Raw genomic sequence first — 72,089 nt, 5'->3', positions numbered from 1 at the left:
GGGTTGTTTATTAGTTGACCCAGGTCGTGTACTATTTATAAAACCTGCAATATTCTCTATTGCTTTTGGCCGACCATCAATGTATACAGCCACTCGTTTACTTTGATCATTATCTTTATATTGTATATAATTTGTTGACAATGCATACCTACCAATAATTTTTTTATATTTAACAATATGCATCCAATGTTTGTAATTGTAACAAAGTCCAACAAACTCCATCAATTCTGCAACTCTATTGTAATAGACCTTTATGTCGTCCATGGAAAATAAGCTTAAACCATGTAATGATGAAGGTGCTATGCGATATATCCTATCGTTAACACAAAAATCGATGTTTATTGGAGGAAGTTCCTTGGGCACCCATTGTTTCTATAGATGTTTGTACCTCAGTGGCACCTCAATGTTGCCTTTGGTCTCATCATCATAAGAACATGACCCCCCTTGAGCAAGGAAAAATTTCATGTGTTTATTGAATTTTCTTCTAATCTTTTGACCTCTTGTTGATCTCCCTATTATAGACCTACTACATGTGTCACTTTCATTTTCTATTACTGCATTTTCCTCACTCGATGAAGATAGATCTGACAAATACCTATTTGGGGGTACCTGCACTCCATGAAATGAGAGAGTTAATTGGTAATGAGAGAGAAATTTTGCAAATGAGGGTAATGGTGATGAAGAAGTCAGCCCTAAAGTTGATTTTGGGATGAAAATTGGAATAAGTCCAACCGAGGCCTCATGTGTTGATAACTGTATTAGATTTGTTGCTAATGTTGAGGTTTGAAAAACTGAGAAAGTTTGTTTTCCAAGTAATTTTAAAAAAACAAACTATTTCTATAGGGTGTATTGACTAGTTATACATGTCCATCCATGAGACTGTGCAAGATCCTCGTCAAAGGGGTTCAGGGTCCTATACAATGTAATTCAATTATCTTATATTAGCTAAAAATTACATAGTACACGACATGAACAACATGAACTTTGTAGACAAAAAGAGTATTAAATAATAAAAAGATGTTGTCATCAAAGTCATTCTAAATTTTTTTATTCCTTAATTTACTTTATGTAGACTATGTAGGATCCTCAACTAAATGGTTGATGATGTCTGTAGTCAATGACCTATTCCCACCAAGGGTGACAACATCACACAGGGACTATACCTAAAATCAACACCATCAATTGAGCATCATAAGCATTACTATATTTGTAAGTTGATAAACAATAAATACATACGTATCATAAGCATCAGAAGCATGACATGATGTGTCATCATATATGTAATTGAGAATCACAATTAGCATCACATATCATGTGTCATCATAAACATGTAATCCATCACATATGTATCATAAATCACCATCCATCACGTAGGTAATAAACAATCCACATTCTATAAATAAACACAAAGTTCAAAAAATGTCACATGCATCATCATAAACATGTGATCCATCACATATGTATTTTAAATCAACATCCATCACATAGCTAATAAACAATCCAATTTCCATAAATAAACACAGTTTAAAATTTTTCATATAAATAGTCACTCTCCCTATCTCCATCTCAATATTAAAAGGTGCATCATGAATTAATTATGTAATGGCGTTAGAATTCAAAACATAATGAATTAATTATGTAAAAAAAATTCTATCAAGAAGTCAATATTAAATAGATAATATACTAATTGCATACCTCATATATTTCATTCTTCATCATCATGAACATCAAGGTCATCATCACCAACATCATCATCATCATCGTCATCGTCATCGTCGTCATCATCGTCGTCATCGTCATCATCGTCGTCATCATTGTCATCATCATCATCAACGTCTTTGCCATCAACACCACCATCATCACCATTACCATCACCATCACCATCACCATCACCATCACCATCACCATCACCATCATCATCTTCTTCTTCTTCTTGTTCTTCTTCATCATCATTGAGAAACTATCGATCGTGATCATCATCCACTTCATCTTCTACTTCTTTGGCATCTTCTTCTTCCATCACATTATACTTTATCGTCCTTCCTCTTGGATCATGTCTAACAACAAATGACCAACCCGGTTTATGTGGAACCTCTGAGTAAAATACTTCCTCACATCGGCTTGGAAGAAAATAGGGCTCATCCCCAACTGGTTCAAATGACCTTGTATTTAGAATTATAAAACCATTATCATGTTCAATAATAGTTCTATCAAGATCATTTTTATTCAATAGTAGTTTGTACCATTTGATGATGAACAAAACTAATTTGAAGGAATTAAAGTCACACTCAAGTATATCATCCAAAATACCATAGTATCAATTTTGAGACTGTTGAGGATGAATGTCATTTCTCGATGAAATATTTGTCACCTCAAAGACTGTAGTGATGCCAGAATCACAATTTTTCTTCGTGTCATCCAACTATTTTATGCAAAATTTATGACCATTGCAGCACATAGCATTGCGGTGTTTGACCTACGATATGTCAAACATGTAAAATTTATTGCATTGTGAGTTGATAAACATATGGGTGATTAATAAATTTATACGTACCTATTATCTCTTAAACCATATGCTAAATCAATTTCCATTTCCATAACATTGGAATCTCCATTACGATGTGCTTCTTTAACCAATGAAGCCACACCTTCCCATGTTAACGTGCGTCCAGAATGTTGACAATGTTCAATCCATACTGTCATCCAATCAAGATTGTTTGCAATATACAAATGTAGTGCATCCCACTCTTGACCAACTGTACAAAAAATAAATAGACGTCTTGCAATTGATTTATTTTGAAGATTAAGAATTAATTAACTACAATAACATCTTATAATTACTCTCACTTTCCTCAATCTACCTTTCCCCATCAAGGACTCCCCTTCGAATTTGTTAATGGTGTTGGGATCCCAAATGCGATCCACATGGATCTTTTCTGAAAACTTAGGAAGATATTCAGAAATGTACACCATAGTCTGGTATACCATATATCCCTCCACCATAGAACCCTCAGGATGTGTTCTTTGTCAAACCAAAGCCTTCAAAAATTTCAAGTGTCTCTCAACCATACACATTGACCTAGTGTGTACAGGTCCACACAATTCAATCTCCTCAACTTGGTGTATGGGGTAGTGTTCTTGTGCATTGAAAAAAGCTAGAGGTAGACACTTTTACATTTCACACATTAAATGAGGAATTTTTCTCTTCCAATATTTTATATCGTCTTTATGGATTTATTTACATGACAACCACCTACAAGGTATTCAAGATGCAAATATAATATCTATACAACAAACTAAATAAATATCACTGTTTACCTCATGTATTTTCCAAGATCATATATGACTTGCTTGACATTATTGTCAAAGTCGTCTAGGAGAGATAGAGGTAGAACGTACTGCAACAATTATAAAATTATCTTTTCATTTTTTTGTAACATAATGAAAAGTACACGTACGCACGGTACTTAAATACATACTAAAAACATAAGAACATGAATTACCTTAATGAAGGTATGCCAATCATGTGTTTTCATCCCTAGCCCAAATTCACTTTTCTTTGATATGAGATTGTTTATGTTTGCAGCAAATCCTATGGGAAATCAAATTTTTCGTATGACTTCTTTTATAGCATTGCTTTGTTAGTCCATTAATAACCAAGAAAGCTCACTTATATTAATTTGGTCTCCATGGCTATTTGATTGAATGACATTTATCATTGCATGATTGGAATCCTGAATGTCACTACATATTTTGACAATTTTTTCTTTGTCACACCTTCCATCCAATATTTTCCATACTGTATTTGTTATATTCTTTCCAATATGCATACTATCAAACAAATGAACAATTTATAACTACTCGTAGTAGGGCAACCTACTAAATGGTCGGGGATAACTTTTCAGTCCCTTAGGAAGGTGGTCATTTATGCCTTCACGACCTTCATGATCATCAATCACATCATCAGTAAAAAAAACAAAATAGAAAAGATGTTTTATGACAAACCAATAGATGGAATGGCATTATCTTGACGATTAATTCTATTATATTCCAACTTCCACATGTGAGGTGTAATTCTTCGTGGCTTTGATGTATTCTTTTCTTTCCCATTGAAAAGATATTTTTCAATATTTCGATACTTAGGATTTTTGTGGAGAAAGTGCCTATACTCATCAAACACCTGCTTTCCTAGAATTTTTGAATGACGAGATTTCATCTTTGGACCACAAATAGGACATGCAAATTTTCCCTTTGTTTGAAGACCTACAAGATAATGTATAATTGGATTAAATATGATAATTTTTTGAATTATAATATTCATGCACAACTTAAACACTATAACATACCACAAAAATGTGTTAGCCCCGGGGCATCGTGTATTGTCCATAGAAGCATCGCATGGAATTGAAATTGTCTTTGTCCTATTGGTCTAGAGATGTCATACATAGTGACACCATTCCATAACTCCAAAAACTCATCGATAAGAGGCACTATATATACATTCATATCTTTAACTTGGTACTTACCTAATCGAATGAACAAAAACATTACATAATTATTATGACCATATTACTGTAATATTTATAATTAAATATAGATGACTATATTTAAATGATAAAATACCTGGAACAATCATTGCCAACATTATGTGCTCCCTCTTTATTGACATCCACGGAGGAATGTTATTGTTGATAACAAAAATAGGCCACACTGAGTAAACAAATCTCATCTCTCCAAATGGATTGACACCGTCTGCTACCAATGAAAGCCTGAGATTACAAGGTTCTTCTTTAAAGTGTGGTCACTTTTCCTCTATGTCCATAGATTCTGAACCATCCGCATTGCATACGTGGAATAATGGGAATATAGCGAAGAACCTTGCGAGGAACCCTTTTTGTTATTTGATCTATTCGATATCTACTGATATGACATTCAGGGCATTCAGTTCAAAATTCATGTTGTTTGTGATATATAATATGATCATTGGGACAAGCATCTATTGCTTGATACTCCATTCCAATATTTTTCATAACGGCAGATAATTCTCGGTATGAGCAAGGTAAAATATTTGGTGGTGGTAACAAAAACTCACCTATCAATCTATAGCAAAAAAATATAATTTGTTATAATAAAGAATATTAATGGTACAACATGATTCACAGTTTATTATGATATATATGACATACCTTAACATACGTGACATTGTTATGTTGGATAAACCATTCATAACCTTCAAGTTCACCAACAATACAGTGGAGAGAAGAGTTGCCTGCGAGCTTTCATAAAGGGCCTCAAATGCCTTCTCAAGTAGAGGGACATCATGAACAACATCAGGGTCATCTTCATCATCATGATCAGTTGCACGAGTACTAAATGAGTCATGGATCAATGTATTTGTACCATCATCTTCAATTGTGTTTTCTGGCTCATGATCATCATCTTCCATAGGATCATTATCTTTAGCTTTGATATTCACACCTCCATGTTCGTCCACTTTGAAAACCATATTCTCAGGGTTGTGTTGATCCATACCATGTGCTTTGGGGTGCTTGACCTATATAAAATTGATAAACATAAATAAACCATAATCATGATCTCATCATCACATGATTTATTATGTATATAAATTGTCAAAACGATATAATGAAAAACTTGCCAATGGATGATAATCATGTCCACCTTCAATGTGACCATGTAGCCTACAATGTTTCTTTGTTGTTTTGATTAGAAGTCTTCTAGTCTTTAACCCCTTAAAAATTTTGCACGGACAATAACATCAATTATCTCCTTATTTTGTTGTTCGTTAATATTGTCTGACATGGTCTTTCTTCACAGGCAAGAAAATAGAAATTATCATCATTGAACAAAGAATCTTATTGAATTTAGATTTCTAGTTTGCTTATGGTACATCACACAACATGGAAAACAAGAAATACTCAATAAATAACAGGATTCATTGATCTAGTATTATCACAATTTGCACTTGGCCTTCAATATTTTCTCCTTCTAACAATGCTTATCCATTACCTGTCAAGTACAAAACTCTAAAACTCGTGGCTATTAAAATACATAAGACAACATTATAGCATCTTATAATCATCTGTTATAAAACCAAAGCACTTGGGAGTGATTCTTTTGTTTGTCACAGTTCAGGAAAACGGTGTCTACTAGAGCCTTGAATAACTGACTAGAAAGATTTTTAATTCCTTTTCTTTTTCCTTCTGATTTTTTCACTGTCACTTCCATCCTCCGAGTCAAATGCCCTCACCCTTTTCTTTCTTCTTGTTTTTTCATACTCATTGTCATGCTTTGAATTATTTTTCTTTCTTGGTGACTCCTCACTGCTCTCACTATCAGTTTCACTCTCAGAATCTGAGTCTAATGTATCAGAATTTGACGAACCTGATGAACTATAAGAATCGTCATTAGAGGTAGATTCATCTAACTTAGGAATAGACTTTTGTTGCTGCATTACAAGCCTTGGCATATTCTTCAAATACTCACGTAAAGTCTCAGTGATACCACCAAGACCAATAGAAGTAAAGAAATTGATAGCAAACCGTGAATTTTTGGGATTGTCCTTTGGAGAAATTGAATCAAAAGACTCTTGCATTGTTGGATCGTCCAACCTTTCATTAAGCAACAATATACCAAGCTTCTCTGCCAGCTCCTGCAAGAGAATCTTTATAAAAATACAGGAAGAAGAAGTAGTATCTTCCTTTGTCAAACGTATATAAGAAAGACAATTCCATGGAAGAGCATCTGTGCCAAGTAAGTGGGCAAAAAACTTTGCAACATTACGCAGTTTATTTGTTTCAATTCTATTTATCATAGAATATTGTTGTACAAAACACTTATCAAAAAATTCCTCATAAATTTTATTGATCATACAGAATCTTTTCCCAAGAAGACCATAATAATGAAGGTATGTTCTCTCTTGACCAATTTCAAGCTCGATCTTTAGTACCTTATGACCAGCTTCCTCAAAATCAACACTTGACATGATTGTCAAATAAATTGTATGTCTTAAATTGACCAAGTTTGTCTCTGTCTCATCCTATATTCTCAGTGCTTCCTCACCTTCCTCTTCATCATCATTATCATCATCATCTGAATCATCACCTTAATCATTCTCCCCTTCTGCTTCATCTGAAGAAGAATCTCCAAGGATATCTTTCTTCAGTTTTTCATAGGTTGCCTCATGCTCTAAGAAATTAGGATCTGGCTTGAAATCATCCAAACCAGCTTCTTGATCAAGTTCATCTTCTAGGAAAACTTCATGTGTTAACTGATCTGGATGCACAGCTGGATGACCCTCAAACTTAGCTTTGCAAATTGCAAAAAGGCCTTCAATTAAAAATTGTACTCGTTTGTCAATTTCCCCCTCATGGAGAATACCTCTAAATCTTTCAAACATCCCATAGAGACCTTTGGGTGAAAGGTCTTGCAACAAAGAACCACATTCTTTCATGAACCCAACAACAACCTCTACACTGTCATCTGTGGGGTTCTCTAGTAAAAGGGTGAGAAGTTGCAAGACAATGATCTCTTGTGCAACTTGTTGATTCACTAAATGAGCTATGAATTTGGTTGTTGATATCAACATGTGCTTTTCATTGCATTTGTATGCCCTCTTAAGCTGCAAAATAATTCTTCATAAAAGCAGATTGCCAACTTCAGGAAATTTTGTATTTACCACAACAACCAACGTAGCAAAAATATCTGTAAATCCAGGGGATGCCATTTGGGATTTCATACAAGACCTACAAAGTAGACCCCTCCCATGGATGAGATTCTCTGCAAACAACTTTGGAATGATGTTCTTGATGTTAGATGCATTTACCTTGTTTAATAACCCATTGATACTCTTTTGAAGGGTATCCCATGTCATGCGCTGGTATTCCACACTGCTCTTGTCTTCCACATCTTTCATCATTTGAGCCAGCTTAAATGGGGGAGTGTAAACACCCCCACTTCTTCCAACACCCTTCTCAGCTCCTCTTACAACACCTTCGCCATTCCCATTCTAAGATGGAGCAGACACAACACCAGAAGTTTTCACTTCCACTGCCTCTCTATCCCTCTTGTTTCCAGAAGCCCCTTTACCACTTAATTCATGCTTATTTCTGTACATAAACCCATCAGGAAGCATGAGTTTTTGCATATAAGCTCACCCAAATATTTTACAGTTATTTTTCATCAAGATTCCCTCAAGAGCTGGTAGATTCTTCTTCCATACTTTAATTATGTTTTCTCAAAGGACAATCCTAAAAATCCATGCATTGCAAACAACTTTTTACACCTTTGTTGTTGTGGTGGCATCATAGAGAGTTTACATCAATAAATGAAGAACATGCCAATGCTTTTAATGCAATAGTAGAAATCTATCTCTTATTCAATACCTCTAGTGAAACCCCCATGATCTTTTGTTGGAGTAGAATTTGTTATATTCTAGAAAGGGTATTGTCCTTTGTTGATGGGATATTCATCTACCTCAAGAAATAATTGTTCTTTTCTCCAACAAGAAGTGGAACTAAATGAAGATCTAGCACCATGAAATGAATCCTCAAAAGGATTACTATAGTTAGTTTTGGTAGATAATGATCTAGATAAAATACTAATGTGGCTTTACGAAACATTATGTACTAGCTTAGCATACTCTAACAACTTTGGTGCGACATGCTACATCCAATTAAGTCTCCATCGGTATCTCTATTGTGTTTATGGATTGGGATTCAATGTACTCTTTTTATACACAGATTTTACTTTCAACTGAGGAGGTTTGTATGTACTTACTTGTCTTTCGATTGTATCCCTATTTCAAGAATTTCTTCTATCAACAAATCATTTTTTATAATTTGTACAAGTGGAAGCTTGGACATGCCTTCCATGCTAGCCTTGTTGATACATTCAACACCATCTTGTGCAACAAATCTTTAGAAATCCACTATTGCATTGAAGAGTGAGTAGTAGGGGCAATCTTGGACACTTACAGAGGTTTTGCAAGAGAGATAAATAGACCTAAATATTATGGCTTAATAATGACCAAAATGGGAAATTGACAGACGACTGACGACACTCACTTGAGCACGACTAGGGTAAAACAAGGGTCTTACGACCACCTAATCCATCTCTAAGGGCCAATGAGGAACACTCAAACCTGCAAATCCAGGTGGAGACAAACCTCGTACCCATGTGGTACTGTACCTGCAATCTCCTGCAACCATGAGTCACACGTGCATACATATATATATTTAAAGAAAGTGATAGCCCGAGATTAATAACGTGAATCAGAAGAACAAATAAACTTACATAAAAATTGATGTGAAAACCACATTAACAGGTACACACAATAATCATAACATCTGACTATAACATTATAACATGGTAAACTAACTAAGGTCAAACTGGGATTAGAATCTGATTAGGGCAGGGGTACTACAGTTAAAGTTCTATTTGGCTTAAGATATGTGTTCATTTTGTTTACGTTTGGGCTTCAATCTGGTTTACAATTCAGCTTCGTTTATGATTAAATCATATTTATAGTTAATGTTTATTTCAGTTTAGTGTTAGGGTCCAATATGGTTTAAAGCTATTGTTCATTGTGGATTAATTCTAGGCTTATTGTTCAATTTTGTTTAGGTTTAGTGTTCAAGTTGGCTTAGATTTTGGGTTATCATTTTATTTAGTTTAGGGTTAGTGTTTAATTTGGTTAGTGTTCTAACATTTGTGACAAATTTTTATCTAGGTTCAGGGTTAGGATTTAATTTGGTTTATTATTCACTTACTACTAGTGTCAGGGTTCAATTTTATTCAATTTTAGGGTTACAAATCGACTTGGTTTATGGTTAGAGTTCTATTTGGTTTAAGATCTATCATCATTGTTTCAGAATTAGGCTTAAATTTGGTTAAGTGTTAGGGTTTAATTTGGTTTAGTGTTAGCATTAGGGTTATAATTTGGTTGAACATTTGGGTTGAATTTGGTATAGGGTTAGTGTTGACTTAGATATAGATTCAAGATTCAATTCAATTTAAGGTTTAATTAGCTTTAGAGTCAATGTTCAACTTTCTTTATTGTTTTGGTTAGAGTTAAATTTGGTTGAGGGTTGAGTTTGGTGTAATGTTCAATTAAATTTTGGGTTAATGTTCTATTTTTTTTTAAGGTTAAGGATTGAATATGATTTAATATTAGGGTGTTTAGGTATGCTATTTGGATTTTTCTTATGATTATAGTTAATTTTAATGTTCAATTTTACTTAGTTTGAGGGTACAATTTTGAATTATGTAAGCAAAAGATTATAGTTATTACCCTATTTGTAACAGTTAAAATTGAATTTGATTTAAGATTAGGGTACAATTTGGTTTAGTACTATATTAAACATTTTAAGCTAAAATCCAACAATTATAGAAATTATTTATCTACACTATGATTGGTTTAAAAAAATTGGTGTTAGCAAATTTTTAGGAATGATATATTTTTTAGGTTTTTTTTGGATTTCTTCGTATTATAAAAAAAATGCCTATTTTAAATAGTTTTTTTCATTTTTTATTATTTATAATATTGCAAATAAAATATTTTTGATATATAATTTTTAATAATGATTTTTTATGTCCAAATGTGGATTATAAAACCAATTATACAGATTTGATTTAGTTTCATTAAACTAAATTAAATGAAGCATTAAATACAAATATTTCTTTAAGAAAAACAAATTATTATATGTATTCTCTATAAGGTTGGGTAGGTAAGATGAGTATTGGTGGTTGTGCTTCCTTCCCTGCTTGTTTCCATCCCTCATTATTCATTTCCTTCATTCCCTGCTTCGCTCCCCTTCAAGCCCCAAATTGTCGGGAATGAATGGTGAGATTTTGCAATGAATATAAAATTCAATGTGCAAGTCACACGTCTTTAAAATATTGCCAATTATTGACCAAAAAGGGTTATCAACAGCTATTGTTCCAGCTCCAGTTGCAATCTCAATTTAATCTCCAGCCCTAGCTCTAGCAGCTACTCTATTGCAGTTGAAGGTTAAAGTCTATATGTTATATAAGATCCATTTCGTGATCGATCTAGGTGTATTGTGAAGATCCAATCATTGTCTACCTAGCTCGAGATATGTTGGAGATATTGTATTTTCTATATTATTTTGAAATCGTTCTATTTTTTAATACTTTTTCAAAATTATAAACATCTTAATCATTTTTTTATCAATAATTATATGTATTTTATTGTTATTCAAAAAAAATTACATAAGTTGTAGTATCATTTATCCCACATCACAAAGAAAAATTGCCAAAATTTGCTCCAAAATAATGTCCATAGTCTAACAAAACATCAACCAAAACCCTACCACCACCTACTGCCCTATACACCCATTTATACAATTTAGCAATTTAAAACATCTAATAGTTGATCAAATAACATAAACAATCTTTAAACAAAAATTAGTGTTTTTCTTTTCATTTCTTCCTCACTACTTTCAAAGGTCCATTAAATAGTTTTATTTTTATTTCTTATTATTTATAATAGTGTAAATAAAATATTTTTTCTAAATAGATATATAGATTTTAATAATTCTTTTATATGTCAAAATATAGATAATAAAACCAATTATAGGGATTTGATTTAGTTTAAATTAAATTAAATACTAAATATTTCTAAAAAAAAAAACTTAACTATTATATGTATTCTTTATAATTGTATTTCATATATCTTTTTGAAATCATTCTATTTTTTAGTACTTTTTGAAAATCATAATTTTTTTAATCATTTTTTAATCAATAATTATATGCATTTTATTGATATTCAAAGCAAAGTACATAAGGCGTAGTATTATTTATCCCACACCAAAAAGAAACAATACCAAAATTTTCTCCAAAACGATGTCCATAGTCTTACAAAATAAGAAACAAAACCCTACCCCCACCTACCAGTATTCTACCCTATACAACAATTTATATAATTTAGTAGTTTAAAACATATAACATTCGATCAAGTAACTACATAAAAGGATGATTGGTCACATGCCAAGGAACATTGGAATAAACGCTCAAGCCTCCACAAGCTACTGAAGGGATTCAATAGATCACCAATGCAAATATTTCTAGGAAACCCGTACCAGAAAACTGTCTCAAAAACCAGTAGCGATAACTTGTCAGAAAATGAGCCAAATGCTTCATGGCTCAGGAATAAGGAAGATGATCAAATCTTCAAGCAAAAACCAACTCCACAGGTTTTGGTGAGACAAATATGGAAAATACATAAAGAAATGTTGAAACTATAAAATAGAAAAGAAAAACACAATGAAATATTTTTGGTTGATACATGATTGCCAAGAACCCGGGATGTTGGACTGCATTAGACATCTGGGGTTGTTGAAAAATTAAGTCTCTCACTTTGCTAGTGTCAAAGGAAAACAAAGGCGATCTACCTCTTCTTGAGAAATCCAGGATGTGTCTTCAACTAGTCTACCCTTCCACTTTACTAGATACTCCTTATACTGACTGCTCTGGGTACTACGCCCAATCCTACTGTCCAAAATGTCTTCAATCTAATCTGGTTCCTTTTGGGACAACTATTTCTCTAAGACTGCAATATTGAATATAGGTGAAATACTCAAATTATTCAATAACTCCACTTCATATGCATTTTCGGAACTTAATTTCCTTAAAATCTTACAAGGTCCAAACTTTATCATCTGCAACTCATTATAAGTTCCAACTGGGATTCTTTCTTTTCTCAAATACACTGTCACTTCATCGCCAACTTCAAATTTCTTATGTCTCCTCTTCTCATTTGCTTTCTCCTTATACTTGTCATTCATGTCCTCCAAAAGCTGCTTAACCTGAATATGCAAGGCTACCATGTGATCTGCAAAGTATTTTGCTTTTGCACTTCTCTTATCTTCAATGTTGATATCTCTTAACTCTAATATACCTCTAGGGTGTGCTCTAGTAACAATCTCAAAATGTGTTCTTTCGGTACTCCTATTCACTGAATCATTGTAGGCAAACTCTGCTTGTGCAAGAATCAAATCCCATCTTTTGGTTTTGTCTCCAACCAAGCATCTCAACAAATTTCCAAAGCTTTGGTTTACTACCTCTGTATGTCCATCAGTCTATGGGTGAAAAGTAGAACTAAACTTCAAATCTGTCTTCATCTTCTTCCAAAGTGTCCTCCAAAAATAACTAACAAACCTAGTATCTTTGTCTGAAATTATAGTTCTAGGGAATTCATGCAATCTCACCACTTCCTTGAAAAAAAGGTCAGTTATATGCACTACATCTGATGTCTTCCTACAAGGTATGAAATGAGTCATCTTCAAGAATATATCCACCACCAAAAATATAGAATCATTTCCTCTCTGTATTTTAGGCAATCCAAGTATGAAATACATGCTTATATCCTCCCAAGGTCTTTCTAGTACTATCAAAGGTTTATACAATCCCACATTCTGACTACTACCTTTTGCAACTTGACAAACTCTATAACTCTGCACAAATTTCCTAACATCCTTATGATTCTGGGGCTAAAAGTAATTGTCACTCACCAACACTGTTGTTTTGTCAATACCAAAGTGTCTAGCTAATCCTCCACTACGCTTCTCCTTTTTCATATTCTCCCTCATAGAACTCTAAGGTATACAACTGGACTCCTCTGAATAACATCCCATCCTAAATGAAATGATCCAACCACTTACTCCTATCTTCCATAATCGGTTCTTTACATGCTTTCCAAGGTTCTGCAAAATATGGGTCATCAGTGTATATGGTGAAAATGGATAACAATAATAACAATTATTGAAAGGCTAAATGAATTCAACCACAAAACCCTAGCCTAACAATCAACAAAGATCCACCATAACATATGAAGATTACCTAAGACAATGCAAATCACATGAAATCACAAAGATTATACCATCACATGTCCAATAGGGTTTGGATCTCCATTCTTCCTATCTCCATTGATCTTGCTTGATATATTTGCTCTCAGATTTTATATGCACAAGAGCTCAACAAAGAACGAAATGTGGTTGCAAGTACGATCATAGTGTAGTCGAGTCCTCCAGATTGTCGATTAGGGTTTGATAATGAAGAAGGCATCTCCTTAAATAGAAGACACAATATGAAATGGAGGGATAAGATTGAGAGGTATAAAAGGAGGTCAGCTATGATTAGAGGGTAGGTAAAAGAAATAATAAAATAATGAAAGGGGTAAGTAGTGTATGAATTAACAGATGAATGACATGTGTCATAAGTGGAAAAGGTTAATGAATTAATTAAATAAATAAAGATTTATTTAATTAATAGAAGAAGTAGGATAATTAAATAAATAAGAATATTTATTTAATTTAGGAAAAGGATAATTTAAATAAATAAATGTATTTATTTAAATGAGAAATAAGGCTAGAAGAGGATAAATGAATTAATTAAATAAATAAGGATTTATTTAATTAATAGAAGAATTAGGCTTAGATAATTAAATAAATAAAATATTTATTTAATTAGACATGACAATTTTGGGTGTCTACATTTTGCCCCTCTTTGAGACAATGCGGCTTGTCGCGTTGTTTCAAAGAAGATAAGATGAACTGATACAGAGTTGCCCCAGAATGGGAATGATATGCCCCCTCGAGAGATTGGATGAAAATGTCTGAAAAGATTGCAGACAATCTCTCGATAAGAAAGAAAGGCTAGAATGGATTGACCGGATAAAGTGACAAAGTCATGGGATAATGAAGACTGACTCGGGAAAATGAATTCGAGGGCTAGGGTAGGCTATAAGATAGACCACGGGGGAAAATACATCCTCATTGTCATCTACACATTCACAAGAGCATATTGCAGAGTGAAAATAGAGCAGGAGCAGTCAGCAGCGATGGCTTTCACTCATAGATTCGACCGCGTTCGCCGATTCCAGAGGCTAGCAGAGGCAAGAGAGCCGGTAAGTACCGCCCAACCTCCTCGTACTTTGACGCATTTAATTTTGTCATTAATACATGCTAGGTAGAGTCATAAATGTGCTTAGACTAGGGTCCAAAAAATGTCAAAAAAAGTTTAGGCACGTCTGCGTTGGTGTCAGGCACGTTTGTGTCTGCTAGGCGCGTCTGTGTTTGTGCCAGGCGCGTCTATGTCTGGACCCGCGTCTATGTCAAATGCGGCTGCATCTGTGCTATTCAGGCACGTTTGTGCCAAGAAGGCACGTCTGTGTCAAATAGGCGCATCTATGCAAAGCATAGGCATGTCTGTGTCCGGCAGGCGCGTCTATGCAGTCTTTAAGAGCGTTTGTGTCATGTAAGCGCGTTTACATTGAAAAAGTATGAATTTGCATCTTCTCGATCAAATCGACAGTTCTGTGATGAACATACGCTATCAATTGGATAAGCTGCTGAGAGGATACACTCAAGCAGGTCCTCTAGGAAGACTAGGATAGATCAAGGCACTTTGTGATGAACAGTGAGTACCAAGATAGAGTACTTTGTGATGAACAGGGAGTACTAAAATATGAGCAGCACTTTGTGATGAACAGGGAGTGCAAAAATATGAGTAGCACTTTGTGATGAACAGGGAGTGCAAATGTGAGTAGCACTTTGTGATGAACAGGGAGTGCAACACACGTAGTACTTTGTGATGAACAAGGAGTACCACTAGGATAAATAGCAACACTTTGTGATGAACAGTGAGTGTCACTAGGATAGATAGCCATATGCATTTAGATAGCATTTTGTGATAAACAGTGAATGCCACTATGACTGACATGATTGATTTGCTTGACTGCAGGAGTATTTGCCTATGCTAGAGTCATAGGAGAGATTCCCATCGACACAAAGGTTGCGACCTGAGTTATCATTTCAGGATAGAGCTGCCATCGAGGAGATGGGTTTGAGACATGTGCTGTATGTGCTTGAGTTTTGGGCAAACATGGGTTTGCTGACTGCGCTAGCTGAGAGATGGCACTCTGAGACGTGCACATTCCATTTGCCTATGGGTGAGATGACAGTCACCCTGGAGGATGTATACAGGATTCTGCGGGTGCCAATCAATGGGGAGTTGATCCCATACGATCGAGATGGTGACAGAGAGGCATTGAGACGGGTATTTCAGGACCCTGGATTGGAGATGAGGGCAGGACACGTGGCCTGGGATACCATGATAGCCACAGGGTTAGCATTGTCGACAGTGATCGGAGGAGCTATCAGTGGGTTCCTATGTCCAGATAGGGCAACACGGGGTTTGCCTGTGGGCTGGGGGGGAGCATTGGAGACACTGATGACACAGCATACCAGATATGCCTGGGGACCGTGTGTGCTGGCACACTTGTATTATGAGCTACATCAGTTTGTTTATCATGGATCAGTGGGATTGGGTTGCGGAGTTACATTGCTGCAGGTGTGGGCTTATAAGCATCTGCCAGTGATGAGGTTGATACACTTTAGAGGTAGGGGTCATGGACGCAGCTTCATACATTTATATGATATGATCACCTCGCAGCCACGGATTGGCAGCCTAGAGTACTGGCGGCGAGTGATTGATGACATTGATGAGGTCATATGGCGACCTTATCTAGGCTGCGAGCAGTGGGAGGATGATGCGGTTGAGCTACCATACACCTTTCGGAGTAGGTATCTGATTGGGTAGACACCCTATGTGCTGGAGAGGCAGTTGGTAGACAGGATTGGCCGACAGTTTGGCCGGATTCAGAGGATGCCCCGGGGATCAGGCATGTATGCCGGCACCGTCAGAGATCAGGCACAGTTTGGGCCGCTACTGTCGTATGATCAGGTAGTGACTCAACTGGTGGAGATGATACCTCTTCCTTGGGACATGTGGCCTAAGATTGAGGACGTCGGGATGGATGTAGAGTATACAGCGTATTGGGCAGAGCATCCATTCCCACGGTTGACAGATCCTGGAGAGGCACTGGAGGGAGATGGTGGGGGAGATGATGATGATGGTGGAGGTGATGGGGGCAGAGGCCGATGGAGGAGGAGAGGAGTAGTTGGAGAGAGGCGATTTGCACCTCAGAGGGAGGGTCGAGAGGAGAGGTAGGCTCGGGTGGTGAGGGGTCGCGGCGGATTGCCTTTACAGGTGGCAGCAACACAGGGTCCCAGGCAGGTGTAGATACAGGGACAGGGACAGAGACAGGTACCAGTACAGGTACCTGTATAGGCACAGGGGTAGGCACCCGCAGAGGATGAGCCACAGGCAGGGGCAGAGGCAGAGGGGGTTGACCCAGTGGAGGTTGAGCTACTGGATCTGAGCGAGATCTGCTAGGGCCAGGCAAATGAGATTCAGGATCTAGAGAGGGAGAGGGATCGACTCAGGACCAGGCTCAGGGATACTGAGCGAGAGCGAGATCAGGTGATCTAGCGCTAAACAGAGGCTGAGACAGCACTGAGGGCTGGGAGGCAGGCAGCAGAGGACACAGGGGTCGGATATGCCTATGTCCTGCAGGCAGGAGAGGAGATAGCCTACTGGAGGGACCTCTACTATGGGGCAGTGCCAGCAGATCAGCGGGTGAGGAGCTTCCATAGACCGTCGCGTACAGCGACAGCTACGGGGGGGAGCGGGAGGAGACAGGCATCGAGTGGTGGGGTCATGGGTCCTCCACCACCACCAGATAGAGGGGACAGGAAGGATGATCCTGGGGCAGGTCCTTTAGGGGCTCAGATTCCATCGAGGCCAGGCGGCTCCGAGGGAGGGAGTTCATCATAGCCTTAGAGGGCTCCCTTTGTATCAGTATTGTACCATTTTTGTATTGTAGACACCTATGGGTGCTTTTGTAGCCATATGATTTTTACATCATTGTATTATGACACTTTTGATTATATATATGAGATGATTCATCTTTGCGGCAGCTATATGCATGTGTACCTATGTGATGAGATGTTCTTATGTGATGCTTATGATATGGATGCAAATATGTATATGATGCAATGCAATATTTTTTTTTATTTTTTTCTGTTCATTTATGTTTTATATGTGTATGCATGATGCAAATGTGAATGTAAGTAATGCAGATGAATATGATAATGCAAATGTAAATTGTGCTAACAGGTGTTGTGTGCAGGATGTGATGCAGTTGTGATATCTATATGTATGTATGAAATGCTTATATGTGGTAATGCAGGTGCAACTACATGAAATGCAAATGTTTTTGGTGTGTCATTATACTCAGTCATGTGATAGCAAGCTACGCAGACTCGAGAAGGACGATGGAAGTCAATCAAGAAAGGGGGATGAAAGACAGAAGATATGAAAGTGAAAGAGCTTCTTGTGCGTTATCATCATTGAGCTTTATTATGGAAAAATAGGTTATGACAATCGAGGCATATGTTTGACCTAGAAATTCATTGTACCTATTTGCATGGAGATAAGACAGTTACAAAAAAGGAATGCCCCAGTTCACACTAGACTCATAGTGTCCTCATATCCTTGGACAAGTCATAGCATTACTAAAAGACAATCCACAAACAGCAAATTCAAATAGGTGATGATACCCCATCCTCGCCTTTCTAGTCAAAGACATCCTGGAGATAGAATCTCTAGTCAGAGACATCCTGGAAAAGCTAAAAGACATGTCACCAAAAAAAAAGATGAAATCAAAAGAAAACCAAGACTCGACACCAACATCCACTGCAGTCCTCAGTTTTAGTGTCTCTTGTCACTTGCATAAGTCTTATTTGATTGTGGTCACAATGTTTACTTTCACAAAATGGATAGATAGCACTGAACCATATGTTGTCTGAGTCTGTTGAAAGATTTGATTTGTTGAAGCCCATTGTTGCTGCTGTGTCTCATCTAAAACTGACTGAATCCATGAAACCGATACTTTATTGTGGAGAAGACGAAACTTTATTGCGGATCTGTGATGTAAATGTTGCTTTATTGCGGATTGTGTGCGGATAGACTGAAGGAAGCTGGAAGAAACTATACTCCTCAAAACATGTGATGTTCTCAGTTCCACACCCATCACTAGACGTAGGATTTGCCTTAGCCACAGATAGGATCTGATTTATTATGGATGGAAAGGGAGGTGAAAAGGGAGGTTTATTATGAATGGCTAACCAATCTTGGGTAGATCAATAACAAGCCATGATGGGAATGGGTAAGTTTATTATGAACGAATAGGTTGTGAGTGTGTGCAATGTGAAAGGATGAAAGAGAATTCTGGAGGGAGGAGCAATGTCTCTACACATGGCGTTGGTGACCCAGTTTTCACCATGGTACTTGCCCAGGGCACCACCGAAGTGGTTTTCACTGTTGGACAAAATTATTTCTCTTTACTTTTTTGATTTTTCAATCAATTTTTATTTTTTTTGTGTCACAAGGCGCCTGTTTGCCAGGTTTTCACCAAGTAACGATTTTTTTGTTTTATAATTTTTTTTGTATTTTTGAAATTTTTTGATTTTTTTGTATTTTTGAAATTAGGATACTCTAAAAAGCTATGTGTAGAACCTGCGAAGGTGCATGCTATTGATAGGATCCTCCAAAGGTTCACCCTCTGTAGTTGAGAGCTGATATGCACCAGATCCATATGTTGTTGTAATGATGTAAGGACCAAGTCAGTTTGGTTCGAACTTGCCCTTCTTTTCTCTGTCTTGTTGATTTTTAGGATTTTCTCTGAGAACCAAGTCACCTACCTTGAATGTGCGAGGCTTGACCTTGTGATTGTAGCTGCGACTCATTCGTTGTTGATAAGCTTTGAGATGACTTAAAACAATTTGTCTTCGTTCATCCAGTAGTTCCAACTCGTGTAAGCGAGAGACCCTATAGTCTTCATCACTGTTGATGTTTTGCAAAGAGACCCGTAAAGAGGGTAGCTCAACCTCAATAGGCAATATGGCTTCAGAACCATAGACTAGTGAATAGGGTGTAGCTCCTGTGGGTGTACGGACACTTGTGCGGTAGCCCCAAAGTGTAGGATTAAGTTGAATATGCCAATTACGACCAGCATTGTCGACTGTCTTCTTTAGGATTTTAAGGATTGTTTTGTTAGACGCCTCAGCTTGGCCATTACCTTGGGGGTAGTATGGTGTGGAGAAACGGTGGGCGATATGGAAGCAGTCATAGAGTTCACAAACATCCTGATTTTTGAAGGGACGCCCGTTATCAGTGATAATGGAAATAGGAATACCGTATCGGCAAATGATATAGTTGAGAATAAATGTAGCAATCTATTTTCCAGTAACTTGTGTGAGAGGCATGGCTTCAATCCATTTTGTAAAATACTTTGTGGCAGTGATAATGAATTTATGACCATTGGAAGGAGGGTGAATCTTGCCTATGAGATCGAGTCTCCATTGACAAAAGGGCCAAGGAGATGCAAGCGGTTGAAGTTCTTGTGCTGGCGCATGTATGAGATCTCCATGAATTTGACACTGCTTACATTTCTTAACAAACTGGTATGAGTCTTTCTCCATATTGGGCCAGTAATATCTAGTCCTGATGAGTTTCTTGGCCAAGGTAGGACTACTAGCATGTGGACCACATATCCCTTCATGCACTTCCCGTAACGCAATCTGAGCTTCATCGCTTTCTAAACATCTAAGAAGAGTGCCATCTAGACCTCGTCGGTATAAGATATCAGCTAAAATGACATATCAAGAGGATTGGCGAATGAAAGTACGACGTTGGTTATTTGATAGATCAGGAGGTAGAGTATTGTCTCGTAGATATGTGAAAATGGAACCATATAACTGGGATTCGGGACCGACAACGCATAACGTCTCAGTAGGCATGATCTCATATGAAGGGACCAAAAGGTTATCCACCAAGAACTCATAGCGGTTCTCGTTTAGAGGTAGATCGATCAGTGAAGCAATTGTAGCCATGGCATCTGCGGCCCGATTCTGCTCTCTTGGTATCTGTTCAAAGTCTATCTTTGTGAGGTTTTGTTTCAGGTCATCCACCATTTGTTTATAAGGCATTAGCTTCTCATCTTTTGTTTGGTAATCACCAGTTGCTTGACGGATGACAAGTTGGGAGTCCCCAAAAACACGAAGTTCGTGGATCTTCCATTGAACTGCAATTCGTAATCCTGTTGTTAATGCCTCATATTCCACTATATTGTTAGTGCAAAGAAGTGATAAGCGGTATGATTTTGGTATAGAATCTCCTTGAGGAGTTATAAAGAGAATGCCAGCTCCTGCCCCATGCTGTGTATATGAGCCATCAAAGTACAGTTGCCATGGCTTTGCATGTGACATTGTCAAAATGGATTCATCTGGAAATTTTGAACTTAGAGGAACATCATCTATCATGGGAGCATCTGCTAATTGATCTGCAATGGCTTGTCCTTTTATTGCTTTTCTGTCCACATACTCGATGTCGAATTCACTCAGTATCATTACCCATTTGGCCAGTCACCCAGTAAGTGTTGCCTTATTGAGAAGGTATTTCAATGGGTCTATCCTTGCAACTAACTTTGTCTTATGAGTAAGCATGTAATGTCGTAATTTCTGTGAAGCAAAGACCACAGCGAGGCATGCGTGCTCAATTGGTGTGTAGTTTAGCTCATATCCCATCAATGTGCGACTGATATAATATACTATTTTTTCCTTGCCTTCAGCAATTTGTTGCGCTAAGAGTGCCCCCAATGCTGTTGGAGTAGCTGAAATGTATAATAACAGTGGTTGATCTGGAACTGGTGGCATCAGAACTGGCAGATTTCGAAGATAATCTTTGAGCATCTGGAAAGCCTGTTGACAGTTGTCATCCCATTTAAATCTGATGTTTCTATGTAGCAGGTGTTGAAAAGGATTACACTTATCTACCAGTTGTGCTATGAATCTGTGAATGGACTGGAGTCTGCCTTGTAAGGATCGAAGTTGATTGATATTTCTTGGTGGTTGCATTTCCAAAATAGCTTTGGCTTTTGCTGGATCTGCTTCAATTCCTCTTTTGGATACAATGAATCCTAGGAGCTTCCCAGAGGTTACTCCAAAGACACATTTCTTAGGGTTTAATCTTACTTTGTATTTTTCCAACCGATCAAAGGCAACTGAAAGTATGTCCAAATGTGTATTTCTGTCTATTGATTTGACCAAGAGGTCGTCAACATAATCTTCCATTGTTACATGCATGAGATCATGAAAGATAGTAGTCATGGCTCTTTGATATGTAGCACCTGCATTCTTTAGCCCGAAAGGCATGACATTCCAGCAGAAAGTTCCCCATGGACAAGTAAATGATGTTTTGTGTTGATCCTCGGGTGTGATCCTTATCTGATTATAGCCAGAGAATCCATCCATTAATGATAGCATTTCATGACCTACTGTGAGATCAACAATCAAGTCAATGTTTGGTAATGGGAAGTCATCCTTTGGACAAGCTTTGTTGATGTCTCTAAAATCTGTACATATTCTGATGCTGCGATCTAGTTTACTGACAGGTACCAAGTTGGAGATCCATTCAGGGTAATCAATTGGGCGTATGAATCTGACATCGAGTAATTTCTCAAGTTCTACTTTGACTAGTAATGCCACTTGTGGATGCATTTTTCTTAATTTCTGTTTTACTGGTTTTGCCCCCGGTTTGACTGTCAGATGATGCATTACCAAATCTGGATCCAATCCAGGCATATCAGCGTATGACTAGGCGAAGTTGATTTGTCGTTCTTTGAAGAAACTTATGAATTTTGACCTTTCGGACTCTGTTAGTGATTGAGCTAGAAATATGTTGTGTGGAACCTCTTCTGTACCAATGTTTGTTTTGATAGTCTCCTCTACCAACATGGATGACTTTTCTTCATATGATGCTGGGAGAATGTCGAGCCTTCCATCTTTAGGCGCCTCAGAGAGGTTTTCACTCTCAGATACGTCCTTTCTTTTTGCTTTTTTGGAGTTAGATAGCGCCACGATGTGGTTTTCACCATAAGACCCTTGATTTGTTCGTATTTTCACATTTTTGCGACTGGAAGGTCTGACACCCTCACCAAAATATGCCACACTATTGAGTTCTATGGTGTATCCTTCTTTATGGTCTCCAGGGGGAAGATCATCTCGTATGCCTAAATAGTCAATAAAAGCTTCATCATTTTGGAATGTATCCAACTGTGCAGGTCCTTCATGATCCTAGTCAATGAGTTGGTGGTGAACAAGGGGAAGGCCGTTAATGCCCTCGAAGTTAGTAGGGCTAAGAGTGAAGATGTGGTTATATTCGGGTATGTCAAGGTAATTATTGAGGTCATCGATGGCACTCTCCTCATCAGTCTCGATCACGAGCGAATCCAAATTATCGTCACTAGTAGCGCGTTCCAGAATAGGTGTTCTCATCCTATGTGATTTCAACCTAGAACCTTGAGACAAGGACTGTGTAGACTCCTCATAGGTTGTTTCTTGACCAACTCTGAATTTGTTATAAAACTCCTCCTCTTCTGTGGGTTCACCTGGCTCTCTGAATGTCTCGGTGAGCTCGTAGTCACTGGAAGACTTGTTGGAACCCCATTCCCATTCGTTGGAATCTATGGAATAGCAATTCTCTTGTTGAATTTTGGCAGCTTTGATTTGTAAGGCTTCTCCTATCCTTTGAGTGTGGACCTTGGAAGTTAAGAAACCAATTCCTTTTGAGCGTTCCTTCTTGAAATTCAATTCAGGTTGTAAAGGTTCCATGATGCCTTCCTTTCGTAACCCCAGAGGGCTTTTTCCATCATACCTGAATTTTTGTAGAATTTTGAAGCCTTTGCCGTATTTCTCACATGGAAGATTGATGTGGTCTTGTGTTTCCTCTTCATTGTCCCTGAAAAGCATTTTGTATAAATCTTCCTCTTCTAGTTCGCCCCATCTTTGAAAGGTAGTGGGATCCCATTTGAGTTTCATGATGGAGATTTGCTTGTTAGGATGTGGTCTTCCATATTCTTTTGGGGAACTCATGACTTGTCGTAAGTACATGGTCTGATTGAAAGTATATTCCCCCATGCCTTTGTCCTGAAACTTGCCTTTAAGCTCACCTTGTTTGGATGTCGAAGGTTTTAATGACTCAGGATCAATGTATGCTGACGAAGGAACAACTTCCCAATTACTAGGAATGATGGTCTCAGTCTTTGATTTCAGGCTATTGCAATATATGAATGGATTAGGATCGTCGTTAACTGTTACTTCCACTCCATTATGAGGAAACTTAATGCATTGGTGATATGTGGATGGAACTGCCCTCATTTCATGGATCCAAGGATGTCATAACAATATGTTATAAGTGAGATTTAAATCCAAGACCTAACAGACCACATCCTTTGTAACTGGCCCAACTCTGAGAGGTAAGATGACTGTACCCTTGGATGAATTCTCTTCATCATCATATGCCTTAATGGTGATCTTGTTTGTAGAATTTACAGCTTTATCAGAATATCCCAATTGTGTGATAGTGCTTAATGTGCAAATGTTTAGACCTACTCCTCCATCTATCAGGACTTGTTTTATTCGATGTTTGTGTATGAAGGCTTCAATGTGTAATGGCGCATTATGTGGCTGACTTACGGAGGCGTCATCGGCTTCCGTGAAAGTAAGTGAATGTGGAATGGAAAGGTATCCCACCATGGCTTGAAACTGGTCCACATTTAGATCAGTAGGAACAACAGTATCTCTCAAGATTTTATCAAGAATGGCTTTATGTGCGGGAGATATGCGTAATAGCTCAAGGATTGAAATGAGCATGGGTGTCTTCCCTAACTATTCTACAAGGTCATACTCAGGCTTGGTTGAGGAAGAAGCGGTGTTTTTGGCTAGAGCACCTTGCAAAGTGAATTTACCTCGGCGGGTTGTAACATGACATTCAGAGGTAGGTTCAGAAGAAGATCCAACACCTTTTAGGACAATCTTGGGTCTCTGGGTAGAATTCTCAGACGCTTTGTCCTTGATGATAATAGTAGAGACGTAATTGTCCATCGAGATGTGATTGATGGTTGAATCATAGTTGTAGGATGCTCTGGTATAGTTGGTCTAGTCATCTGTGGCTTTAGCTTTTCCCTTGTCATGTTTTGGGAATGGTTCTTTAAACATCTCATGTTCTTGATTAGACGAATGTCCCTCAATCTCAATGTCACCTCTATCAATGAGATCTTGTATGATGTTCTTCAGTCGATGACAATTTCCTGTCTTATGACCCTTGCTCTTATGAAATTCACAATATTCATCATCATTCCACCAATTTGGTTTAACCTTTGGCTCATATGGAGGAAAATCTGGAATAGTGATTACCTTGTTTGCCACTAGCTTTTTGAAAACTGACTCAAGTGGTTCTCCCAATGGAGTGTACTTCCTTCGTGATCTAGAAGTTGTTTGAGTATTCACTTGATTGTTTGTAGAACTTGATCCCGAAAAGATGACTTTGGGTCGCACTGTGTTGGCATCAACAACACCATCATTGACTGTGTTCTTGTTTTTATTCCAAAATCTTGGCTTGTCTTTTCCTTTAAAGTCATCTTTGTTTTCCTTGAATATCTTAATAATTCCTTGTTCAATAGGACCTTCTCTGCTGCTAAGCCTTTTTCAATGACGTCCTTGAAGGTGGACAAACAAGCTTTCCTTAGATCATAGCCAATGTCTTTTAATGTTTTGGGAGAACATTTCTACCATTTGTTTTTGTGGAATTTCACAAGAGCATCTGCTGGCTAGGTTTCTCCATCTTTGTAAAAATGATGCAAAAGATTCTCCCTCTTTTTGCTCGGTGTTGCACAAAGTAGTGACTGATATGTCTGTCTCTATGTTGTAGGAGAAATGTTGAATAAATGCCTCTGCTAAGTCACCCCATGACTTAATTCTAGGTGGGAGTTGGGAGAACCATTCCATAGCTTGATCACCTAAGCTTTGTGGGAATAATCTCATCAAATATGTCTCTTCTGTTGCTACCTCAATGCAAGCTGTGAAAAATTGTCTTATGTGTGCCTTAGGATCCCCTTTTCCTCTATACTTATCAAATTTAGGCGTCACAAAGTGTGTAGGAAAAGGAGGCATTGGAATGCTCTTGTCAAATGGATAAGGACATATTTCTCTCATTGTGTATGTTGGCTTTGGTGTATTTATGTCCTCCATTTTCTTTTGTAAGTCCCTGATTTGTTGCTCCAAATTGTTCTTCGGTGGAGATCAACTTCTTGGACCATACCCCATGCTTGAGGCACCAATTGGAGGAGGAGCATGTTGCATATATGGATGATATTGATCATACACATGTTCATATGGAGGAGGTCTGTAATGACGCTACATATATGGACCACTTGGTATAGATTCATGTTGAGGAACCTCATATCTATTTTTCGCATGTATACCATATTCTACAGGCATGTCATGTTCCATTGTGTTGCCCCCAAATTTGACATGAGGTTTCCTTGTGTCCAAATTTTGAGCATGCCTTTGAACATCCAATTGTTTTGGTGGTTGATCCTTAGCATTAGTATGTGATTGAGCATATTTGTCTGCATAAGACTTCCATAATGGTCTATGAAGGTAAGTATCATATGTTTGACCCTGTGTATGTGGGACCTCTGGTTTTTGAAGCAAAGCTGATGGTGATTCAGGTACCATATGTGGTCCTCTATTTCCTCCACTATTAGGTCTCCTTTGATCCATATTGGAGTGAGGTTGTTGCAAAGGTCTATGTTCCATTATTTGAGACATGTCAAAATCATGACGTATCTTGGCTCCACTTTGTGCCATCATTTGTAAGAAGTATTGTCTATCCCTCCTCATTATTTCCTCAACCAATCGATTGAAATGGGGGTTCATAATGGATTCTTCCACATCTGCTGAATGTACTGAAAAGTTGTCCACATTGTCATTTTGTGTAGCATTGTTGTTTATAGTGTCCATGTTCTCAACATTTGTCATGTTTCTATAGACATCCATGTCAGGTAATGTAGCATGATTAGAATTGAAAAAGATATCATTGTCATACTCATAAGAACTCATGTTTACGGACTCTTGAGCCTCTTTAGTTTCTCTCCTAGATTTTTGAAGATGGGTTTCAACCATGAACTAGGTATTGACCAAGATGTGAGAGACTAGATGAAAAATGGAAAGAGTATGGAAGACCAAGAGTTGGATGGAATGTAAATGAATCAAAAGTGTACTTGCAATGTCCAAAGTGTAAGACCAAGTATGTATGTAGTAGAGTAGGTGTGACTTCCAAAGAGAGGATAGTTTCTCTTGATGAGGTAAGTTGACCTTGACTCTAAGTAAGACCAAATGAGACCCAAAGGTAAGAAACCTTGATGAGGGACCACTTAGCAAAGTGTTGTTGTATGTAGTGTGTTGACAAAGTATGATGAGGACAAGCAAGTGACCTTTTGACTCAAGTTTAGACAAATGTGAATGTAATGTAAGGTGTAAAGCAATGATGGACTTTGTGAGACCCAAGAACAGGTTGAATGCTAAATGAAACCCTAGAGAGATGACCTAGGAAGCTCAAGACTTCTGAAACTGACTGTGTTTGCTTGCTGGACTGTAACAGTTTTTCAATTTTGGACACAGACACGCCAGTATACTTCATAGACGTTGCTCCCCGACACAGACGCGCCTCTACGATTTTCTGTCAAATGTAATGTTTGTTGTTGGAGCACAGACGCGATTCTGCCCTGCACAGATGCGGCTAGAGAACACAGACACTATTATACCCAACACAGATGCGTTTTTGCAAATTTTGTGCAATTTTTCCAATCTGTGAAGTTGTTTTGTTGTTGACCAAATCTGACTATTTGAGTATTTTTCATGACAAGAGGACACAGTGTTGATGAGGACTCAATGTTTGCAAGTGTGTGGACTCCAAAATGACTCCAAGAAAGGTGTGTTGTTTGATGTAAAACTTTTTTGCATACACTTGAAGACACAAAAGACACAATGTTTTGCTGTTTGGTCTTGAATGTTTTGAATGTTTAAAATAAGTCAAGCACAATTCTTATGGTTGGCCAAGACAATAGTTGTTGATCCCACATGGGGTTTTACCCCCGAGGCTACGCTATTCAGAGCGGATACTTAGATGCTTGACCTCACTGGCTCCACCCTCGGCACTCACTTCTCGGGTCAGCCAAGCATCAGTCCCCATGAAAACTCCCCATGGCGAACTTTGTATCTCTACTAAGAACTGTATGTGTGTGGGCCGCTACCAGAGGTCTGACCTCCTGCCCCAACAACTAGAAGGATTTAGGCCTCTAAAACAAAAAGGTGCTAGTAAGGGCATCCGCTCGTGTGGCCATACATGCGGCACTTTCAGCTTTGTAAATACAGAAGGCTCCCAGCCGGTAGGGGTTATGCCCTACAACTGATCAAATAAATTTGATCAAACGGGTTTATGGGGAGACATAGTGTCGGTATGAACTAATCAGCACACGTTATCCATAGTTTTCACCATGAAAACATTTGATTATAGTGGTTCGGATGAGGTGGGTTTTCCTCGCTACCACTTGGGTCGTTCTCTTCTCACTAGTAGTCCTGATGACCACACGGGAAGACAGGCCCTCTAAAGATTAAACAAAAAGAGCCCATTGCTCAAGACACAAAAGACAATGATTCAATTTTAGTGCACTAATGGAAGTGTTTGCTAGTCTATGAAAACAAAGCACACAATAAAAATCCAAAACCCTCGCCAAGGATCTGCAACAAAGAGTTGTTAGTAGTTTGGATTTGTTTGAAATAATCACCCCTTCCTGCATGCACACAAGTTAGGTAAATTTTAAAACCGAAAAGACTTTGTGAAAATAGGGGCCTTCAACCAAACGATTTTGCTTCCAAGACAAGCTGCACCAATTTTGTTAGCTAGATCTGCAAATGTTAGTCCAAAAATAAACCAGATTTGAAACCCTAAATCCAAAATCCGAAAACCGAATCAATGAAAAATGCAAAATTTCCAAACAAGTGATACACAGACGCGGTTACCCTCTACAAAGACGTGACTATGCGACACAGACGCAGTTCTGTGAAACACAGACGTGGATAAAAACCACAGACGCGCTTTCCAGACACAGACGCGGATAAAAATGATGCAGACGCGTTTTCGTAACACAAACGCGCCTTTCGGAAACTTGCAAAATAAATTTTGTCGAAAACACGGACGCGGTTCAAGATGTCGCAGATGCTCCAGAAGATCAAAAATGCGATCCGAAAGTATGCAGACGTGAAAATGTCGAAAATGTTGTCGGAAATGCCAAATCTGCAACTTCAAACACAAAATCTGCAACAAAAGGTTAAATGCAAAAAGGGACAAGAGTCCCACCGGGCATGCCAAAATGTATATGGTGAAAATGGATAACAATAATAACAATTATTGAAAGACTAAATGAATTCAACCACAAAACCCTAGCCTAACAATCAACAAAGGTCCACCATAACATATGAAGATTACCTAAGACAATGCAAATCACATGAAATCACAAAGATTATACCATCACATGTCCAATAGGGTTTGGATCTCCATTCTTCCTATCTCCATTGATCTTGCTTGATATATTTGCTCTCAGATTTTATATGCACAAGAGCTCAACAAAGAACAGAATGTGGTTGCAAGTAGGATCGTAGTGTAGTCGAGTCCTCCTGATTGTCGATTAGGGTTTGATAATGAAGAAGGCATCTCCTTAAATAGAAGACACAATATGAAATGGAGGGATAAGATTGAGAGGTGTAAAAGGAGGTCGACTATGATTAGAGGGTAGGTAAAAGAAATAATAAAATAATGAAAGGGGTAGGTAGTGTATGAATTAAGAGATGAATGACATGTGTCATAAGTGGAAAAGGTTAATGAATTAATTAAATAAATAAAGATTTATTTAATTAATAGAAGAAGTAGGATAATTAAATAAATAATAATATTTATTTAATTTAGGAAAAGGATAATTTAAATAAATAAATGTATTTATTTAAATGAGAAATAAGGCTAGAAGAGGATAAATGAATTAATTAAATAAATAAGGATTTATTTAATTAATAGAAGAATTAGGCTTAGATAATTAAATAAATAAAATATTTATTTAATTAGACATGACAATTCTGGGTGTCTATAATCAGCATACAGGTTCTTCAACTCCTGAAATCCTAATACTGTCACTCTCATCTCTGGCAGCATATTTCTTCTTCTAGTCAATGCATCATCAACTTTGTTAGATTTCCCACTCCTATGCTTTAACAAAAAGTTGTAACTCTACAAAAATTCTACCCATCTCACATGTCTCTAATTCAACTTACTTTGACTGTTCAAATACTGCAAGGCTTGATGATCTTTATACAACACAAACTCCTTAGGCAACAAGTAATGTCTCCACTTCTTCAAGGCTTGAACTATGGCATAGAATTCCTAATCATACATTGAATATCTCCTCTAGGAATCATTCAACTTCTCACTGAAATAAGCTACTGCTCTTCCTTCCTGATTCAATACTACTCTAATTGTTGTTCCACTTGCATCACTATCAACTTGAAATACTTTGTTGAAATCTGGTAAAGATAACACAGGATGCTCAGTCACTTTTTGCTTCAACAATTTAAAACCTGTGTTTGCTCTGGTGGTCCACTTGAATTCCTTCTTATCTCCCCTCATTGTCTCAATTATATGGCTACAAACAGAACTGAAATTTCTAATAAACTTCTGGTAGAAACTAGCCAATCCATGAAATGATCTTTACCTCTCCAATTCTTTTCGATGTAGGCCATTCAACAATTACTTTCACCTTCTCGGGGTCCACCTTCATTCCATTACCAGATATCACAAATCCCAAATAGACTAACTCTTCCATCATGAAAGTATACTTCTTAAGATCTATCAGCAACTTCTCTTCTCTCAACCTCTCCAAAACTTGTCTCAAATGCAACAAATGCTCCTCTTTTGTCTTACTAAAAATCAGAATGTCATCCAAATAAACAATAACAAACTTACCCAAGAATTTCTTCAATACCTCGATCATTAGCCTCATGAAAGTACTCGGTGCATTAGTCAACCCGAAAGGTATCACCAACCATTCATGCAGTCCTTCATTTGTCTTGAATGTTGTCTTCAACTCATCTCCTTCTCTAATCCTGATCTGATGATATCCACTCTTCAAATCTATCTTTGTAAAAATATTTGGCTCCACTCAAAAAGTTCATTATGTCATCCATCCAAGGAAAAGGAAACTTGTATTTTACTATGATCTTGTTTATTGCTCAATACACATCATCCATTCTCCATTCTTCTTAGGTGCTAATAATGTTGGTATTGCATCAAGACTCAAACTTTCTCTGATCAAACCTTTCTTCAACAACTCTTGTACTTGACTATTCAACTCTTCAATCTCTATCGATGTCATCTGGTGTGTAGCTTTGTTAGGAAAACTAGTTGCGAGAATGAAGTCCATGCAATGATTGATACTTCTTACCAATGGTAATCCATCAGGCACATTATTTGAAATGATGTCTTTGTATTCTGTTAGCAACTCCTTTATCTCTTTCGTTTGTTCTTCTTCATGCTCTGGATTCTCAATCTTCTTAGGAACTAAGGCAAAACACACATTCTGATGTCTCATCCCATCAAATAATTTCCTTCTGTCCACCAAATAGATTATAGCATTTGTACAAACTTTACTCTTCAAAGGCTCCTCCAAGGGCAACAAGGTTTTCTTTATCCCATTCACCACAATAGTGTATGTGTTCTTCCTCCCATCATGTACTGCTTGTCTATCAAACTACCAAAGTCTACCCAACAAAAGGTGACAAATATCCATAGGCATAATATCGCACAAGATTTCATCATGATAATTCCCAATTTTCAATTTTACCAATCATTGCTCACTTACTAACAACTTATGTTCATCCTGAATCCATGTTGTCTGATAAGGCTTAGGGTGTTTCAATCTTTCCAAGTTTAACTTAGTCATCATCTCCTCTGAAAAAAGATTATCCGAGCTACCACTATCAATAACAACTTTACAGCACTTATCGGATACCTTACATCTGGTCTTGAACAAATTTCTCCTTTGCAAGGGCTCTTCATCTTCTCCAGTATGACACAAAAATCTCCTCATCATCAACAATTCTCCATCTTTTGGTTTGTTTGTTGATCCGATGGGGTTTTCTTCCAGTACTGCTACTATCCTATTATTCTTTGTCTTCTTAAATTTGAAATTACAATTCCCTTCTCCTCCACACTTAAAGCAAGTACCTCTAAACACTCTCTTATCTTGCCTTCTATCATCTTTTCCAAAATTCTAATTCCGATAGCCATCCAGTTATCTCCTCGGGTATAAATTTATGTCATCCTTCTGGTATGAATTACTATATTTTCTTACTTCCTTGTCCTTGTTCTAATCTGTACAAGTTCCTCTTCCTCCTTGAAATCTTACTCTAGTAAATCTTCCACCTCTACCTCTCTATCTCTGCTCATGAATTTTTTTCAGCTTCACTTCTGCTTTCAGGGCATACTGATAAGCTTCTTCAACACTCTGTAATTTGACCCAATTGAGTACATCTTGTATAGACATTTGCAATCCATTCAAATATCTAGAAACTTGTTTGAATTCATCATCAACATGTCTAGATTCAATATTCAACTTGTAAAATGCTTTGGTGTACTCCTTTACACTAGATTCCTTCTGCTTCAAGTTCTGCAACATCGGGAACAAATTCACTTGATAATCAGTTGCCATAAACTTTGATTTTAACTTAGCAACCATCTGATCCCATGTCTTGATCCTCTCTTTACCTCTTCTTTATCCATCAACCTGCAAATGTTCCCAACAAATAGATGCATGGCCTTTCAACCGGGTACAAGCATACTTCACCTTCCTATCCTTGTGGTGTTCTCAAAATCAAAATACTTTTCCATCTTCGTGATCCAATCCATCAACTTATTTGAATCTAACTTCCCATCATATTCTGGTGGGGTAAAATATGGTTTAGTATTTTCCCTACTCAAAACCCTCAAGAACCTCTTTTCATCTAGATCAACCGTCGGTTGGTTTTCTTGTTCTCTTGGGGCTTCTTTTGCTCCATCTTCACTCACATATTCAATATGTCGGCCTCTTTTCTGAGCTATCTCAGTGGCTTCCAACTAGGCTGAAATTCCTCTCAATAGTTCCATCATAGCCGGGTCTGCATTCTCACATGCTCCACCATTCCTATTTACTCCTTGTGTCATCTTCATGCCAATCCTCCATAGCTGCAGGTCAGATCCTCAGCCTGCCACCCCACAACAAAATTCTCAGGACAATGAAATATCGCTTTGATACCACTTGGTGTAGTCACTGATCAGGAGGGACCTCAAAGAGATTAGTCTAGACCGGTCAACAAGAGTAAACACAAAGATATCATGGAGACAATGTAGAAAAAAATGAATTAGTTCATTCTCCTGAAAGTATCCATTCAAGAAGGAAATTTTCCAACATTAAGGATGTGTTTCACATGTGTCAAAAAAATGAAAAATAGAGAAAAAAATGTTTCCAACATTAAGGAATGTGTTTAACATCTGTGGAAAAATTGAAAAATAGAGAAAAAAAAGTAAAAACTATCTTTTCCCTAGGTATTAATATCCTCATTTAAAGACAAAAAAAAATTAATTCAAATGCATACAAAAAGTTATGCTTTATGAAATACACCTTTGTCCAAATTACAATTACTTTGACTTAAAAAATTAACTAAAAAATAAAAATGTAAAAAGTTTTATGAAAAAAATATCCATTAACTAGATATTGGTGTGACAAATCTATATTTTAAAAATTAGAATTTTAATCTTGATATTAAAAGTGTTATGCAATACACAATAAATGTCACTTCTAAAAAATGTTTGCTAAATATTAAGTTATTAAATGTTACATAAAAATATGGCGAATTCATTTCAAATTTTTAAAAATATATATTTAGAATTTACATGAAAAATCTCATAAATTAGTAATTTACTTCATCTTCAAATTCTTAATGGTTTAGCTACTATAAGTGTTAGAAAGTAAAGATCTAATGCAAAACATTGATTTTGGTTTCAAGTTTGGCCAAAAAGTGTAAGCTAGTATAATTAGATCACTGCATATTAGTATTGACTATAATATCACTATATCTACCATCTATTATCACCTTTCACACTTTGTTAGGTTGTAGCTATATTTTATTAAAAAAAATTCTTCTTCAAATCAACCTCATATGTTTCTTTGTTCCTAGATGTCAAGGTTGTTTAAAACGTTATTAGGGGTTTTTTATCTTCAAGTATGTTATCATCACCCTTTTAGTTTTTTAATGGAAATATATGGTCTTTACTATATATGAAATATTTTAAGGTATCCAATCTCTAGAAGATTTTCATTCTTATCTGTAAAGTTTGTTCAATTTTCAATTGAAGAATAAGTTATATTTTCAATGATGCAATGTTATTATTACTTGCAGATTTACTGTCTAACAATGTCTGATTTTATTTGCAGGCTGTGGGGGAGAGATCATTTGATATTTTATATGTCTTCTCCAATTAAAATTATCAGTCTATTTATGAGAATGAACCGATCAATGAATGACTTGATTGGTCATGTCTTTTGCACATGACCGACCAAGGCATTCATTGGTTGGTGCCTCTTCAATATAATCACGTCCAAAATTGGTTTTAGTTTGGCATTTAACAAACACTATTCATAAGCAACCCAATAGTGAATTGGTGTTATTAACAAAGTCGAGTTTAATTTATGTTACCCAATAAATGTATTGCGGGTTTATAACATAACAATAACATTATATGTTATCGGGTTAATAACTTGATAACATATTAATGTCAATTCATAAATGAATCGACATTAATATGTTGTCGGGTTTATTAGCCCGATAGCATATAGATTAATGCTTAACATATATGCACAGTGTTAACAATTGCTAATGACATAATAATCAGTGATAACATTATAATTTTGTCAATCATCTAATAAAACCCGATAATCATATTCAAATCAGAAAGCATAAAATAGATGAATAAACTATAGCAGATTTAAGGAGATCAATTGTAACAAATAGAGTGATGGTTAGAGATGTCTTATCTTGCAGAAGCTATTATGCATTAAAAATGCCTCTTAGCTTTGGAAGATAGATAAAGCAACCTGCATCACATTTCTCTTTCATAACCAGAATTTCTAATGTAGTTTATAATGTCAGTCTCCAAGAGTTCATATCACCTAAACATATGACATGAGGTATCATCAAAGCATATGATACAAGAAACCATATCAACTAAGCACATGACATGGAGTATCACCTAAACATGTGATACAAAAGATTCATCATCTTATGATGACAAGATATCACCTGAACATGTGATATCAGTATTGCCTAAACACGCAATACTTAAGGATAAACATATGAGGATGATTAAATTCTCATCTTATCTAAGTTGTGGTATATGCACTAACATTTTATACAAATGTTTTACCACAACACAGTCATGGCACATCCATGACATACCAGAGATCCAACATGATAACTGGTTTGAACATCATAAGATCGTCACCTTATACTGTCTACATACAAGTGTTCATTATCTTGAGAGATCGTCACCTCTTAGATATGAACCCAAGGGATAAAATCCAAAATATCCTAACGTGACACATAAGTTTACATATTAAACATCTTATTGATATGTAAGTATAGATTACAAAGAAAATTACCTTTCTATCATACCTAAACCTTTTCTGAAGTGATCAACCTTCACTCTGGAAAGAGGTTTGGTCAGAATATTTGCAATCTGATCTCTTGTACAAACATATTCTAATTAGATCACATTCCTGTCTACCATATCTCACACATAGTGGTATGGAATCTCAATATGCTTGGATCTATCATGGAACACTGGATTTACTGAAACTTTTATGCAGCTCTGATTGTCAGAATGTATAATAGTAGGCTTCATAGGCTCTCCAAACAATCCCACAAGCAACTTCCTAAGCCATACTGCCTCTCGGGCAGCCATGGAAGCTGCAATGTATTGAGCTTTGGTGGAACTCTGAGCTATAGAAGACTGCTTTCTGCTAATCCAGGATATCATGGCTGAACCTAAACTGAAGCAACACCCTGAAGTGCTTTTCCTATCAATCACACTTCTAGCCCAATCCGAGTCTGTAAATCTATGTAGCTCTAGATCAAATTTTTCATATTTGAGACCAAGGTTTAGAGTACCTTGTAAGTATCTCATAATGTGTTTCACTGCAATCAGGTGGATCTCCTTAGGCTCACACATAAACTGACTTAAGGTATTGACTACATAACATATATCTGGCCTTGTATTTACCAGGTACATCAGGGACCCAATCACCTACCTGTATTGAGTAGGATCAATGGATTGTGACTCTGTTGCTGCTTCCTTAAGTTTATGTAAATTTGTCTCCATGGGAGAGGTCATAGGTCTGCAGTTTAGCATTTTGAATCTCTTCAAAATGTCTAAGGTATACTTACCTTGGTTTAGTATAATGTTATCAGAATTCTGCCATATTTCCAAACCTAGGAAGTAATTAAGGAGTCCCAAGTCCTTCATATCAAATTATTTAGATAGATCTTTCTTACATTGATCTATAAGGTGATCTTCTCTTGCGATTAATAAGTCATCAACATATAGAATCAATATTAGCATATCACCTTTATTTTGTTTGTAGTAGAGATTAGGATCTGCGTCATTTTTAGAGAATCCTAGTTCTGAGAGATAGGTGTCAATTCTTTCATACCAGGCTCTGGGAGCCTATTTAAGCCCATAGAGAGCTTTCTTGATTCTACACACAAGAGACTCTGCATCATGAATTTCAAACCCTTCAAGTTGCTCTAGGTATACTTTTTCTGAGATCTCACCATTAAGAAATGTTGTCTTAATATCCATCTGGTGCACCTTCCACCCTTTTGCTGCTGCAATGGCTAGTACTACTCTTACTAAGGTATTTCTAGCTATAGGTGCAAAGGTTTCTTCATAATCTATCTCTTCCTTTTGAGAGAACCTTCTAGCTACAAATCTAGCCTTGTGCTTTTCAATACTACCATCTGCAGTGTGTTTGATCTTGAAAAGCCATTTAGATGAAACAAAAGATTTCTTAGTAGGCCTAGGAACAATCTCCCAAACATCATTCTTCATAATGGACTGATACTCTTCAGACATGGCATCCTTCTATACTTGATGTTTAAGTGCATCTGATACATTGTTTGGTTCAGCTTTAGAGAGATCATTCATAAGGGTATCATAGCTAGTGAATTTATTAGGTCTTTTGCTTTTCCTGAAGGTTCCTGAAGGAGTAGCAAACTTCTGAGCTTCTGCTACAGTCTTGGTGGCCCATAGTGGTCTTTTCTTGAGGTTTTCTCTAGGTGGGTTTTGAGTTTCACCTCTAGTTTCCTCAAGATTCTCCCTCTGAAGCTTAGGAGTAGGATCTTCTTCTATGTTAGGAGTAGGGATATAGATTTCAGGCTCTATTGTACTTTAGGCTCTTTTGAAGGCTAAGTCTTCTTCAAAGATTACATCCCTACTAAGTTCAATATTTCTCTGACCTTGTATATAGATTCTATAGGCCTTGGATGTTTCACTATATCCTACAAGTATTCACCTTTTGCCAGAAGGTTCTAGTTTCAGTCTATTCTCTTTAGGTACATGTATATAGACCGGACACCCAAATATCCTAAGGTGGCTGATATCTCACTTTATTTTGGTAAAGACTTCCTCAGGAGTTTTATCTTCAAGATGGGAGTGAGGACATCTTTTTTGTATATACACAGTAGTGCTAGTTGCTTCTGCCCAAAGATTGATATTTAGATTCTGATCAAGAATCATGGCTTTGGCAGCTTCTACAATTGACCTATTTTTCCTCTCAGCTACCCCATTTTGTTGAGGATTACAAGGTATTGTTAACTCCCTCTTAATCCCTAAATTTTTACAAAAATCTTTAAATAATTCTGATGTGTATTCCCTCCCATTATCAGTTCTTAGGGTTTTAATATTATTTCCTAAGTAGTTCTATGTTAGTGATTTAAACTCTTTAAACCTATTGAAGATCTCTTCTTATTCTTTACACTTCATAAAGTAGATCCAAGTTTTCCTAGAGTAGTCATCAACAAATATTACATAATACAAAAATCCCCCTAGAGAGGGTATGGACGTAGGTCCACATACATCAGAACAAACTAACTCTAAAAATTTGCTTGTCTTCCTAGTACTAATTTTGAAGGCACCCTTGGTATTTTTACCTAGGGCACATCCTTTGCATGCCTCTAAATGATATAGCTTCAACTTAGACAGACCTGTGATAAGGTTTCCCATAGATGATAAAGCTCTATAATTTAGGTGGCCTAGTCTTCTATGCCAAACTTCATTTGCATTTGTGGCTTCATGAATTAGGGCTAGGTTGGGCCCTATGCATAGCTCATACAAATAGCTTCATCTTTGACCAATGACATTATCTTTCTTGATGGAATAATTCGTTGGCCAAGCCAACACCTTGTTTTCCATTAATGTTACTCTATATCCGTTATCTTCTAGTGTTGATATGGAGACTAGATTTCTCTTGATGTCGAGGACATATAGTACTCCTTCAAGTTGCAATGATATGCCTATCTTTAGTTTGATGTTGCATGATCCAATTCCTCTGACTGGATGTGAGTAATCATCTCCGATAGTCACTTCCTCATCATTCTCCTCTATCATGGAGTCTAGCACTTCTGTAAACCCTGTAATGTGTCTGGATGAGTCACTGTCGATCACCCAGGAGTTAGACTTGTTGCATGCATGGCTTGTAAGTGTTGAATAGAGGACATAGTTCTCAGATTCATCTTCTCTTTTGGATTTTCCTGCTTTGGCAAATGTGGCTTGATGTTTGGCTCTCTTTGGACATTTTGCAACATAGTGCCCAAATTTGTCACACCTATAGATTGAATATGTGATAGGTCTTTCTTTGAAGTGTTCTTGCCTTGATGACCTTTCCTCTTCCTAAATTTCTTCTTCTTGGTTTTCTTATTTGTGTTAGTATTTAGGCCTTGAAGGTCTTCGTCTATGTTCTTTTGTTTTATTCCCATCTTGTTCAATCTTGATTCTTCTTGGAGATAATCATCTCTTAATCTTTCAAACTTAGGATATTTGGACCTTGCACTGATGCCTTGGACGAATGTACTCCATCTACTAGGCAACCCATCTAGAGCAATGAGTGTTAACTCTTTTCTTTGGATCTCATAATCAAGAGTTGCTAGTTCATCTCTTAGGGTTGATATCCGCATAAAGTAGGCGTTGATTGTCTCCCCTTTGTTCATGGTGATACTATTTATCTCTTGTTTTAATGCCAGAGTTTGACTTGCATTTGATATCTCAAATGTGCTTTCAAGTGCTTTAAACATTTTATAGGTCGTCTGATGTTTCCTTATGATGAGCATTATGTTTTTTCTCACCCCATCAACTATTATTTTAATGGCCTTTTCATTTCCCTCAATCCATGCTTCTTTGTCAGGTTCATTTTTAGGTTGTGCATTTTCAGTGTGAACAAATCAATCCACTTTGTTCTCCCTTAAGATCATCTTGATTCTGAACTTCCAAGCTGAAAAATCATTGCCACCTCTGAGTCTATCTTTGAATCTGATAGCGCTAGCCATTTGAGAAATGTGATGTAGTATATAACCTTGTTCTTAAATTATTCACAAAATCGAATAGCCTCAGGTTTGATCAACTATAGCTCTGATACCATGTAAAGTTTATTCAATTTTAAATTGAAGAACAAGTTATATTTTCAATGATGCAATGTTATTATTACTTGCAGATTTACTATCTAACAATTTCTTATTTTATTTGTAGGCTGTGGGAGAGAGATCATTTGATATTTTCTATGTCTTCTCCAATTAAACTTATCGGTCTATATATGAGAATGAACCAATCAATGAATGACTTGATCGGTCATGTCTTTTGGACATGACCGACCAAGGCATTCATCGGTTGGTGCCTCTTCAATATAATCACATCCGAAATCGGTTTTAGTTTGGCATTTAACAAACACTATTCATAAGCAACCGATAGTGAATCGGTGTTATTAACAAAGCCGAGTTTAATTTATGTTACCCGATAAATGCATTGTGGGTTTATAACATAACAATAACATTATATGTTATTCGGTTAATACCCTGATAACATATTAATGTCAATTCATAAATGAATCGATATTAATATGTTGTCGGGTTTATTAGCCCGATAGCATATAGATTAATGCTTAACATATATGCACATTGTTAACAATTGCTAATGACATAATAATCAGTGACAACATTATAATTTTGTCAATCATCTAATAGAACCCAATAATCATATTCAAATCGGAAAGCAAAAAAATAAATGAATAAACTATAATAGATTTAAGGAGATCGATTGTAACAAATAGAGGGGTGGTTAGAGATGTCTTATCCTATAGAAGCTATTATGTATTAACATTATCCCCTACTTGTGATGCTTCCCCTTCTTCTTTCTCTTCAATGATGGTAGCTTCTCAAATAATTTAATCTCAAGTGTTATAAATACTATCAACTCTCTTTTTATCAACATCTTCCTCTTATAGTTTAATTTTTCTACCATTAAGTTGTATTCATACATCTCATTCAAAATAGTTAATTCCACATATGTAGTTTCATCTCAAAGTTGAAACTTCATTATGTTGAAAATAAGGAGGATGATGTAGAAATCCTTTAGCTTCATTCTACTATCTATCTTAAATCATTTGATAACTTAGTACAAAGTAAAAATTAAACATAACAACAAATCCATAATATAAAATAACTCCATCTCTATGTCATATCAAATATATTTTGCAACTAGCTTGGGACATTTTAAATAGCTTTACACATCTGAGAAGAAAATTTTACTATGGATGCACTTGCCAATTTGTGTGTGAGATGAAGGAAGAAATCAATTTTTTTGATCGACATACCAATGACCTTCCTTATAGTTTAGTTGAAGCCATACGGAAAGACCATCAATCAAGAAAGGGTTTTTTACTAATGATTTATGTTATATTTAGGTTTCATCTATAGGTTCATTTATTTTATTGTTATTTTTTATAGTAATAGGAGTTAAAATCTAGTTGGCACACTCCAAATTTGAAATTTTCTTGATAGTGAGACCTATCTAATTGTTCGATGAGCACCCATGTATACATCTATAGGGAATGTCTTCATGTCTAAGTTTTGATAGTTATCTTGGTGGTGAGTTCGCCTTGGAGTCTCCACATGGAAATGCTTAAGAAACTTGGGTTTTATCCTAAGTAGGAATGTCATGCTCTTTTTGATTTCACAATACTTGTTACACTCATAATCAACACACCAACTAACATTATCAATGATACCAAAACCACCAGAACACTTTTCAAATTCCCAACCAACAACATACCTACCAACCTCAATATAAAAAATTTATTCCTCCCCCACCTCCGCATAATCCACCAAACACAAAGATGAATCAAGGCAATGCATTGCAACTTATTAAAGCTTTGACACAACAAGTCTAGGACTTTCAACATCCAATTTCCAATATGCAATTAGGAGCCCCAACCATGAGGTACACAAGTGAGGACACTTGTCCTTGTCTTTTCCATCTATTTGAATTTAACATCAATTGTTCAAGTAGATAAAGAAAAATATTATTTTTTCTTTATTATGATTGAAATAATTATAATATATTTATATCCATTCTATTGATATCTTTCAAATTTCAAAATTTTATTTTTTCAATAATTAAAAAAATATATATTTGACATATTTAGATTTATTATTATCTATTATCTACTAGCTCACTTGAATTTAAAGCGACGTGCATGACCATAATTGTATTAATTTTTATCCGATTATAACTATGGATGTCATTGCATCAAAAGATTGACCTATTACTGTCCAATACAACCACTAGACTTATAGAATCCATAGGAGGCAGTTAAGCCATGCCACAAACCCGAGCATTGTGCTACACAACACAAGGAGACTAAGGGGACACACTTTGCAACAATCCCCTCCCTAGCGCAAGAGAGGGTATTTGAACTTGTGACCCAGGATTTGATACCACTTGTTAGAAGTATGGTTGTCCTTGCATCAAAAAATTGACCTTTTAATGCTCGATACAACCACTAGACTTATATAATCCACAAAAGGCGGTTAAAAACCATGTCACAAACCCAAGCACTACGTTGCACAACACAAACCAAGGGCACAGACCTTGCAACATATCATACCACACCAAACCAAGCATGAATTAAGATGAAAATAATAATTTTTTATGTCTTATTTTAGTTTACTTTTACATATTAACTACTTCATGAATAAAAAATTATGTCCTCTCACATAAAAAGAACCATTAATTAAGATATAAGAACCATGTTTTATACAAATTACTTTAACCTACTCATATAATATTCTCCATTTAATCATTTTTAACATCATTTCTTTTTAGATAAAGAAAAACATTATTTTTTCTTAATTATGATTGAAATAATTGGACCGATATATTTTAAACTTGTATCGTACCATATCAAACCAAGCATGAATTAAGATGGAAATAAGATTTATTTTATTTGAATTTCTCCATCTATTTGAATTTAATGTCATTTCTTTTTAGATTAAGAAGGAAAAATATTTTCTTCTTTTATAGCTATAATATGATTATTTTTATTTTATTGATATTTTTCAAAATTTAAAACTCAAAATTCTATTATTTTAATTATTAAAAAACTTATTTATCATACTTTAATTTTTTCTTATATTATCCATCTTACATAAAAGATACCATTAATTAAGATGTAAACCACCTCTTTTTATTCCCATCATACTTTTAAATCAATCCTATATATTCTCATATGTACTTAAATTTAAAGTTACTTGTTCATAAATTCTTTTTCCTACTTATCAGCATATGAATGATTTATTACTTTTCCAGTAACATTTTATCTACTACCTCGCTTTAATTTAAACTTAAATCTTCTGACACAAAACGGACTATTTACTAAAGATGAAAACCACCTTTTTTTTCAATTAAATCATTTTCTTCCTTATCATTATATGACTGATTTGAAATCTTTATTCGTATTCCATTAACATCTGTCCCTTCTTTAAAAACAGTTGTTCCCGCTCATGAGACGATCTTTCAATCTTTCCAATTCCTCTCACAAGCAACGAATATAAAAACCCGATCCGTCAGTGTTTTTCCAACTTCTTTTGACAAGGAAGGAATTTGAAAAACTGATCTGATCTGGCAGTGTTTCCAAGTAAGGAAGCAAGGAATATAAAAAGTAAAGGAAATTCTTAGTTCCGTTCGCTGTAAAGGAATATAAGAAGTAATTGTTCTACACAATTCGAGCACCTCTTTCGGAGCTTTCAATCAAATCTCATTCCTTTCAACTGTAAGGAACCCCTCGAAGGTGCAGATTCAATCCAAAGAGCTTGGAAGGCGTTCCATAGATCTCGGAATGCATGTATGAATCGCCTATACAATGGTAGGGCACTCTAGCTTGATGGCATTCACCCTCGGTAGCAGAGCTGTCAGAACTTTACGTACACTATTTCTGATAAGGAAATCCACGCAATTCTTGCAGTAGCTGAAGGAGTAAAAAAAGGGCGTAGTGGGATTCGAAACCGTGAGCTTGATAGAGGATTCCCTCCGCGAATATGTCTCGTAATGATTGCGAAAGGCAAAAGAAAAAGAAAAAAGTATCTCCGTTTGACCGAGTCCAAATAATAAACTGGGGGCATTAGCCTGCCTTAGAATAGTAGGGGGGCATCAGTTCATTAATGACGCCCCAGCCGGGGCCCCCCCTCCACTCCCATCTTTCGAACGAAAGAACTGCCCTACAATTATATGGTCTCTTTTCTCGCTTTAAAATTTACCCTTTTGTAAACGAATTTCATAGCGTAATCTTATCATTTTGAGACCGATTTTCACAATATATGTTTTTGCTTTTAATAGTTATTTTTCCACATCATTAATAATTAACTCGAGGGAATTCATAGTTTTAATTGTATTTTAATATTTGGTAGATTTATTTATTTAATTAATTATTTGGTTTCAATTATATTTTTGAATTTAGCAATTTTAATATTAAATATAATAATGTAAGCTCTATAATATTTTAATATTAAATATAATAATGTAAGCTCTATAATATTATATAAACTACAATCTTGTTTAGGTAGGTTTTTCTTTACATTTAGGGTTATGATATATAAACTATCATATATTTCTTGAGAAGCCTTAGGTTCACTATCTTAATTCATGATTGTTTTAAATATATAATTTGTATTATTTTTCTTAATATTATAATTATGGTATTATTGAGTTTGTTCTATGATCACTATTTATAATAGTTGTAGACACCTAAAATTGTCCAGTCTAATTAAATAAATATTTTATTTATTTAATTATCTAAGCTTAATTCTTCTATTAATTAAATAAATCTTTATTTATTTAATTAATTCATTTATCCTCTTCTAGCCTTATTTCTCATTTAAATAAATACATTTATTTATTTAAATTATCCTTTTCCTAAATTAAATAAATATCTTATTTATTTAATTATCCCACTTCTTCTATTAATTAAATAAATCTTTATTTATTTAATTAATTCATTAACCTTTTCCACCCATGACACATGTCATTCATCTCTTAATTCATACACTACCTACCCATTTCATTATTTTATTATTTCTTTTACCTACCCTCTAATCATAGCCGACTTCCTTTTTACACCTCTCAATCTTATCCCTCCATTTCATATTGTGTCTTCTATATAAGGAGATGCTTTCTTCATTATCAAACCCTAATGAACTACTTGATCAATTGCCTACACTACGATCCTACTTGCAACCACATTCCGTTCTTTGTTGAGCTCTTGTGCACATAAAATCTGAGAGCAAATATATTCAAGCAAGATCAATGGAGATAGGAAGAATGGAGATCAAAACCCTATTGGACATGTGATGGTATAATCTTTGTGATTTCATTTGATTTGCATTGTCTTAGGTAATCTTCATATGTTATGGTGGATCTTTGTTGTTTTTAGGCTAGGGTTTTGTGGTTGAATCCATTTAGCCTTTCAATATTGTTATTATTGTTATCCATTTTCACCATAAACAATAGTATTAATTGATTTTATCTTGTTAGTAATTTGATAATTGTTAGAGTTCAATTAGTTTGAGGTTTAAGGTTAGAGATAATTTTGATTAAGTGTTAACATTTAATGAGGCTTAGACTTTGTGTTAGGGTTTGGTTTAATTTTGTTTAATTTTTTATATACATTAATATAGATGATAATGAAAGTTACTCTAAAAAGTCACTAAACATGGTAGTAGATTTCTTGAATTTTATTAAAGGTTAGGGTTGCAAATCAATTGTGTTTATGGTTCTAGACTTCAAATTGATTAAATATTTGTGTTGATTTTGTTTAGGGTTAAGCTTCAATTGGATTTACAGTTAGGATTATAATTCAGCTTGGTTAATTATTCAATTGGATTTATAGTTAATGTTTATTTTGGTATAGTTTTAGGGTTCAATATGGATTAAAGTTAGGATTTATTTAGGGTTTGGGATAGGTTTAAGTTTGTTTTTTGTATAGGGTATAATTTGGCTTGGGGTTTGCATTTGGTTTAGTGTTAGGGATAGGGTTCAATTTGGTATAGGGTTAAGGATCAAATTCATTTTGTGTTAAGATTCAATTTGATTTGATGGGGGTTAGGTTAGGCTTAAATTTAGTTTAATGTTAGTTAGGGTTTAATTTTGGTTTAGTATTATGCTTAGAGTCAATTTGGTTTAGTGTTACTGTTCAACATGGTTTAGAGTTCAGGTTATCATTCGATTAAGTTTAAGGTTAGAGTTAGGGTTAATTTGGTTTATTATTCACTTACTATTAGTGTTAGGGTTGAATTTTATTCAAGGTTAGGGTTACAAATCAATTTGGTTTATAGTTAGAGTTCTCCTTGGTTTAACATATGTGTTCATTTTGTTTAGGGTTGGGATTCAATTTTGTTTACTGTTAGGGTTACAATTGAGTTTGGTTTATGATTCAGTCATATTTATAGTTAATGTTTATTTTGGTTTAGTGTTAGGGTCCAATATGGTATAAAGTTATGGTTTATTATGGTTTAATGCTAAGCTTAGTGTTCAAGTTGGTTTAGAGTGTGAGTTATCATTTGATTTAGTTTAGGGTTAGGTTTTAATTTAGTTATTGTTCTAACATTTGTGACAAAGTTTTGTTTGTGTTTGGGGTTAGGATTTAATTTGGTTTATTATTCACTTACTATTAGTGTCAGGGTTCAATTATATTCAAGGTTAGGGTTACAAATCAACTTGGTTTATGGTTAGAGTTCTGTTTGGATTAAGATACGTCATCATTTTCTTTAGGGTTACGCTTCAATTTGGTTAAGTGTTAGGGTTTAATTTGGTTTAGTGTTTGTATTAGGGTTACAATTTGGGTAAACCTTTGGGTTGAATTTGGTATATGGTTAGTGTTGACTTAGATATAGATTTACGATTCAATTCAATTTAAGGTTTAATTAGCTTTATAGTCAACATTCAACTTTCTTTAATGGTTTTTTTAGAGTCAAATTTGGTTTAGGGTTGAGTTTGGTGTAATGTTCAATCAGTTTTTGTGTTAAGGTTCTCATTTTTTTAGGATTAAAGATTTGATATGATTTAATATTAGGATATTTGTGTATACTATTTGGATTTTTCTTACAAGTATAGTTAATTTTAATGTTAAATTTGATTTAGTTTGAGGGTACAATTTTGTTTAATAATATATACAACAAAATTCAAATTTATAACTGAAAAATTGATTATGTATGCAAAAGAGTATAGTTATAACCCTATTTGTAATAGTTAGGATTGAAGTTGATTTAAGTTTAGGGTATGATTTGATTTAGTATTATATTAAACATTTTAAGCTAAAAGCCAAAAATTATGCAAACTTGGAGAGTCTCAAAATATAAGTTAAATCATAGTCGGCTATTCTCACGCCCAAGAAATAACTTATTGTACATTATGAATTCAACATAATGTTCATCTCTAGTTGTACACTATTATATTACATCCATTGCAATAATATTGTTTCTTTAGAAAAGAAGAACCAAGTATGATTTAAATTATAATTTTTCTTTATGTTTTGTTTACAAACTATGGGTTTCAAGTAAGATAACTAATCATAATTAACTTTTAACTTTTACTATTACATAGATGAAAAATATATAGAGTTATTTTCTATTGAGTTGAGAGCTATTTTAATTTTATTTAATGGTCAATTAGGTTTAATGTTAGAAATCAATCAAATTCAATTACAATTAGGGTTTAATTAAAGCTAGGATTGAATAAAGGTTAGAATTAGAATTTTATAGGGTTACTAATGAATCATGGTTGAGATTGCTATTTAATTATGGTTAGAATTAAATTTATTGCATGTTAGATTTTGAAAAGTCCTTAATATTGTGTAAGATCAATGCCTCACTATAACTTTGCGTTTAAGAAAATTATTTTTTCTAAATAAAGGGACAAGCCATTGTATAAATTATGTAAACACAACCATGTGCTAAATATTTTCTTGCATAAAAAAGGTAATTATATAATGTAGATTAAAAAAAAATCTTAATTTTGAAATTTGTATATAACTAAATTTTGAACTTTATTAATATATTATAAAATATTTTTAAATTAACTAAGGGATAAATAAGATATCAATAGAAAAATCACTTTTATAAGATAAATTAGAAATGATTTGTAATAAAATAATATTTCTACATATTAAAAATTATATATTATTTTTAAAATATTAGTGTATGTATGCAACTTTGAATTTAGAAACATTAAATTTTTATTTTTAAAATTTAAATACATAAAAATTATTTTTGATCTATCTAAATTAGCAATTAAAAGTTCTATAATCAATAAAGAGAAAAAATGTCATATAAAATAGTATATTGTTTTTGAAATATTTGTGTATGTACATAACTTGACTTTTTTGAATTTAGAAACATTACATTTTTATTTTTAAAATTTAGAAACATAGAAATGGTTTTGGGTTTCTCTAAAATAGAAATTGAAAATAATTTATTATTTTTGAAATATTTGTGTATGCATGTAAATTTTAATTTAGAAACATTATATTTTTATATTTAAAATTTAGAAACATAGAAATTGTTTGTGATCCCTCTAAATTAAAAATGACAAAAGTTATATATTATTTTAGAAATATTTGTGCATACATGTAACTTTGAATTTAGAAAAATTATATTTTTATTTTATTTAAAATTTAGAAACATAGAAATTATTTTTGATTTATCTAAATTGAAAATTAAAAATTAAATAATCTATAAAGCAAAAAAATGTAATATGTGTGTAAGTGGAGGGGGGATATGAAAAATGATTAAAATGAATTAAAAAAAACTAGAGAAGAAGGTTTTTTACTGTTTTAAAAATCATTATTAAAATATAGATATAATAATTACACAATAACAAAATAAAATTTACATTTTAACAAATCATTTTAACTTAATATTTTAGGCTATGCCTATATTGAAAATAACTAGGAAATAGACACAAAATCATACACTTTATAACTATTAATAAAATAGGGATCAATAAATAGCTACAATAATATTTTTTTATTTATATTAATCTCTTAGAAAAGAGGCACCTTTAGAGCTACATACCTTTCACTATCTTAGGAATGTTGATGCTCTCATATCAAGTTGATCACTCTTGTCTTATCAATCACAGATTGCAATCTTTGCTCTCCTAGTTTTTCTTATATGAAGTAAATCACCTAATTTTTTAAATCAATGATCAAGAAAGATGCAAGATTGTATACTTATATATATATATATATATATATATATATATGAATAAAAAAGAAAAACTATCTTTAATTATTATCTTAATATCTCTTCATAAGATATTCTATCTCTTTTTATATTTCTATAAAGAAAAAGAAAGAAAGGATTAAATTTTAATTAAGTTTAAAATTTATTTTAATTAATGTCTTTTTATAAAATTACAAATAATAATTAATAATGATTGAAAATCATTTAATTTATAGTTATTTTTTAATTTAAATTCAATTATATTTTGAAATAATATCTTTCTTGCATTTAGTGAAGCCCAATTAATCATTGCACCAATCAAATAAGATTATTTTTTGTGCTTTCAAAATAAACATGATTATAGAAATAATATCTTTCTTACATTTAGTGAAGACCAATTAATCATTGCACCAATCAAATGAGATTACTTTTTCTGTTTTCAAAATAAACATGATTATAGAAATTATACTTTTACTTGATATATTAATTTTATTAAGTTAATATAGAAATTTATATTTATTAACTCAATATATTAAACTTAATATATTATAGAAATTATTTATCTACACTATGACTGGTTCAAACTAACATACCTAAATTTAAAGAAATTTATAAAGAATATCCTATATATGATTCTCGAGGTCTTTATTTTATTTCATTTGACATGCTTAGTTTACCCTAAGTCAAACCCTATAAGTAATTGTATTTATTATACCTCTAACCCTAATTAATCACTAACATAATATTTATTGATTTATAATTTTAATTAAACTATAACACCAATTCTATCCATAATTGATGTATATATGAACCCTAACCTTAATTGAAATGTAATAATAAGTGAATGCCTTTCTTTACCTAACCCAAAATATAACCTTGATTGGAATATTTTTTAAACCCAAGTAAAGTTAAATAATGTACGCAACCTTAACTATAATAATAACCTTAATTGAGTTCCAAGCATAAACTAATTTCTAATTATATTATTAAAAAACTATACAAGGTTTGTTTAATGATTCTATTGTCCCAAACTCTATATGCGTGGATCAAAATTGAAATCGAATTGCACAACCGTTATTATAAAAGTGGTCCAATTGAGTTTGAATGAATAAAAAAACTTTGAAACCCAATTTAAATATTCATTCTACTTATAAATAAATAAAAATCCATAAAAAGTAAAATCCTATTGATTGTATAAACTCTAGAATGTAAAAAGTGTTGGAAGTGGATGCAGCGAAAAATTACACAAAAATACACGTGAAGATGAAGAAGCATAAATACAAAATGAGTTCTACAGCACAATTTTATTAATCAATTTGAATCATTACAAATTTCTTGAACACTATAACATTCCAAACTTACTTTATCAGCTACACACCCTTTCTAATACCATGCAAAAAGCTATAGCTCCACTATTTTTTTGCTGATTACAAAGAATATAGTTTCCTCTTTTATATAGAGGTCTTTGGACGATTCCAGAAGCTCCTAAAATAAGTTTTGGTACTAGAAATAGTTCATTCATTAGAAATAGAAGTCATAACTATGCAAATGAAAACTAGATTCAAAACAAGCCAAAAGTACTAATCTAACCCTACAATACTTGTACCATTTTTGTGGCCACCAACAATACTATGCCCTTAGACACTCTGCCACCACCACCATAATGCAATCTACCATCATCATTGTGATATCTGCCACCACCACTGTAATCAGAACTAGAACTGCCACCACCACACCTTTTGATGACATCAATTGTATCCATTATCATTTGCTCATCATTGAAGGTCACAAAGCCAAAGCCATGGGACCTTTTAGCTTCACAATCACTTAAATCTACAAAAAAAAAAAATGTTAAATCATAAGATCCCATTATGATTCTCTTTACGAATGGATTCCAAGAATCAAATCCCTCCACCCCCAAAAACATTATATCGTACAATACTGTCATAAACACAATCCTATGTTGAGTAGAAGCACAATTATCAATAGAGAAAGTATATGTTCAGGATGTCTAGTAGATATTACAGTGCTAAATCACAAATACATAGATTGCTCTTGCTAATGATATAATACCAACAATCCTAAGTATTCATTAGGCTTTAAGGAGGTTGCACTTAGCTATTATGTGCTTGTATGTTTCTTTGAATAAACCCCATGCTTCAAACAAGGTAGCACTTAGAAATGAAAGATGCACAAGGTTGTGGTCTCACATGCTTCTAATGAGCCCAAACATCCAAGTAAAACCCTTCCTTATTCACCCAGAAGAAATGAAATTATCTCCCTTAGAGGAGGTAAAAATGGATCAACTTAAATGACAGAGCTCTATTTGTAGGTGTATCTCCCTGAGACAGGTGCAAATGGATGAAACGTTACATAACGTGAGAAGATTCCATTTGTAACTGTCAATTGCTATCCACCCCTTTGGATTTGTAGCTATCGTTTGGCATTCTCCACTTGTAGTATAATATCCTATTAATAATTATTATTTTGAGTGTTATCATGTTGTGGTTGTATAGGAATGCCTGTTGTGTAAAAATTTGGTTTTATAGGAGCAAATTTTGGATTTTTTACTCTATCATGTTGTGGTTGTATAGGCATTTTTTGGATTTCTTTATATATATTTTTTCAATTGTTTATTTTAAATAACCCTTTTTTTAATTTTTTATTTAAAATATTATAAATAAAGTGGTTTTTCTATTTTATAGGGATTTCATTCACACTATTTAAAGTATGTTAAATAAAAAATTAAACTATTTCATTACAAGCATTATAAAACAGTCAATTATTGTTGTTTATTATTTATATGTGGATGAACAAGTGTTGTCTATTAGTGATACATTTCAAGTAAAAGACTATTTGCTAAATATACAAAATTTTAAAATCTTTTACCAATCAGAGATAAAAATCAAGTCAAAAAGTGAGGAATAAAGAAATCTCTTCTGCTACACATTCTCCTCAAATGCTATTGGACAATGAAAAAGTCAAAATTAACAATCAAAAGCCTATGAAGCACAAAGTATATTGAAAGAATATTAAATCAATATCCAATGATGATTCACTTTCCAAATTAATAAGGAGCATCTATACAAATCCTAGAGGCAATATGTCAAATTCAAACTTGTTGGTACTAAGTCTCTATCATCCATATTACTCCATATAGACCACCTCACACAACTTACTCCATTTACAAAACCTCCACTTATCCATCATTTCGATTCATTCACATGGTAGTATAACATCTAGATAGACCTTTGAGGGAATCCTTTGAAAGCACTTTGATACAAGGGTTGCCCAAACTCATTTACATGAAACACATGATGGTATCGATAATGCACATAGGGGTTCTACTTTAGCTAAATCAATTTACTTGGTCTAGGATCATCAAAAATGTCCACAACATGTTTAATCAATCTTAACATTATCATTTTCAATTGTTGAAAAATAAAAATAAAGAATGAATAAAAAATAATTTAAAATAGCAAAAGAAACTACAAAACAATAGCAAAGGGAAATAATCAATCTAATTCTAGAAACCACTTTGGTGGTGAATTGGGCAAGTACCATAGTGAAAACCTAGTTTCTATTTTAAAAAGCAAGGTAGGCCCATACCATTACATATCCGCAAAGTGACACCAAGAGCATGTGAAGGATGCACAACCAACAAAAATATCCCTCACCAAAGCACAACAAAAACCCAACAGGTTGAATAGAGAGCCAACAACTAAACTAAAATAACAAAGAATAAAGAAGAATTGGAACAACCAACACACAAAATAACCACCCAACACAAACACAAAGTGGTGGTCTACTACATGGGGGTACCCTTTTTCCTACTTATCTTGCCACAAACTAAGCACTTTATCAAAAAAGAAACTTTTTTACTCAAACAAATCCCAAAGCTAGAGGAGACAACACGGAGTTAGGCATGGCTTTAACCAAGGAAGTCACTGGGCTAGAACTCATGGCCAGAGACTTCACGCGTTTTCTTTTTTTTCGCTTTTCCACCATCACTTAGGACATTATTTTCACATCATCGTCACTCCTATATTCCCATTTCATACTAACTTAACACCCATCCACCCTATCATAATAAACCTATCAAATGTTGCTTGTATTGCTCATCAATTAGTGTTGTATCTAATCCCATCTACCATAACACCCACCCATAATTTGCTTTTCTACTTTATTGGATATGGAACCTACACCTAAATTGTGTCAAAGATAAGACCTTATACATCTTTAGTATTCAACACATTGATCTTCACCCTTAAATTATTCTCGATTCAATTTACACCTCACTTCATCCCAACACTAATCCCATAATAAACAAGCCCATCATATCATTCCATTGCATCTCATCTCAACCACCACCCATAATAAACTTTGGAGCTCCTCATACATATACTTTGTACAAAAGAAGGCATTGCGCATATGCATCACACAATATCATGAAAACTCACATGAACTTAAGTGGTGAATAGTCATCATATCGTTGCCCGTCATCTCTATACATCTAATCATTCATGTCCATAGGGATGCCTCAGTCTCAAAGCTGATATCATCTTTGTCACTCGCATTATCCTATCTTTGGCAAGAGATATGTTGATTGCATGAAATTTTTATACTTTTATTCATCTAATTAAACAACTAAACCTTTCTACTTCAAATAGCTCCAAAGTATACACTACAAAGGACAATATTGCTATTTACAAAGATGAAGTATTTTGGGTTACTGCTCAAAATTGCAGGCCCACAGTGTGACGTTGATAGATTTTGTAACCGCCGTGTTATATTTCTTGTAACCCCCGTGTCATATTCTCTCTTCTTTTCATGGTGAATGACGTCTCAATGCTGACTAATTGATGTCTTTCAAGCCTTAGCTTTATTTTACTCTTATATCACAAGTCTCATTTTACTAATTATAAATAATTCGTTGCCCAAATTTGAAATCTGCCCAGCTCTCCCAGCATACCGATTAGTGGTCTTTCTAGTCTGTTGAGGCTCATTTGAAATCTCTTGAGTCTCATTAGAGGACTGCAAGTATTTGACTATGCTCTGCTCATGCGCTTCGAGCGATCTTGAGTAACCGAAAAAATAATTGCTATCAGTAATCTTTTGACCATCAACTTCTGCAGCTGTTTCGTCTAGCGGTCCTTCTAGTCTCTTTGAGTATTAGAGGTGTGCAAGTATTTAAATATGCTCTACTCATGCGCTTCGTGCGATCTTGAGTAACAGAAAAAATATTTGCTATCAGTATTGTAATATTGTGTTTTTTAATCATTCAGCTATCACCCTTTAGCGATGTTTCGTCCATCCCGAGCCATTCCAAGTCTCTCTGTTAAAGTACTGTCCATTCATGCTTAAATTTTCTTCTAGCAATTGTACTGTGTTGTGTCTCTGCGTAATCTCATTATAGTCTGCCCATTCTCTATGTCGGATCTCAATCCAACTGAAAGAGAAGCCATGACAGAGAAGTCATCTGTCCCGGCAGAGCAAGAGACGTCCCCAGTGCTTGCGTCTGTCAACACTCTGTCAGAGCATGTTCAAACTGAAGGTGTAGGTACGAATGAAAGCGCCGTTGTGCAACAGCTTCCTCCTAATCTGTTTTGCGTGATGCGGATTGTCTCTGACAAGCAAGATTACAGCTTTATTGAAAAGATTCAGCTTGGACAAGATGAGGTTCTGAGCCTCTGTAATAAGCTTGTGCCCTCTGCTCCCTCGGCTTCCTCAGAGGATTCCCCGCGGGTTCAAAGTATCAATTTCAATTCGCTCAATCAACTATGCTTATCGGCTGTCGGGTACTATGGAGATAAGGACATCATCATACGCACTTTCCGCAAGGAAAGTCTTGTAGATGATTCGGTTCTTGCTAGGATGGAAGGACGACTATTAGAACCGGGATTCTACGTCAGTCTTCCTGATAAGGGAAATAGAGCTGTTGTTTTTTACTGGCATAAAGGTGAGGAATTGAAGCAAGCTTCCGGAAAGGATTTTTCTTGCAATTTTATCAGATACTTGGTTGAACTATGTGATACCGTATATGTTTGTGTGAAAGAGAGCTATCGCTTTGAAGCTCTGGCTACCTCTGCAACCAGCACCAGCGCAAAAGCTAAGCGCACCAAAAGGATTGAAGTCTCCAGTGTGAAGAACTCGGAGAATGATGTGGAGCTCATGCGTCATGGTTATAATGTAAGAATTGACGGAGGAGCGTATAGTGAGAATGATGTTGAGCTCTTGCCTGGTAATAATGTTCAAATTGCCAATAATTGTAATGGAAAAGCAATGTTCTGCGAAGGGTATCACCACTGTTGTTTCCTGACAACAGAGAAGAGCGTTCCGAGGAAATCTACAAAAACAGAAGAGGTGACTGTGAAAGCTTCTGAGTTTTGCAATAGGCTTAAAAGCTGGTTGTCGGAGTCTAATGTTGTTTACTCCAGACTGAGTAATGAGCAGTTCGTCGAACTCCTGAAAAATTGTCAGCCCCAAGATTTTCAGATCTACACTAAGTTTAAGGAATCTATTGATACGAGAGAGTCCGCCATAAACACTACACAATTTGAGAAGTTTGAGAGATGCTTTCTCAAGGTTATTTCAGAATTCTGCCCGCACGTTCACCTTTTTGTGGGTGGCGCAAGTAGTGAAACAAATCTGGAGTCGAATTCACGCTCTGACGCCGGCAGACTTGAGCAGTTGTATCGAGAACTTTCAGCTATTTTAACAGGGAAGGATGGGACGTTGTTGCCGCTGGGATCTGACATCGAGTTCATATCTAGTAACGGTGCGGGTGAACATGTGGTTACTGTTGAAGGTTTGGGCCAAGGAAAGGAGACAACGCCTTTTATCTCTTATGGACAAGAAGTACATACCAGATGCTCCAGCAAGTGTGGCTGCTCCTCAAAGATCGATGCAAAGGTGACGTTTCAACAATCTGCAAACGGCACGAAGGACTTCCCACTGTCAGGTGAGGTTGTTAATATTGTATTCACTCCCGTTACTGCTAAATCAGGTTCTAAGAATGAAATTAAAGGGCAGGTTAATCTTGCGAGTGGCTTTTTTTCTACAATCCGTAGTTGGGTAGCGAGCATGGTTCCTACTGAATTGAGAACCCTCGAAATAAATCTAATTTTCGCTGCCTTCTTGTTGGCTTCTGACGACCCTCTAGCTCAAAGCTTTATGCAAAACCATTTGAGAAACCAAAACATACAAATTCTGCTACCCAATTTCCAAGTTGCGTTTGAGAAATTCTTAAGTGTCCACTGCGCTAGGTCCACATATCCAGAGGCCCTCTTATCTAGTGAGACTGTCAAAGCCGTGTGTGGTCAAGTCTATAAAGAAAACATAAAGGAGTTGTGGACTCGTTTGTTTAGGAAGGGGGGAAGTTTTGTCAGCAGTCGACTCAGAGAAGTGGAGGAGGAGTTTGTACAGCAATTGAAGGAGAAGATGTCAGTGTTAAAGAAGGACTACTTAGTGACCAGGTTTATTGAGGAAGTTACTGTTGAAAATCAGAAACGTTCATCTTGGTTCCCGTGGAGTTCGCAAGCGGAACTGAAGGTGAAAGTTACAGTAGAGGAAAACCTGTTCAACATTGCTTATAAAGTATGTGAATTGACTCCAATGGAGAAAGATATATCTGAGGTTAATAGCAACTCTGGGAACCCAATTGTCCTGACATATGGAGAACCATTAGAGTTGACAACCATTAATCCTCAGAATGAAAAATTATATAAAGTTGTCGTCCTCAAGTCCCGAGAGCTGATTGTTTTTGTTCACAGTTTAAGAGATTCCTCTTTGTATCTGTATCATTGTCCCAAGATTGGTGTCAGCATAAATAAGATTCATGCATTTAAGAGAGGATTCGATTTGGTGGCTGTCGATGAAGCTACCAGATCTATTGCTCTATATGAAAAAGAGAAGTCAAAGATTTTAATATATAAGTTTGATCAGTCTTTTAGCAAGGTCTATTGGAGTGGAATTGAGCTCAATCTGGAAACATTTTGTGGGAGCAACATCATTGTATGGATGCATTTAGTTCCAGGGAAAATGGAGCTGCTCTTGGTTGATGATACCAACAAAGCAAGGGTGGCTGCAATCCATGAGAAGCCGATTATGAAGGCAAAGCATGTTTCTCTTTCTTTGCAGAAGCATTTTTTCAGAGCATGTGTCTCCGATGATGGCCGTTTCTTTATCGTTTTCAGGCAGTTGCAACGTCAGAGTGAAGATATTGATGTAGCGGGTGCAAGACAGGTAAATACTGAAAACATACTCGAAGTTGATATTTATGTTTTGGGTGATACCATGAGCTACTTGAAAACAATCCCTTTGAATGCAAGAGGATGCAGAATTTCTGATTTCCAACAATTTGGGGTGAAATTTGTGTGCTTCGGATTACAAACTCTGGTTTTGCTATATAGCCCTGTAGATGCTCCTGGTATTATCTTTTCCCATGTTCTGAAATGTTCTTTAGGCCAGATTAAAGGTTCTGAAGATGAAACAGAAATTGATGTGTCGTGCCCGTATCTGGGTTACATATTTCACATTTTTGACAAGTTTGCAACAGCACCTAAGTTGTTTCCAGATGCTATGAAGCGTATAACATTCAAAGTGGTACTGGGAAGTAGCAGTTCCGATCGCTACAACAGTGAGGCATGTCTCAAGTATTCAAAAGCACTTATCAAAGAGCTCCAGGTTAGTAAAGAAAAAGATTTTTCGAGCACGGAGATTCAATTTGAAGTGAATAATGTAGAAAATTGCCGAATTCAAGCTGCAGCAGAGGAGAAGACAAAGGTGAAAATGGGAACGTGGATTCGAAAGCTTGTTTGCCTTGTTCCCATCCAATTAGCTCGTGTAGAAAACAATGCAATGGTAGTTCTCAAGGATGGTCTTAAACTCCCTGATTTTAGCTACGTGGAAAGTGTATCACTCTCTAACTCTATACGCTTCGGGTTCTATGATACTGTTCTTAGCAGTTGGAAGGACAAGGTCAAGGTCATATCTTCCATTGGAAAGCAGAGTAGCGGAAAGTCATATTTGTTGAATCATCTGTCAGGGTCTCTTCTTGATGTTGGAGGTGGCAGGTGCACAGATGGAGTGTGGATGACCATTGTAACGGGCGAATATGGAGATCGCAGTTGCTTGTATGTGCTTTTAGACTTCGAGGGGCTTGGCAGTTTTGAGAGAAGCGAACAAGAGGACACGCTTCTCGCTGTTCTTAATGCTGCTGTGACCAACATCACAATATTCAACAAGAAGGTATGCCATTTCTTTCTATAAACACGAACTTTTCTACTATGTTTGCTTAAAACTTGGTCATTAGATACGATAAAATGAATAATGTGGGGACATAGATTAAGTGTATAGAAATATTATATAAATTTACAGATATTCTAAGCATTTCTTCTACAATTATTTTTAATAAAAAATTTATCTATTAATTTTTATAACAATTATTTTATATAAATTTATATAAACAAGTTAATTGAATAATGTAATATATTAAATACTTTTTCTGATTATATCATACATTTAATGAAATAGGGATATCAAAAAATGGATTAGGCAAATTCAAATAATTCAAATAGCTATTAGACTTCATTGCTTTAGTTGTCAAAATTACTTTCTCTATCTCTCGTGATCACCAAAATTGTTCCTCCTCCACCTATCATGGTTGCCCCAAGTTCACCATCTTGATTACAAGCATTCTTTCACCTTTTTTTGTAATCATGACTATCAAAACTTCTCCTGTCTTGCTTACCACATCACTTTCATTATTTTTTATCAACTCAACTTCTTGTTGCCCAAGTTATTAAGATTTTGTATCACATTCAATATCTTGGACACAAACAATTCTCATCACTTACGTATAAAAACTATTCCTTATTCACATGTCATGGATATTGAAAATTATCATGTCTTGGTTGCCATATTACCTTCATTTTAAGGTTTATCAATGTCTTCATATCTTGATAACTAAATCACCTCTGCTATCATAGGTGTTAGAGTTTTAATGTTTTGGTTACCAAATTTTTTTATCATATTCACTATCCTAGCTCAAAATCTTCTCATTATCTTGATTACCAAAATTTTGATAACCATGAACAAACCATCCATTAATGTAAAAAATAAATAATTTAAGGTTTTTATGAATTTACCATTTGTAATTCCTCTAAACTCATTTGTCCTCCACCCTCCTTAAACTAATAAATTTAAATTTTAAATAGAATGTAAACACCTTAAAAAATATTATATAGCACAATTTTGAATTAATATATAAAAAATTATCTTCAAATTGTTAGATTCAATTGAAAATAAAACTTTAGCATGTAAAGCTTTATTTTCAATAATATACTTTAAAAATTATACATGCAAAATCATTAAGATTAAAAACCCACGACTTCTAAAATTCTAAAGATTTTTGATAGATCAATTAAACTATTTACTAATTGAAATACTCAACGCTTTTCAGTTTCTACAACTACATTAGAAAATAAAACAATTGTCTGTTAATTAGACAATGCATTACTACTAAAACATAAATACATAACTACAAACTGTACAATCTGATATGACAGGGATTTCGTTTAGATAAGGACACAGAATCTGCTTTCAGCCAGTTCCAGAGTGGGTTCAATTTACTGAAGCAGGACAAAAAGTCATTTAAAGGTCTATTCTACATTGCCATCAAGGATGTGGACAACTGTGATGTAGAAGATCATATCCAAGAATTTTGTGAGAAGATATCTCAAATATGCATCAAATCGACAGAAAAATTCAGTTCAAAAATGTATGATGTCAAGGTCGAGATTGCTGCTATGCCTCCTTATAATAGATCTGAGTATTATAGAGACAGCTTGAGTGAGCTAGCAGAAACGGTGGCAGAAAGAGTCGATTTTTGCTATGATAGTGGATTCACCTTCTTGAGGGATCTGAAGCTTATTATAGCTCAAATTGCATCCAAAGACAGGATTTCTATTGACAGCAAGCGGGCTTCTGAAAAAGTTGATATTTTGAGGAGAAATCTTCTATCTGCGGTCCAAATGGGATCTCTTCCTGGGACAAATCTGAATGAAGAAATTCGGGTCTTGCATAATTTCGACACAAAGAAAGAAATTCCTGATTTTCCTGTTGTTGTAGGCGATATATCGTGGAGCATAAAAGATTCGGGACTCTGTCTCTCAGAGGGTTTAGAATCAGCAACTCATGTTACTATAAGGGACGTTTTATCCCAAATCAGGTCAAGACTGGAGATTGTCTTACCCAGGAATGGTAGAAGCGGCGACGAGTGGTTTTCTTTATTCCAGAAGTTCCTGGTGACCCTGGCTGACAGAAGACGTTACAGAGTTCAAGAGTGGATAAGTTCAAACACCACGGATATTTGTGATACTGATGAAGTGAAAAGTTTGAAGCTAGAGGCCAATGTAGCTCTTGACAAAGTAAAGAAAGGCTTATCAGTTTGTGGATGCAAATGTTCTGATTGCTTCTGGAGGTGTGTGATGGATAAAGGCCATGGTGATCAACATTCTTGCATGGGGAGTCATTCGTGTACAGAAAATTGCAGCTATTGCTCTCGAGAGGGGAATGTCTTAAGGTCATGCAGGGGTTTGGCAGGGCATGAAGGAGCTCACGACTGCAAAGAGAAAAATCATACCTGCAGTGAGATGCATACTGGGGACCACGGCCAGCTCAAGGGCAAGAATAAATATGCTCTGGACATTGAATCCACCCATAAAAAGCATCAGTGCCAAAGGAGTTCTTTCGAGTATGAAGCTGGGTCGGAGCATTGCTTTGACAGCACATGCCAATCTTCTGATTACTTCTTGCGGCGCCATATAGATCAGTCAGGCTTGCACGATACAGTGCATAACAATGTGAGAAATGCAGGATTCATTCCAGCGGGCAAAGATATTAATATTCAAGATAGCAAGCATAAATGGGGAAAGATAGTGGTGCCAAATATGTACTGCAAGAAACAGGGTGGAGGGTATAACCATCTGGTTCCTTGTCCGGGGTTCAGCAAATTCACCAGCAAACTCTACGATGGTTCGAGGCACAAAACTGTTCCACAAGAGGTGATGACTCATGAGTCTTTCTGGCAATATGTTAGCAGTGAAGAGTTTGACTATTGTAAATCGGAGGAGCTTGATACAAAGTCAGGTCTTCCTGCTATAACATATTGCACTGAAACAGGACAGAATCTGAACTCTGCAGGGTATATTACTGATGATAGCCATCATTTTGGTTGTGATCAGTCTAAGAATGTCCCTCACCATGTCATATTTGTCATTGACAAATCAGGTTCGATGGGTTTCTCAGACAGTACGCCCAGCATGATAAAGTTCGATACACATAAATGTAGGCTTGGATGCGTCTACGAGGATATTCTATGGTCTATACGGCTCCGCCTTAAAACAGTTTCTGATGATTCTGTGTCTGTCGTTCTGTTTGATGAGAGCGCAACTATAGCAATAGAGATGGAGGATATGAAAGAAAGTATTGTCGATCACCTTCTTCAGCGGAAGCCTGGTGGAGGAGCTATCTACTCATCAGGGTTGGATGCTGCAGAGAAAATATTAATAAAAGGATCCCAGCAACCCTCTGTCAACGTGAAAATGCCAGTTGTTATCTTCCTTAGCGATGGGGAAAACAATGGTGGGGAGAATCCCCTGTATTGTGTGGACAAAATGAAAAGAGCAGAGCCTAGAATGATGCTTCATACAATTAAGTTTGGAATGGATCCGACAACTGATACGCTGATTGAAATGGCAAAGAAAGGAGGCGGAACATTTGGTAAAAAATTAAATGAGAATCTGTTAGCCCGTGACTCTTAGAATTTGGGAAATAGTCTCAACCCCAAGATGCAGAGGTTATGTAAGGCATCCCCTGCCTGCTATGCTTTTTAATATTTGTTTTAGGTATCATATGTAATCATCAGATCATTTTGTGCTCGTTATATTTTTTGAATTCTGATGTTTCGATAGGCTCAGTATGCAGCCTAGCTGCTTCAGAATCTAAGTTGTGCATGTCTTTGGGCCCTGTAGGTTGCTTATATGTCCATTAATCATCTTTTGTGTAGAGCACTGAAATGCGATATTTTGTGGAATGTATATATATGCACACTCATACTAGAAGTTTTTTCTTGTTAGAGTTATTTTTTTTGGGACTGAGATACAATAGTTGGATTAGTTTTATGATTATTTCCATGTCAGTTTATATAAAAATGGGGCACTGGCAATCACAGGTTGCATTAAATGGGCGCATCCTGTGCCATTGCTGCCCTTAACTGAAGCCACGATCTCACAATTTTTATCTCATATTGAATTCATATACATTCTGGCTGCCCTTCTTATTCTTATTAGTTCCTGCCTGCTGGAACTATACCAGGGGCTTCTAACATTAAGTAGTGATTAATCAATGCCTTGACAAGCCAATCGCTGTTCATTTTTTTGTTTGTTGTTGTTTTCCTGCTATGTTTTAGTATAGAAAAGTGCAAGTTTACTAAGCTTGAAATACATTTAAAATATTTATCTATAATGTGATTGGGTTGAAGTCGGTGGGTCAGAGAAAAATTGCAAATACGAGACGAGAGAATGCACGTCTGCGGTGCGTTGCAGAGCATTAGAGCATCTCTGGTGGCCTACACTATTTTTGATAGCATTTTAGGCTTCTTGAAAACTGATGCGAATAGAAGGTGCTCAGGTGGAGGGTTATGTCCTTACACCCACCCTGCAATGAAATGAAACAACGTCAATCGAAGGGCTTGGAGGGGCATTCTACCATATAGTTTTATCTTACAAAACAAGTGTATCAAGGGATCATATCCATTCCGTGGATTGTGAAATTGGTTCGGGTTTTGCTCACGGATGTTCTCCCAGATGTAGGATATCAGCGGCCCCCTTATTTCATTCTTGCAAGTTCTGTTTTTTCCTTGTTGAAACTTCTCCAGTGATCAACCTGTTTTTAACAGGGCCGGCCCTTGTATGGTTTTGTTTTTCCTTTGAATGTATTGGTTTGGATTTTGAGATAGTGGTCGAAAATAGATATAACTCATTGACGAGCATTAACTTCTCAAATTGAGCTGTCTGACCAAGAAAGCTGATTAAAAATCTGTGCCTATAAGTTTTGTATAAGCAAGCATTGCTGCATCTTTTCCTGTGATTTGAAGCTCTTTTGAAACACAGACAATATTGTTTTTCGAGATGGTGATCTAGGGATTAAACTTAATTCAAGAAGGAATCCCGAATCCCTACATCATCATCTTCTATGCAGAAAGAGGGTTTGACCTTGACCTATTGAATTAGTTGGAAACTTGAAAGCATTATTCGGCTGAAGCACATGTGACTGGAAACTGGCTACAACTATTGAACAGATTGTCTTTGAAGCGCTTAGGGACCCCATGGTTGATCAAAATAAAATATTTCCAGAAGGATATACAGTAGCTGGATTAATGTTTGACAAAGGATCTAGCACAAAATAGAAATACTTGAGGTCTGTTAATCACAAAAACTTACTTCTAGAGTGGCCACAGTCTGCCTGTTAGGTTCTGATGGCTTTGTTGCTATTTTGGAAAAGTTCAAAAGATACATTTCAAAAAGTACAAGATATATGTTTATGTTCTTCAAAGTGTAGTAGTTTCAAATATATAGCAAAAGTTTCATGCCTTTTGTTGGATGTTTTTGCCCTGTCTCTGACATTGAGATGAATATAAAATGCCAAACTATTTGATCTCAAATTGTCCTTTGTATGTTAAGCAGGTTTTAATGGGGCTGATATCAATACTGATCATCTCTACCTACACAGTATGATGCCCATTTTCATTACAGTGAAGCTGCTTATGTTTGCATGGCAGTGTTGTCGTTGCAGATGTTATTATGGATGCCTGTATATCCAAAAACAATATTCACTATCCACTGTTGGCATCAGATATACAGAGTTTTAGTGGCACAAGGTCATCAATTGGAGCACTTGTAGGTTTCTGCACAAATTGTAGATTTTGCCATCACACCAAAATCACGTACTGTTGGTTGAGAGGGATCTCATCGTGTATATAGTCACTATGCCAACACCCCCCCACACGATAGAGCCGGATACAACCACGTACCATGTAGGATTCATACCCACTACGTACCACGTCGATAAGCCAAGCTTACACGGATGAACGGTCTAGGGCTCGAGGGACTCGAACCGATGACCTGCGCTCTGATACCATGTAGAATTTGCCATCACACCAAAAGCACGTGCTGTTGGTTGAGAGGTATCTCATCGTGTATATAGTCGCTATGCCAACACAAATGGTGTGGCAGTACATTTCGTTGGTGCTCAGGTTCTGATCTATAAATTTCTCTCCCAAACCTGATGCTGGAAATTAGTCAAAGTTATGATTATCTTTGTTTTGTTCGTCTATTTGGGTTCAGCCTCTGTGGGTTCAGGCAAGTTTGTAGGTTATTCTAATCAAGTATGACACAGCACCAACAATGTGATATCATATACTGCACAAATTTGTCACCACACTATTGAAAACTAGTTTAAGATGCAAATTAAATCTGGAAAAATACATACTGTTGGTGAACATAAATCTATTTACATTTATTTGAGCATTGGATCAATCATGTCCGGTTAAGTATTCTTTCGGTATCACAGAAAACTCAGCTATTTGATGTTAAGCATTGATCAAACTTCGAAGCAGAAATGCAAATTTAGAAATGGGTTACTTAAGGAATGATTTCCCCTGTAACTTTTACATGTCCCACAATAGTTATCGGAAAGGGAGAATGGCGTGTAACAATTTTCCATTTAATTTACTCTTTTTATTAGGCCGACAACCAAAGATATGACCTAGTAGGCACTGGCAACACAAGACATTTTATGCATTCTATTTACTTACAAATTCAAACATGCATTAGGGTGAAAGTCCAGACCAAGTGGTGTATTAGAATGTTCTTTTCTCTTTGATATGTGAACTACCAAAATAAAATCATGGAAGATTTATAATTTATTTTGTCATATGAATCTTAGGTTCTCACAGTCCACATTAGTAATTGTATGAAAAATTTAGCAGAAAACTCTTTGAAATCTTTGACAACAGAGAGACGGAGTCTGCATCATCTTGAATACTGTTAAGTATGGCTTCTAACAGGGGATACATATGACATAAAAATGTATTAATACAATAAATTATTTTCATTTTGAACACACCTTTAATTTATAATTTTTATTCTCACATCCTCCATCCCAAAGATCTGTTTCCTGATCGTTGGCTCTTCTATTATCGACTTGCAAGAAGTTGCAGTATTCAGCATCACAATATACTGACCAAACACACATCACATTGGACTTTACTACTCCACCACTGCCATATCACTCTTGGCTCCTCGAATCCGGGTTGATATCGAATTAAGAAGCCTCTCATTTTCTACAATGGATTCTAGTTCCTTCACCACTACATCCATGCTGGGTCGATTTTCTGGCAGTTCCTCTACACAACACAAGGCAAAATTAAGAAGATTTTCAAAGCCTGTAATGTACATAGACTGCTTTAAAACTGGATCCATTAATTCATGTCGAAAGCCTCTGATTCCCTGTAATTCCAAGACCGTTTTGACCTCTTGAACCAAATTTTTACCCCTTTCAATAGGGGGACGTGCAGTAATAAGCTTCAGCAATACAACACCAAAACTATAGACGTCACTCTTCTCTGTAAGCTGTAGTGTCATGTAGTACTCTGGATCCAAGTAGCCCTGAAAGAAAGATCACTATTCTTCATTAGTTAAAAACTTAAATATTATTTTTGGGTATCGATTGTGTCTAACATTCAGTTCTACTACTTTCTCCAGTGGTCCATCCTCCTTAGCATTCAACGCATCAGCATTGCTATTACCTAACCCATAGAAAGACGACTTTAAGAGCAAACAAATGAATCGTTGCATTATTGAGTTACAGTTCATATAGATCAGCACAGATTTGAATTTAGCACTTTCTTTTTGAAGTTTAAGTGTTCTATCAATTGGTCTTCTTTTCGTCAGTCCATCGTCAATCTAAATGGTGCTTATTTCAGACACTCCTATTAAGTATATATATGTGCTTGGACTCTTAACTTGGCTCTGGTATGACATTGAATTACTGTTCAAATGAACCACGTAAGACGCAATCTAAGAACTTAGATTTGCTCTTAGAATGTTCCACCACCAACTGAACTACTGACAACTACTCTTTGGCCAGCCCATCGTCAATCTAAATGTGACTTATTTCCAAGTTACATATATGGAATCACCCCACCTTCCTGTGAGGTTACTTGTCCTAACTACTATTATTCAACAACATTTGATTTTCAAAGATACAGTACAGAAATAGTTAAGGAAAAACCTTACCATTGTTCCTTTTACTTGAGTTGTTACATGGCTTTGACCTCCAGCACGTACACCGCCGTCTGAAACAACTTTAGAAATACCAAAGTCCGCAACCATGGCAACCAACCTTTCATCCAGTAATATATTGGTAGACTTGACATCTCTATGTATTATGGGTGGATTTGCAAATTCGTGGAGATAGTTTAAACCCTTGGCGGCACCCAATGCTATAAGAATTCTTCTTCTCCAATCCAGACGAATACCAGTTTGTCCTGTTAACATCCCAACAAAATCTGATTACCATAACAGGTTTCTAATTCCAAAATCATTTTTATCACCAATTCTGGCATAAGCCAAGAAAGCAAAATATCAACATACCATGGATACTTTCTCTGAGAGTTCCATTTGATATATATTCATACACCAGCATCTGTTCCTCTTTGTCAAAGCAAAACCCAAGCAATCCCACAATGTTCCTATGATGCACTCGCGATAACAATTCTATCTCGTTCTTGAATTGTTTTCTATCTTTCAGAGATGCTTGATTGGCCCTTTTTATAGCCACCATTTCGCCTCCGCTCAGAATTCCTTTATAAACCTGATTAAACGTGAGAAACAGAGATTTTAAGGCCTAATTTATTCATGAGCTTGAGATTGATCACGATTTTAAAATCTAAATTTTACAACATTTCAACATATAAATACAATATAAGGTTGCTACTCTGCATATAGCTGATCTAATTTTTTACCTTTGCCTAGTAATCTTCTCTACATTCTATGCAAAACAAGTGCAGGTGAAATTCAGTTTGGAACTGAAAACTGAAAAAGCTTCTCTTAGGATCATTGGTTTGGAGAGCAGTTTTGTACAAGTTTCCTTATCAAGGTCGAAGCCCCTGAAAAAGAATTCCGACTCCAGAGAACGTTCTTGTTGGAAAACTCGAGAAAAATACACAGGCCTTATCCTATTATGTTTGCAGATGCATGCAACTACAACTAGGATCAGGAAAACTATTATGCTAATTTGTAATATATTTTGTACAAATAGTTATATTTTGCGTTGGGCTGTTTGTACAAAAGCAACAAAAAAGACACTGGCAGCATAATAGTTACAGAACATATCAATGGCAATAAGCCGAAGAAAGTCAATTAACAGTAAACTCAACTACCAGTGTGGTGAGAAATATAGCCCAGCAAAAAAGAGCAGGTATTAAACAAGAACCCTATTAACATAAAAGAGTAATGATCAGAGCATACAAAACCGGGGAGCCAAAAGTCCACTTTCATTTTTGCAACGAATTTTCATCTTGAACCTCTACTTGAGGGGGGGAGAGAGCCTTGTGAGAAATGGTTTTTATTTATATTTTTTTAATATATGTCAATTTTTATTTTTTTTCAATAAAAGTGGATTATTCCACTAAACTTTTTTATTAATATTTTTTATTTTTTACACAGGATTCAAAGAGCGTATCAGAGGAAAGAACCCTGAGAAGAAAACCTCTAGTCACAGCTCATAAAATAAGCCTATAGTATCTAACGGATCAATATATACACCCCGCCCAAAACCACATACAAAATGCGGTCACAACACATATAATATCAGTTTTGCATAGAGCCCATATAACAATTTGCCAAAAAAAACCCATCGGATAATTTTCAAATGTAGACTCCATAGCTGCTATCAATGGAAGAAGAGAAAATTTTCCAAAGCCATGTGCCAAGTCCCATGAACCAAAAACCTTCCTACCAAAAAAGAAGTATCAAAAAACCTTTGGAAAAACACTATTATATCAAATACCATGACCTCGAACACTTCTCTAGACAACGAACATGAATACTTGAAATGAAAGGGGAAAGCGTGAATAATTATCATCATAAAATTTTACATCGACGTTACTCAAGAAAATCATATGACTATTGCTGCAAACCTTCCCATACCCTAGAAGGAATTTCCTCAAAACCCACCTTTCGCTGATTAGCATTGCTATCAATGGCTAAATTTGCCAAATAATCTGCAATCTTATTAACTTCTTTGTAACAATGGGATACCAAGAAAGACTCAAACAATTCTAATTTTTGTAAAATGGGATCAAGTATATACTGCAAATTCCAACAATTCGATTTCTTTTTCATAACACATTGAATAATCACCATAGAATCACCTTCAATTATTAAGTCCTTAATACCGAAAGAGATTGCCATATCCAATCCAAAAGACAAAGCATGAAATTCCGCATAATTGTTAGTTTTAAAACCAATAGCATGACACTTAGCTTGAATAAAATTTGCGTTGTGATCTTAAATTACCATGCCTACCCCAGCCAGCCTAGGGTTACCGCGAGAGGCCCCATCAAAATTAAGTTTAAAGTGCCCCTGCAGAGGAGGTTTCCATCTAGCAGAGCATCTCTTACCTATTGCATCATTCTTTTTTAAAATTGAACCATGAGAGGGTAAAAGTGACAGCAGCTTCCAAACTCTAGTAACTCTACTATCCCAGTGCGAAAAAGAAGTAAGATTTTCCAAATTCTTATAAATAAATGACAAAGCGACCTTAGAGATTGAAGACTCAATTTTTAATAGAACCTCAAACACAGGAGACCTTGTTTTTTTAAATATCCTGTTGTTTTTTTCTAGCCAAACATTCCAAATCACAATAGATGGAGATATGATCCAAAGGCATGCATAAAAAGATGAGGCAAACATAAAGGGCCAAGATCTAAAATGGGAAATGAGATCCTTACCAATAACAAAGGATATATTTAACTTCTCAAACAACCACTGCCAACATTCATAAGCATAATCACAATGTAGGAATAGGTGTGAAGAAGATTACAAATTTTTGTTACAAAGGACACAAGGGAAAACAACAGTAATACCAAGTCTGTCTAGTCTCATACCTGTAAGGACTCTATCCTGAACTGCCAACCAAGCAACTTATAAGGCCAAGAAGATAAATCTTTAGCAACCATAAGAGAGTTGTAACCATCTTTAACAGTGTACTTACCTGAAATATTCTTTGTCCAAATAAGTTCATCCTCGGAATCAGAAAGAAATACAATTCTATCCCCCAAAATCTTTTCAAAATCTAATTTCATGCTTTGATCAACATCTAAGAAATCAATCGACTTCCATCTAGCTAGCTTAAGGGGTCCACTACTCACAATTTCAAAATAATTTGCTACAAAAACACCCCAAAGGGAGGAAAGAACAGTGATCAGAGGAGACCAATCCCTAATATTCACCAAAGGTGTGTGTCCATTCCATACTTCATCCCAGAATCTGACCTTTCTACCATTATGAACAATCCATGAGAGATGAGGCAAAATAACTGATCTACATTTACAAAGGAAATTCCAAATAGCAGAACCCGAAGGCAAATTTGAGACTTTAAAAATGTGCTCTCTTGGTCCATTATTTAAATATTTGGCAAACATAATCTATGCCCATAAGGAGCTAGGCTTGTCATATAGTTTCCAAACCAACTTAGCACCTAAGGCTAAATTCTGATTATCTAGACTCCGAATTCCTGTTCCCCCAAGTTCCTTAGGCAAACATACCTTATCCCATGCAACTAAAGGGAGTTTCTTCTTGCCATCTTTATTATTGTTCCAAAGAAAACCTCTAAGAGTATCCTGTAAACTAACAATGGCTGCTTTTGGAGACTTCAAAACAGACATGAGATATATGGGAACAACATTTAAAACAGACTTGATGAGAACAATTTTACCCACCAAAGTTAACCATCTATGATTCCATGAGAGAATTCTTTTAGAAATGACCGAAATAATCTTATCCCAAAAACCAATCTTATCCTGTTTAACAAAGAAAGGAATCCCAAGGTAAGTACATGGAAGATTTTCAGTCTCAAATCCCCAAAAGGATTGCAACCTATGCTGAACCAATTGTGATGTATTAAGGAAAAAAATCTTTGATTTATCACCATTCACTTTCTGACCAAAAAACGATGCATAATTTTGTATTATTCCTTTAATCACTTTTGCCTAAACTAACGAAGCATGTCCAAATAATAGAGTATCATCTGCAAAGAGACAATGAGAAATACTTTGGGGAATATTCTGAATCCTTATACCTTTCCAAAGCCCCCCCACTTTAGCAGCCCTAATAGCCCAACTAAAGGTTTCAGCTAGGAGAATAAACAAAAAGGGAGAAAGGGGATCTCCTTATCTCAAACCCCTAGAGGAAGTGAAAAATCCCCTTTCTCAAACCCCTAGAGGAAGTGAAAAAAACACAAGGAGAACCATTAATTAAAACCGAGAATCTTACAGAAGAAATACATGCATGAATCCATTTGACCCAGGCCTTGGAAAAACCTAACTTTTCAAGAACAACACATAAAGCCCCCCACTCTACTCTATCATAAGCCTTCATCATGTCTAGTTTAAGTATCATGGTCGGGGTTCTTTGGGTTAACATTTATTCATTAAAAATAGTGCAGATGAAAATGAACAATTAAAATGTCAAGAATGTCGTTCAACTCGAAAGAAGGGTAGCTGTCCTGACAATGCATTGGCCATCAGGGTCTTGGTACAAAACAAGGTAACAAGAAAGAAATGGCAGGATCTTGGTGAGAAAATGAGATTCAGATAACCATATATTCCCCTGTACAGAACAACATTTCGTCTCTGAGAATAAATCCATAAATGGAAGCCAAAATTCATGCTAATCTCTAATCTAAAAAGTGTATAACGCATTTTCTTTACAAAGAAGGAAAAATTGAAGATGAGACGCAAGTGATACTGCTTGTCCTAGATGCAAGTAGTAAAAGTAGGAAATGGAGAGGCATCTGAATAAGGCATAAGATTAGAATAGTTCACCTTGTTGAATTAATTTCCTACCAAACAACAAAAGTTATATTCAAGATGCTTTAGAACACCAATTAATGACAATAACAAATATATGTGGTAGTGATCTAAGCCTAAATATTTGTAACCTTTTTTACTCTGTTCCATAAGTCCAAGGTCTATGTTCATGCGTTTTACATACAAGATGGATCTTACCTTTATCTATTTTAAAAGGGATGTAATAATGACAGAAAAATGTAAGTGAGACCAAGTTTCTTTTAGTTTACCTTGCCATATGCTCCCGAACCAATTTCATTCATCTGAGCAAATCTATTTGTAGCTTTTTCTAGCTCCATATAAGAAAACATTCTCGCACCTTTAAGGTTTGGAACACTTGTACCTTGTTCTTCTTTGGATTCCCAACCAGCTGAAATAGCTCCCATGTACAAGTTATAATTGTACTAATTCTGTGCTCAAAAGTAAACTCTTAAATAGATGTTAAATCAAATGTAAATTTAGTGGCATGCTATACCAAAAGGTTTGTGCAGTTTAATTTCCCCATCGGCCCTTCTTTTTTGCACCAAGGCATAAAATCCCATGCAAGCAATCATCATAATTAACACAGCTGCTGTAATCGACAGAACAATTATTGTAGTCGAGCTAAGGCTGTTAGATTGCACTGATTTACCCGGTATTAACCATTCAAACTCAAAGTGAGTGATATAAAAGAACAGTCACGTAATGAATTATTATAGCGAACTATAAACTCAGTAAATTATTAGGATATACATACCAACGAAATATGTATCGCCTATAAAATAAGTAGTTCCAAATGAACTTGGGGCTTTATAGTTTTGGCTGCCCATCATGAAACCTGTCCCAATAATCTCTGATCGTCTAAAACTAGTTTTATTAACAGGAAAAATCTGCACTTGAGAGGTTAAATAGTTCTGGTCGTTTGTTCTTCTTCATGTTCCGGATTCTCAATCTTCTTAGGAACTAAGGTAAAACACACTTTTTGATGTCTCATCCCATCCAAGAATTTCCTTCCATCCACCAAACAAATTATATAATTCGTACAAACTTCACTCTTCAAAGGCTATTCCAAGGGAAACAAGGTTTTCTTTATCACATTTGCCATAATAGTGTATATATTCTTCCTCCCATCATGTACTTCTTGTCTATCAAACTACTAAGGTCTACCCAAA

The 72,089-nt window shown here is 35.5% G+C and overlaps 2 protein-coding genes across 2 annotated transcripts; one reads left to right on the top strand and one right to left on the bottom strand.

Annotated features, from left to right (window-relative positions):
* Positions 1–53,724: 53,724 nt before the first annotated feature.
* LOC131060342 (uncharacterized) lies at positions 53,725–61,867 on the top strand. Its single transcript, XM_057993518.2, has 2 exons — positions 53,725–57,992; positions 59,312–61,867. Exons 1-2 carry the CDS (start codon positions 54,174–54,176, stop codon positions 61,565–61,567), a joined length of 6,075 nt encoding a protein of 2,024 aa, XP_057849501.2. The 5' UTR covers positions 53,725–54,173; the 3' UTR covers positions 61,568–61,867.
* A 2,796-nt stretch (positions 61,868–64,663) lies between these two features.
* LOC131060343 (leucine-rich repeat receptor protein kinase HPCA1) lies at positions 64,664–71,324 on the bottom strand. The gene is made up of 4 exons (XM_057993519.2): positions 71,169–71,324; positions 66,461–66,680; positions 66,104–66,354; positions 64,664–65,473 (listed from the first exon to the last, which is right to left on the bottom strand). The coding sequence occupies exons 1-4, from the start codon at positions 71,322–71,324 to the stop codon at positions 65,075–65,077; spliced, it is 1,026 nt and encodes a 341-aa protein (XP_057849502.2). The 3' UTR covers positions 64,664–65,074.
* Between the last annotated feature and the right edge of the window lie 765 nt (positions 71,325–72,089).

This window comes from Cryptomeria japonica, chromosome 7 (assembly GCF_030272615.1).
Source record: "Cryptomeria japonica chromosome 7, Sugi_1.0, whole genome shotgun sequence".
Lineage (NCBI taxonomy): Eukaryota > Viridiplantae > Streptophyta > Pinopsida > Cupressales > Cupressaceae > Cryptomeria > Cryptomeria japonica.
Note: the sequence above shows the minus strand (reverse complement) of the source record. Positions and strands in the feature narration are given on the sequence as shown.

Coding starts and splice junctions, on each gene's coding strand:
- LOC131060342 (XM_057993518.2), top strand. CDS start 54,174: ATGTCGGATCTCAATCCAACTGAAAGAGAAGCCATGACAGAGAAGTCA. Junction 57,993..59,311: donor TCACAATATTCAACAAGAAG/GTATGCCATTTC, acceptor CTGATATGACAG/GGATTTCGTTTAGATAAGGA.
- LOC131060343 (XM_057993519.2), bottom strand. CDS start 71,324: ATGGGAGCTATTTCAGCTGGTTGGGAATCCAAAGAAGAACAAGGTACA. Junction 66,681..71,168: donor GTTCGGGAGCATATGGCAAG/GTAAACTAAAAG, acceptor ACGTTTAATCAG/GTTTATAAAGGAATTCTGAG. Junction 66,355..66,460: donor TCTCAGAGAAAGTATCCATG/GTATGTTGATAT, acceptor GGATGTTAACAG/GACAAACTGGTATTCGTCTG.